The sequence below is a fragment of the Lithobates pipiens genome, unplaced genomic scaffold, assembly GCF_037356315.1.
Source record: "Lithobates pipiens isolate NorthernLeopardFrog02 unplaced genomic scaffold, aLitPip1_a1.2 Scaffold_10, whole genome shotgun sequence".
Taxonomy (NCBI): domain Eukaryota; kingdom Metazoa; phylum Chordata; class Amphibia; order Anura; family Ranidae; genus Lithobates; species Lithobates pipiens.
Window position 1 is genome coordinate 61,901,066 of NW_027507686.1, and position 72,089 is coordinate 61,973,154.

General features: G+C 43.2%; 1 protein-coding gene across 1 annotated transcript; it reads right to left on the minus strand.

Annotated features, from left to right (window-relative positions):
* Positions 1-2,396: 2,396 nt before the first annotated feature.
* Positions 2,397-52,680, minus strand: LOC143931196 (5-hydroxytryptamine receptor 3A-like). Its single transcript, XM_077455744.1, has 9 exons — positions 52,569-52,680; positions 27,845-27,996; positions 24,971-25,015; positions 18,747-18,859; positions 15,626-15,798; positions 9,906-10,066; positions 6,867-7,071; positions 4,016-4,222; positions 2,397-3,927 (listed from the first exon to the last, which is right to left on the minus strand). The coding sequence occupies exons 1-9, from the start codon at positions 52,603-52,605 to the stop codon at positions 3,671-3,673; spliced, it is 1,350 nt and encodes a 449-aa protein (XP_077311870.1). The 5' UTR covers positions 52,606-52,680; the 3' UTR covers positions 2,397-3,670.
* Between the last annotated feature and the right edge of the window lie 19,409 nt (positions 52,681-72,089).

A 72,089-nucleotide genomic window follows, 5' to 3' on the forward strand; every position in this document is an offset into this window, starting at 1 on the left:
GCCATCTTTGTCTCTGTTTAATCTTCAGCTGCTATGGTGCTGCACATGTGATTCGTTATGACACCAGCCATTGGATGGTTTGATAGTTTGGCTGTGAGCACAGCTAATGTGCAGTTAGCATTCCCGGCATTCCTTTTTTTTTAACTATTTAAATCGATGGGTTTACTTCCACTTTAATGATAATTAACAATTTGTTAATTTGTTAATGATAGCAAAAAAAGTAGTAAAATAGATCCCCCACAGCCAGCAGCAATAGATTTGTTAAAAAACAATAGACCCCCCAGCAACAATGGACCCCCACAACACAATACCACCCCAGCAGCAAAAACAGTCTGCCAGCATCAATAGACTCTCCAGCAGCCAGCAACAATAGACCCCCCCCCCCCTTGTCAATAATTGACCCCCAATAACAATAGATTCCCCCACCAGCAACAATAGATCGCCACTCACAAAACGATCTGCTCCAGCAACAATAGATCGCCCAGCAGCCAGCATTAATAGACCCTTCAGCCCACCCCAGCACCCCTTGTCATTACACACAGTACATTCAGTGCTGGAGGTGCCGGAACTGCGTTCCCCTGTGTTCCCGCTGAAAAAAAAGCCCTGCTTACATCAATCCTTGTTTATATGAACAAGAAAGTAACCTCACTCCTAGGGATACAGCTTGATATTGCACCAGAGTGTTGCATTAGTGGCCAGTGGTAATGTTAATTAAAGGAGACATTTGGGCTATCTAAAAAAAAAACACATGTAGCACCCTCCTAGATAGGTGCTAGGATTAGTTAGATTTAATGCTGTCTCATTGTGTTCAGTGGAGTTGTATTTTGTTTGCTAGGTAAATTTAGCTTCTCCCACTGTAACCAGTGTGCTCACTGTAATCAATGCAGCTACATGCCATTAGTTACATTTTCGTCTGCTTTCCAGAGAGCTGGAGAACTCTCTGGAACATAGGTGTGAAGCAATCCAAATGGCAGCATGAATATTTATACAACCCTGGTCAATCCCAAGGATGTATGGCCCTGAAGGCTGCTGGGAGTCTGTATAAATAATCTGAGGCACAAAGCTTCTGAGTCTTAGCCTGCAGAGGGAGGGTCCAGCCTGGAGGGCAATGTTGCCATGTGCTTGCTGTTCTTGGGACCTCAGATGGGCGACCTGAGAGTCTGGATGTTGAAGCTACAGAGAGCTGACTGAGGGGCTGTCTGCTGAAGCCCTAGTCTGGTATCACTGGAGCAAGGTGTAACTTGGAAGTTGGAAAGGGGCAACTAACTGTCCCTGGACAGCAGTACAGACTGCTGTGAGAGATCTTAGAGACTCCTGGGCTGCTGCCACCCCCCTTGTGCTGGAGAGTCAGCTGTATGTGTTTCACCAAAAGGGACATCAGCTGGTTTCCTGGGGAGATTAGTCTATCTGGCTCTTTGTGAAGGTAATCTGCTCTCGGTGCCCTAAATCAAGAAGCCTGCATTTCACTATTTGCACTGCAAGCCAAGTCTACAGTTTGCAATTGCAAGGACATCTGCTTTTTTTTTTGATTTTACTATCATTAACCGGTACATAATTCTTATTTTTGGAGAATCCTACTCAATTCAATTCAATCTTATTCCAGTTACTCCAAAAATAACAAAAATAACTCTTCTGGACATGTTATTGAGCCAGGGAGTGACTGTGAGCATGTGCCTGGCTCCAAGGCAATCTGCTGGAAAGGGAACCTGGACAATTTTCCAGCGTTTCTTATGGGGGTAGTGGTACACTTACATACTCACCTCTATGCTGCAGCATCGGTCTTTGGCTGTAGTTGTTCCATATAAGCTCTAAGCTTGAGAACTGAGTGATCACATGCCCGCTGATTCCTCAGTTCTCCATCTGCTCCATCTTGGCTGTCAATCACCACTCTGCTCTGCTCCTCCGGTGCTCACTGGAGCGCCAGTCTGGAGAGGGGGCAGATGCAGCTCACTTTGCTTCAAGTGCTGAAAGCCAGAGCCAACTGTCAATCAGGCAGCTGTGTAGATCCTGACAATATGAACAGGATCCTCCAGGGTCTGGAGCAGCTCTGCCATGTTAACTGACAGTGGGCAATAGACTACTATGAGCTGCACAAGTGAGGAAAACTAAGTGCACTCCTGTGACCCAGAAGGGAAGTATGGCCAAAAAAGCTTTGGCCATACTTCTTTTAACCCATTTGTGTCGTATTAATGGCCAGTGGCAGCATTAATCACCCACTTGAAGTAAAGTTATTTACAAATGTAATAAATGTTTTCCATTTTGCACTTTTTTTTAAATACAGCACTGTAATAAATGAAGAAACAAAAATAAGGGAAAAAAATAGAAATGGTAAAAAAAAGTCAGCAGCAAAATAATGCCTAAGGAAAGAAGTGGAGGAAGGAGTTAATTATGGCTAATTAAGGTTAAATAATAAAACTATTTTTTTTTATTTATTTTACATTTGCAAGGTTTCTTTATATAATATCAGAGGCTGTCCCTTTATTCTGCTATGAATGAACAAGGGTAGTTACAGTGAAGTAGTAATAACATTTTTACATCCTGACTCTTATTGACACTGTGTTCTACGGTGTCAATTTACAAAGAAAGATTTTCTCTATTCAACAGGTCTCAGAAAGGAATTGCATCCAAAAGAACTGTGGGATAAGTAAAGAAGAGGGGCATACAGTGAGGAAAAAAGTATTTGATCCCCTGCTGATTTTTTATGTTTGCCCACTGACAAAGAAATGATCAGTCTATAATTTTAATGGTAGGTTTAGTTTAACAGTGAGAGACAAAACAACAACAAAAATATTCAGAAAAACGCATTTCAAAAAAGTTATAAATTGATTTGCATTTTGATGAGTGAAATAAGTATTTGATTCCCTATAAATCAGCAAGATTTCTGGCTCCCATGTGTCTTCTATACAGGTAATGAGCTGAGATTAGAAACACTCTCCTAAAGGAAGTGCTCCTAATCTCAGCTTGTTACCTGTATAAAAGACACCTGTCCACAGAAGCAATCAATCAGATTCCAATCTTTCGACCATGGTCAAGACCAAAGAGCTGTCCAAGGACATTAGGGACAAGATTATAGACCTACACAAGGCTGGAATGGGCTACAAGACCATCGCCAAGCAGTTTGGTGAGAGGGTGACAACAGTTGGCACGATTATTCGCAAATGGAAGAAACACAAAGTAACTGCCAATCTCCTGGGGCTGTCAAACGACTGGGGCTTAAAGTAGAACTAAAGGCAATTTTTCTTTTCATTTCGGATAGAGTAAGGGATTTATAATGGGCTATAACCCCAGTTGGTTTGTTTTTTGCAATCTGTATCCCTGCAAATGTAGGGAATCCCTTGAGGACCACCAAGTCACCTGAACTAGTGTCCCCATTGTAAGATTTCCCCTCTATTACTTTTCTGGGAACAACCCCAAATTTGTGATTTTCTGTTACTTTTACTTACAATGATAATGGTAAACAAGACAAATAGAGAGGGTGAATCTCCCTAACAGACACAGACAGCAATAAAAACTGACAGGTGTTCTAATCCCTCGCCATTCTATCCAAAACTAAAGAAAAAGTTTTGCCTTTAGTTATACTTTAAACACGGTATAATGTAGGGAATTATGTAACCCAAAAGGTATCCAATGATTTATAAAGCTGGATCCCCTTGATATGCATTCATGTAATTCACTGCGACCAAGCATAGATGAGAACAATAAATACCGCAGTTACAGTAAGGAGATACAAAATGACAACCAGCCTATCGATGACTTGTGCAACTTGGAACCATTCTAACTTGGCATCTTCAGTCTTGGAGAGGTTTAACCTCTTGTGGATCTTAAGGATTTCTAACAGCAGTTTCTTCAACAGCTTTACTTCTAGGTTGTCCTTTTCCTGTAAATCCTTCATCATTTGTACATCACCTGTGGCCTTTGTTTTTGGCTCTGAATCAAAGAACACAGAACATTAATAAACAGTTGCTCAGAATATTAGTAACAAGAATATACTGTATACCTTACATTGTAAACAGACCTTTGGTCAGAGTTCCATTCCTGGTCATCGTTTTTTGAGAGGGTGCTTTCCTAAAGCATAGTGCTCGTGCCATGTAATTTAAAGCAAGAGTTTTCAGCCATGGAGGAACATGTTTGGGGTTGACAGAATGGTCCATCACATAAGAGGAAAAGATAGTTCCAATAATACTAAGAACCATCATTGCCATACATACACAGCAGAAAATACCTACAACAAAACAGAGGAGTAAACTGTTAAGGTAAATCTATTAGTTAAAGTAGAAGTTCAGCAATAAAAATAACTAACTCTTAATCTACTGCCAGCCACATTCTAAGACAAATCTATCTAAAACCACAAAAAGACAAATAGGGTCCACAGACCTAGTGCATTATCCTAAAACCATTGCTCTATTAATAAAATAAATGGTAAGTATTACACTCACAAAATGACAAACGTAATAAGCACATCACATAGTACAGCGTCATTAAGTCCACACTGGATCATATCATGTGGTAGGAGAAGGTGAAGATCCAATAGGCTAATGCGTTTCAAGGACTAAAACTGTCAGGGCTGGCTTAGCCCTTCCTCCTCTGGGCTGGCCGCTCAGCTGTCGGCTAATTGCCAGCTCTCTTCTCTTTCCACAGTTACCAGCTGTCCCCGATGATGCTCGTCTGACCCGCCTATTTAAAGCCTTCCGGCTCATTTCTCCATTGCCTTCACGTTGGTCACATCACAAGGAACCATCGCCTGCTGTTTGTTTCAAGACTGGCTTGCTGACATCCCTCCTGGCTTCTTATCCTGCTTGCCCGATCTGGTTTATGAACTTTGGACTGGCTGACTACCCGATCTGACTACTGGACTCTGGCTATGCTTGACTATGCTTTTTTCTATTTACCTTTTTTTTATTATTAATAAACAAGTGTGATTTGATTGTACTTCTGTCTCAGTCTGTTTCATGGTCCCTGACAAAAACATAGAATATAGCTGCGCATGAAGTTAAGCTAAAATAATGTAATAATATATGACAATAAATGACACCAAAAAAATCACCATAATAAATATAAAATCATACTCATGAATGAACATGTGATTAAATAAATGTGTAATACGTGATAAATACGTGATAACAATAATAAATCCTAAAATAAAATAAATAAAGTAATTATATCAAAAGTCTAGTGAATGAAGTGAAAATGGTGACTTAATCAAATTCTTCTGTGCATACAGGAACACCAGTGCTTGTGAACCTCCACCACACAGCATATGCGCTTACCAGAGGGTAAGAGATACAGGGCCTGTAGTGTTAAATCTGTGGCATCAAATCAACCTCCAGACATCCATGGCAGGAATCAGCTGTGGTTAAAATGAGACCAAGCCAAACGATCCAAACTCAAAGGGCAGACCAGTAAGCAGCAATCACGATTCCAATGAAAAAGGAAAACTCACCATAGTGTAAGTCCATAAAACACAGTTTATTTTATAAGCAAAAATATTGCACTTACATTTGCAGAAATATTGAAAGCTCATAAAGAAATGCTGGCCGGCTGGCACACACCAGTCCTACGTGTCATTTATTGTCATATATTATTACATTATTTTAGCTTAACTTTATGCGCAGCTATATTCTATGTTTTGGTTATGGTGTTTGTAGATATATTACAAATTTCAGCTGCAGCTATATTTTTAGTGATTTATTTATTTAGTTTTTAGCGCGGTATCTAACCCTTTTTTTTTTCAGTTTCAAGGACTAGACTCTTCCTCTGGGCCAGATAATCTAACCCTGTAAAGCAAAAATTGCTTTACATACCTTTTCTGCAGCCGATCCAGTCCAGTCTCCAGCAGTGATTGCTGTGTGGAAGAGACAGCCGACAATGACTGTGAAATGCCTGGGAAGTGACGTGACCCATAGACTTACTATGGGGCTTTCATTGTCGGTAGCCTCTTCAGCAAACGCTTACATAGAGAAGCCGCCGCTGACAGCTCAGCGTGGAAACGTACCAGAATGGTTGTATAACAGGCATCTATAGGGATTTGTGCTTTACAGGGTTAGATAAATTAGTCTTAGAATGTGGCTGCCAGTAAATTTAGAGTTAGTTTGTTTTAGGCTGACCTGCTTTAACTAAAAAATCCTACCTGGACTAGAATAAATGCAGTATAATATGAATTACTTCCAACAAATGTAACAGACAAGTGATATATATCAATTTAGCAGGTTTACTAAATGTTTCTGAACAGACTCAGTTTCTTAGGCTTCATACTCTTATGCTGCGTACACACGATCGGAATTCTTGTCGGAAAAAGCTCTGATGGTTTTCCCGATGGAATTTCCGATGGAATTTGGCTCAAGCTGTCTTGCCTACACACGGTCGCACCAAATTCCGATCGTTTATAATGCGGTGACATACAACACATACGACGGGACTAGAAAAAGGAAGTTCAATAGCCAGTAGCCAATAGCTTCTGTCTCGTGGTTGAATCTGAGCATGCGTGATTTTTGGCATGTCGCAATTGCATACACACGATCGGAATTTCCGATAGAAAGTTTTTCCGTCTGGAAAATTGAGAGCATGCTATCAATTTTTGGCTGGCGGAAATTTGGACAGCTAAATTTCGATGGAGCATACACACGGTCGCATTTTCCGATGAAAAGCTCTCATCTGCCTTTTTCTGTCCGGAATTCCGATCGTGTGTACGTGGCAAAAGTGGTTTATTTAAAAAGCACTGAATTAGACATCCAAACATTCAGGAAAGGTGAATCTTTCTTGTGCATGCGTTTTAGGTTACAGTGATTGATTCACATGAAGTAAATATTTGATGAACAAAAAGAATCCCTTGGTGTAATAAGAAGATCCATAAATGATTACATCCATACCTAACATAGGTTGGCTACCAGAAGCAGGTAACATATTGTTCAGGATCAGCAGGAGCACGGAGAACCCGAGAATAACATTGATTTTGAACACAAGTCTTTCCTCGTACCTCTGGATGAACATACTGCAGATGTCTAAGATAACTAGGAAGCAGGCCGGGATGATGAGATTGATTATGTAGATGACAGGGGTTCTTTTAATCGTAACCTTGAAAAAAAAAGTAAAGAGATGAGAGTCTAAAGCAGACACCCTTACAATAATATATCCTGCTAGCAATATATAGCTGAAGGGTACTAATGTAAAATAACAAAGGACTATAAACAATGTTTTATCAAGTGATAGAACATAGTGAACAGTTACTGTATTTTCTCCAAGACATTTGTTGTTACATTTATTCCCATTTTTTAAAATATAAATAAAATGACAATATCTTGTTTTAAATCAATGAAAATATATATAAGACTTTTTTTAAATCATACTTACCTAGGTGGATGCAACATCAATCCAATGCTGCATCTGTCCCATGCCAGCTCTAAAGTTGAGCGATCGGACACCTTCCCAAAAGCACCTTGTCCCCATGGTCCCTGGCTGGTGGTTATGGGGAACTGCAGGTGGGGTGGGGGAAGGTTTATCAGAATCTAGAAGCCCACTTTAACAAGGGAGTTCCCAGCTCCTGTTCCCCCATGTGAATGAGTATGGGGTACATGGTACCCCTACTCATTCACCAAAAAAAAGGAGAAGTGTAAATAAAAACAGGAGCCAGTTTTTGACAAGTCCTTTATGAAAAAAAAAATTTAAAAAGTTGTCCCACAGTTTAGATCCAACGTCAACCATGATGAACACTGGCTGCTGACCTTAAAAAAAAAAAAAAAAGGTCTGCACCCAATGCTGGCAACCAACGAAAGACAGCTCTGCCACCTCCCGCTGTTAAATAAATGAAGGGGCGGAGCCAGCCAGTGATGTCACCCCACCCCCTTGTGATGTCATTGACTAGGGCAGTGCCGAGGTTTGCCCAAACCTCCTGAAAGTGTCAATATAAAAACAGGTCCAAGACTTACTACAGTCTTATGTCTCTTAATAAATAAATAAATGTATATACTTTAAAGCGGAGTTCCACCCAAAAGTGGAACTTCTGCTTTAAGCACTCCTCGCATCCCACTTGCTCCTTCCTCTTTTTGGAAGACTCCTCCTCTCCCCCTAGGTGCCCCTCCCTGCTAGCGACCTTCTGGGACACAACACAGGTCCCAGAAGATTGGCTGGCCAATAGCAGAGCGCAGCACGACTCGCGCATGCGCAGTGCGTGCCTAACCGTGAAGCCATATGCTGTCACGGCCGGGTGCCCACAGTTGCTATGACAGCCCAGAGGAGAGGAGGGAGAGGAGCGAGGCTCCAGGCAGCCACATTGCTGGACCGTGGGACAGGTGAGTGTCTGTTTATTAAAAGTCAGCAGCTATGCTTTTTGTAGCTGCTGACTTAATAAACTAAAACACGGGTGGAACTCCGCTTTAAAGTCCATAGTCTGAGCACAGGTGCATTTCAAATCTGTATTCATCAATCAAACAGAGAACAGTAGTTTAGGGCAGTGGTCATCAACCCTGTCCTCAGGGCCCACTAACAGGCCAGGTTTGCAAGATAACTGAAATACATGACAGGTGATATAATTTGCTGCTCAGTGATTGCAGTATTCTACTATGCATCTCCCCAAGGTAATACATAAAACCTGGCCTGTTAGTGGGCCCCGAGGACAGGGTTGATGACCACTGGTTTAGGGGACAGTGATTATCCTATTAAAGAGGAAGTAAACCCTGATGAGTTTACTTCCTCTTTCATTCCCTGCAAAGGCAAAGCATAATGGACTACTATGCATCGCATAGTAGCCCATTATGTGTCACTTACCTGACACAGGAGCCAGCGAAGTCGCCGCTGTCCCCTGTAGTCCGCCGCATCCATCTTGTTGGTGGGGTCTCGCAGCTCCGCCGCTGTCATTCGGCGAAGCCGCGATGACGTCACTCCCGCACATGCGCACGGGAGCCGACACGCACGGCAGCTCCGTCGCGGAGAATGCCGCGCTCAGTGCGCCTGCGGCATGCTCCGTAGACAGCGGTGCCCGTTTTCGGGCAAATATCTCTTAAACCATATAGGTTTAGGAGATATTGCTTGGACCTACAGGTAAGCCTTAATCTAGGCTTACCTGTAGGTCAAAGTGGTTTGTAAGGGTTTACAACCACTTTAACAACAAACACATTACCATAAACCAGGTAGATGTAAACACATGGCTGTTTGGTTTGGTTTGGTTTGTCTCAGCAGTGACCAACTGAGGTAGTTGTGACACATTTTCCATTATTGCAGTACACAAGCAAAGCATCAAGGAGCTTTTAAGCCCCATATGGCACTCAGTATGAATTTAGTAAAATTTAGCTGATAATTCTATAAACCCCTCTGTATATACAGCATTCCAGTTGGATACATGGGTGATGGAAACAAATGATGCAAACAGGTGAAGAATAGGAAAATTCAAGTTGCATTAAATAAGTCTGGACCAGGCAGGTCTCAGATGCTCTGTCTGTGCTGCAGTTTGAGCTTATAATTTTATACTGTACTACAGTGGCGGCTGGTGCTCCATTTTTTTTTTGGGCGGGGCAGCAAACAAAACAACCGGTACCCCCCTCCATTCAGTCCATCCATCAGTCAACCTCCCCCCCTTCAGTCAGTCGGTCCATCAGTCAAAATCCCCCCCCAGTCGCTCGGCAAAACAAACACACAACCTCCCCCCCACTCACCCGTCCATTCACCCACCAGCCTAGGTCCCGGATTGCTTTGGTGGCTTCCCCTTTCGTCTTCTTCTCAGTGACTTCCCCTAGCCCACCCTTTCTTTAAGCCAATTAGAGCCCCGTACTCTAATTATGTGCTTCTAAATGTGCTTCTGTATGTAGATTAGGGGCTGGGTGCATGGATTAGGGGGGTGACGCCCCTGCACCACTAATGGAGCAGCTGCCACTGCTGTACTACTTGTTTATCCAAGCTTTTGTTCTATTATTTACCTTATAAATGACTACTGTGTACTTGTTACTCAGGAAGCCATAGGTGTCATTCTGTACTGTGATATTTAAAAGGTTCCAGTCTCCTTTACTAGCAAACACTTCCTGCGAATTTCTTAACACATTGTATGAATCCGACAAAGCCAGCATAACGAGTTCATTACCTGGAGGAAAAGGAAGCAAATATGGAAAAGATAGTGACCCAAGGTGTTTAAAAAAAGGAAAGAAAAAAACAACATAAACATTTACATATACATATACATATATATGTATACACACACACATATGGTATATCCCCCCCCCCCATTTCCCAGACTGATGCAGCAATACAGTACCAGTCATTTTCATTTTTAAGGAACATTTCCTGAGTAAACTAAGTGGGGTTCTACTGCCTTTTGAAAATGCTAGTTGCCTGGTTATTAGGAACATCCCCCTAGCTTCAGTATTTCTGAGTCACTGACAGGACAAGTACAGTGCCTTGCGAAAGTATTCGGCCCCCTTGAACTTTTCAACCTTTTGCCACATCTCAGGCCGCGTACACACGCGGGGACTGTTCGCCCAACTTTGTCCGCTGAACAGTGTTTCGGCGGACAGTCCGCCCGTGTGTGGGCTTTCAGCGGACAGTTTCAGCGAACAGTCTGCTGAACAAAGTTTTTCGGAAATTCCGAAAAACTGTCCGCTGAAACTTGGTTTCAGCGAACAGTCCCCTCGTGTGTAGGCTTGTTCGTCAAACTAAGTTCCGCGCATGCTCAGAAAGGATTTATACGCCGAAAGCTATAATGCAGTGTATAGGACGTCGTATTTTCCGTCCCGTCGTACGTGCCGTTCACGTCATCGCGCACGGTTTCAGCAAACTGTTCGTTCGTCGTGTGTGGGCAAGTCCGTCCATGCTAATTTTGAGCGGACTGTTTGCTGAAACTGTTTGACGGACAAAGTTGAGCGAACAGTCCCCGCGTGTGTACGCGGCCTCAGGCTTCAAACATAAAGATATAACATTTTATTTTTTTGTGAAGAATCACCAACAAGTGGGACACAATTGTGAAGTGGAACGAAATCTATTTGATATTTTAAACTTTTTTAGCAAATAAAAAACTGAAAAGTGGCGCGTGCAAAATTATTCGGCCCCTTTACTTTCAGTGCAGTAAACTCACTCCAGAAGTTCAGCGAGGATCTATGAATGATCCAATGTTGTCCTAAATGACTGATGGTGATAAATAGAATCCACCAGTGTGTAATCAATTCTCTGTATAAATGCACCTGCTCTGTGATAGTCTCAGGGTTCTGTTGAAAGCACAGAGAGCATCATGAAGACCAAGGAACACACCAGGCAGGTCCGTAATACTGTTGTGGAGAAGTTTAAAGCTGGATTTGGATACAAAAAGATTTCCCAAGCTTTAAACATCCCAAGGAGCACTGTGCAAGTGATCATTTTGAAATGGAAGGAGTATCAGACCACTGCAAATCTACCAAGACCTGGCCGTCCCTCTAAACTTTCAGCTCAGACTAGGAGAAGACTGATCAGAGATGCAGCCAAGAGGCCCATGATCACTCTGGATGAACTGCAGAGAACTACAGCTGAGGTGGGAGAGTCTGTCCATAGGACAACAATCAGTCGTACACTGCACAAATCTGGCCTTTATGGAAGAGTGGCAAGAAGAAAGCCATTTCTCAAAGATATCCATAAAAAGTCTTGTCTAAAGTTTGCCACAAGCCACCTGGGAGACACACCAAACATGTGGAAGAAGGTGCTCTGGTCAGATGAAACCAAAATTGAACTTTTTGCCCACAATGCAAAACGATATGTTTGGCGTAAAAGCAACACAGCTCATCACCCTCAACACACCATCCCCACTGTCAAACATGGTGGTGGCAGCATCATGGTTTGGGCCTGCTTTTCTTCAGCAGGGACAGGGAAGATGGTTAAAATTGAGGGGAAGATGGATGCAGCCAAATACAGGACCATTCTGGATGAAAACCTGTTGGAGTCTGCAAAAGACCTGAAACTGGGACGGAGATTTATCTTCCAACAAGACAATGATCCCAAACATACAGTAACATCTACAAAGGAATGGTTCACAAATAAACGTATCCAGGTGTTAGAATGGCCAAGTCAAAGTCCAGACCTGAATCCAATCGAGAATCTGTGGAAAGAGCTGAAAACTGCTGTTCACAAACGCTCTCCATCCAACCTCACTGAGCTCAAGCTGTTTTGCAAGGAAGAATGGGCAAGAATTTCAGTCTCTCAATGTGCAAAACTGATAGAGACATACCCCAAGCGACTTGCAGCTGTAATCGCAGCAAAAGGTGGCTCTACAAAGTATTAACGCAAGGGGGCCGAATAATTTTGCACGCCCCACTTTTCATTTTTTTATTAGTTAAAAAAGTTTCAAAAATCCAATAGATTTCGTTCCACTTCACAATTGTGTCCCACTTGTTGGTGATTCTTCACAAAAAATAAAAATGTTATATCTTTATGTTTGAAGCCTGAAATGTGGCAAAAGGTTGAAAAGTTCAAGGGGGGCGAATACTTTCGCAAGGCACTGTATGCAGATAAGGATAAGTACTTCTGACTTTTCTGATCCGCATACTTGTTCTGGACCAGGGACTCAGAAAGTACATTATACTTCATTATACAATATATTGCATTATAGCCAAGCAGTTAGCAAGGAGGTCAGCAATGATGGCTTCCAATTTTTTTTGTTTTCAGGAAAGGCTAATGTTAAAGCCCAATTAAAGCTCCCTTCCTCCAGTCACCCCTCCCCATGTCCTCCTAGTAGTATGCTTTGCATATTTTTTTTCTATACTTACCTTCTTCAGAAATGCGCAGGGGCCAGTCAATGCACTGGCTTCTCTTTTTCTGCCTTCTCCCAGCAGTAGTGGTCAGGGCCACTCTGTGCATCACTACATTGTGAATGCTCCCTCCAGGGAAGAGAACATGACTTTCTATAACTGAGGATAGTTTGCTGCCGAAATTATGTACTGTGCTGTATATCTATGGAGAGAAGGTGAGTATTGCAAATAAACTTTTGCCTGAATATGGGCTTTAAGGAGCAACTATCAGTAGATAGCTAACTTATAAAATAATATATTTCTGGAAAAATATCTCCGGTGTACACTGTTCTTATTTCATCTAAAAGATCAATTTCTCTCCAATGTCTTTAATATTTAGCTGGTTCTTATAAAATGTTGCCTTTGGAGTCTACCATGTGGAGTCCATCCATCTTCCCTCTGAATTGGCATCCTCCTCCCATATATGCACTGAATGTGCCCAAATGAGTCGTTCATTTGTTCAGTATATGTCATACTTGCAAGCAGCAGGAGTTAAAGAGGTATAATTCTGTATGAGACATTTACTTGTACAATCTAATTGTTAGTCTCTTCTAGCTCTACCAACTATGTAGTGCAAGGGCATTCCTCACTGGAAATGAACTAAAGGAATCGTTAGGTAGCCCCCCACATTTGTGCTACTAAATATAAAGAAGATTGTACCAAGACTGGAGATGGGATGGAAAAAAAAACACAAAAATTGGGGATTTTTTTTTCCAAAGTCGATTTTTGGGGTTTTTTTCCAGAAAAAAAAAAGAAGTGTGTAATGTGTTCTTTTACAATGATAAGCAATATATCTATGGCATGGTATTCAAGCTTATAACATGGAGACCTTAATGAAAGATTTCTGAGGCTTTTGTAAAGTCTTAAATTATTGCAAGTTCCCTCAGTTGAAGACAAGCAAATCCTGGAATACAGGCCAAGTAACACTGAACTTCTCAATGCAGTTCTAAAATAAGAGAAATATGCATTTTTGCCACTAGGGGGCACTGCAGGGAAAAGCTCCAGTTTAGTTTGCTTGTGGGCTCCTGCAGTTGGGTGATTGCTGGGATACAGTAGATGATAATTTCTGTCCTCAAATGCCTTATTTGACAGGTAAGAGGGTAAATGCGTCTATCAAATTTTTCTTTTCCTCTTCCCATTAAAATGGTGAGAACATCATCTTGAGTTTGGAAACATTTCAACAGTGCAATTTCTGCAAGAGTAAAGCTGCAATTTTCAAATATTGGGAGAAGAAATATACTTTTCCAAATGCTACAAGGATGACAAAAGCATCATCATTCATGCCAGAGGTGTCCTAAAAACTTTAAAAATTACTTTATGGAATTAGATGACGAGGACCATAATGAAAGTGTGAGTAGCTTTTCTACCCAGAGTTCTCATTCAAGAAACATTCTTTGTGTTGCTTCTGGATCATAAAATGTTTCTTTACCAGCATGATCTTCATGTAAGGAAGTGTTGCATACACAATCCCCTCAATTAGAGATACACCTGAAAATCAGGAGAGCATTCATCAAGCTTCTGCAAGAGCATTATGCTCTTATTATTATTATTATTATTATTATTATTATTATTATTATTATATTATAATTATATTATAATTATTATAATAATTATATTATTATTATTATTATAATAATAATTATTATTATTATATGCTTGTGGATCAGCATTGTCAATAAGTGAAAATGCATGTTGGCAGGAAGATTTTACATTATTATGAAGGAAAATGGGGCAGTTACCTGTTCTCATGTATAAGTGAAGAGTTCTTAAAATATAAGGTCCTTTTATTATATTTGCAATAAAAATTTTTTTTTTTTAAAACCAAGTTTTGTTTATTTACTGAATAAACTGTACTTTTATTTCACGCATAATACTTTTACATACACTGTATTTCACATTCTCAGACTTTTAATTTGTAAAACTACTCCACACTGAAATCTTTTAAGTATTTCCGAAAATTTCAATTTTTTTCTGATTTTTTTTCCCCCATGACTTCAAAATTTTCTGAAATTTTACACCTCTATTCGAGACTACACAATAAGATTGTAATATGTATGGCCAGCTTTGCTGCAGAGATTCCTGTCCTAAACTAAAGGTTAATTCTTTCATTCATACATGTTCTTCAGTATCAGGATTTATTAAAAATAAATTGTTCAACTAATTTGTATGACATTATTTACTAAAGCTTTCCTGACATTGCTGCAGAATGTATTAATAACTGTTTTTCCTCTAATACTTTAAAGAGGAAGTAAAGGCACATATATATATATATATATATATATATATATATATATATATTATTATTTTTTTAAATGCAACCTGCAAGGCAAAAGCATAATGAGCTAGTATGCATAGCATACTAGCTCATTATGAATAACTTACCTGAGAACGAAGCCCCCGAAGCGGTCCTCCTTCATCTTCACCGCTGCCATGTATCCCAGAGTGACTTCCGGGTCTCGCTGCTCCGGCGCTGTAATTCACCGGAGCCGCGACGACGTCACTCCTGCGCATGCGCATGGACAGCGGTGCCTATCTTTTGGAAAATATCTCCTAAACCATGTAGGTTTAGGAGATATTTCTTGAACCTACAGGTAAGACTTAATCTAGGCTTACCTGTAGATCAAAGTGGTTTGTAAGGGTTTACAACCACTTTAATACCATTATTAGCAATAATATACCTGTATAGTCCTTTGGCAATTAGCACCATAGAAAAGTTTTTTGCTGAATATCTGTTTTTCTGATTAAAAAAATACCTAAGCAGAGGTTACATTTTGTGAGAAGTGCATTCAAATCGATCAGTAGATCCAGAGGAAGTCATGTAGATCTCCACTGATAACATAACTACAATAAAGACCACAGCATATGACACTGTTCTTGAAATGTTTCCTACATACCTGAGTAAAGATATGATCTAAAGGTCAGCGTACAGGTCTGAATGTCAAAAGGGAACTTATACAAATCCATATTGCAGGTGCTGATGACTCTTAAAGGGAAAAAACGGCTGATGGTTCCATTACTGTCCAGGTTGAAATATGAAATCACTGGAGTATTCTTATCATTTTCAGTCCTATATGATACAACATAGGATCAGTTACTTGGGTTATCACTGGTATTTTTACTCCATAAATGTTGCCACAAAGCCAACTATTCTAAAACAGAGGTATGTCTGTACAAGTACCCATACTCAATAAGATGATTACCTCCTAATTATTAATATATGGTTGGAATGGGGAACTGTGCTCGTGTCTATAGGTAGGTAGTTACTGATTGTAGCAGACAGCCTCATCTATCGCATCTTGGGGGAAACTGTCCATACAGATAACATCTTGGGCATATTTGTCGATTGTAATTTTTAGCAATGCCGTTATTTTTAGGTCTCATGGATGGAGCAATTTAGGGGGCAGATGATACTTTTAGAAAATACCTTGCAGTGTTTGCTTTCCAAAATTGGGTCATATTGTAGATTTTTCCATTGTCCTGGTGCTCCAGGGCATCCATAAATGTGATGGTTAGTCAAGAAATTAGATGTGTAATTTGTGTCCCTGGAATGCTTGAAGGTGATTCTTGGACTTTGTGGCCCTCTCTGCATCTGGGCTGTAAAAAAAGTCTCACAAATCTGGTGTCCCCATACTTGGGAGTGGTAGCAGAATGTGTTTTTTGGGTGTATTTGTGTTTGAGAAAATAACAACTTTGTGAAAAAACAAAATAAAAACATTTTATTTCATTTCTTCCTTTTTTTTTAAAAAATGTGACAACAAAATTACAACTTCAAAAAACTCACCATCCCTTTTAATAAGTACCTTGGACTGTCTACTTTCAAAAAAGTGGTAATTTTGGGGGTATTTGTACTGTCCTGGCATTTTAGAGCCTCAAGAAATTAGATCTTCTGTTTGTAGACTGTATAACTTTCACACAGACTAAATAATAAATACAAATTTGGGTAATTTGTACCAAAGAAATGTTGCAGAATTGGCCTATATTTATGAAGAAATAACATTTTGCAAATAAATTACCTAACAAAAACTAAGAAAAATGTTTGTGCTTTTTTCCCAAGATGTTCAGTATTTTATCTTTTATATAGTAAAAAAATATAAAAGACCAGTGGTGATTAAATACCACCAATAGAAACCTCTATCTGCCTCAAAAAAATATAAAAAAATGTAATTTGGGTGCAGTGCTGCATGCCTGAGTTATTGCAATTCAAGCTGTATCAGTGGTGAAAACTGCAAAACGGCTGGGGCAAAAAGGGAGTGAAAGTGTCTGGTCTTGAACTAATTGAGGTTAAATGCCATCTGTGCTGTCCTAACTCCTCTGCCCCTCACCTGCTTACATACTCTTTCATGTAGCTGCCTGGGGAGGAAAAATGGGATAAAAATTACAAGTGATAGCTCTAATGCCCCATCAGATTTTTTCAGATGGATTTTGGCCGAAACTGGTGTTGCATACGGTTGCACAAAGTTGTCGGAAAATCGAATCGTTCTGAACGAGGTGACGTCAAACACGTACGTCGGGACTATAAACGGGCCAGTAGCCAATAGCTTTCGTCTCTTAGTTTATTCTGAGCATGCCTGGCACTTTGGCCGTTGGAATTGTCTACACACGTTTGGAATTTATGCGATCGGATTTTGTTGTCGGAAAATTTTAGATCCTGCTCTTAAACTTTGTGTGTCGGAAAATCCGACGGAAAAAGTCAGATGGAGCCCACACACGGTCGGATTTTCCAACAACATGATCCAATCACACATTTTCTTTCGGAAAATCTGACTGTGAGTATGGGGCATGTCTGCTTGGGTGGTTGCTTTCACATCCAATGATGATGCCCAACAGAAGCACTCTCAGGGCTTTTGGATGTCTACACAAGGAAAGCTTCTGCAGATAAATTATGTTAAATGAACATATAATCTTATGTTGAATGGTCTGGCAACAGGGTCTAGAAGTAATATGGGGCTGCCACAGTACACGCATCTATGACATGGAATCAGGAGAATCCAATCACTGGTTCTATGTAATTGGAGGTTTTAGATGACCCCTGAATACAGCACAGGAAAACATGCAGAGCCCTTTGCCTCACAATATGTTTGCTTAGTGGATATAACAGCAGCCTTCGAAACACATTATATGTAAATGGTTCCATTTCATGCAGGAGGTACTGCATGTCTGAAATACCACTCAATCCTATGAAATATTGGGTTGGTATGTCGTTTTTTTTAAATGCCTTTTACCCCTCAGAAAGGAATGGCATGTGCTATGTGGTTCTGCATGTTTCTAGTGCACGTCACTTTTATGTTGCAAGGGTTCTATCACGTTCTCTCCCAAACATATTATGTAAAAGAGGTGCACACAAGTATACAAATCAGCGTTTATATATGTTAATAATGTGAACTGACCTTGGAAAATGTGCCTACAATACATGTATAACACACAGCAAAAAACAAATGTATGCACAGGAGTGACAAAACAGCTATGGAGGATTACATTCCAATGTACAATGTCTGATTTATCTGGAAATAAAAGCTGCCTGCTTATTGGTATATCTGAAGTGATAATTCCTGTATAAGGGAAATGCATTATGGCTCCCCAGATTGATTGATTTTAACATGCAACTCAAGCCTAAGCTTTTTTTTTGTTTTGGACAGAATGGGAAGTGTTAGAACCTCAGTAAGGTTTTTATAGCTGAGGAGATTTACCCTCACTTCCTGTGCCAATGACAGCGTAGACTGGTAGAGAAAATCTCTACAGGGGCTGGAGACAGAAATAAAACACTGAGCAGGGTTTTATCCATCCTTCTCCTTATCTAATAAAAATAGTTTTTATTACTGCCTGTGTCCATGAGTAGAGGAAATCAGGGGAAATCCTCTCAATGGGTTCATAGAGAGAAGTAAAACCTGACAAACATTCTACCCCTTCCCCACTCCTTCTAAAGCTAAACCTTGGATAAAGTTATGCTTTAATTGGCACACACAGGTTCAATGTCAGTTTTTTTTCAAAGGATTTTAATAAAGCTGCTTTACTTACATTTCATAAACATAAAGATCTGGCTTCCAAAAGAAAGTGCTGCTGGGAAGGAAAATGTTCGTAATTCCACAAAAATCATCAGGGTCCCAGGAGATAAGCTCATTGCGCCAAGACTGCAGTATAAACACAGAGATGATTAAAGCGTTCCCTTGAAAAAAAGAATATAAGGTAACAGGCAATTGTTAAAATAGCTGTACAGCTATATATATATATATATATATACCGTATATACTCGAGTATAAGCCGAGATTTTCAGCCTCTTTTTTGAGGCTGAAAGTGCCCCCCTCGGCTTATACTCGAGTCATCGCCGTCTGCCTGCCCGATCAGCGTGTCGAGCAGACAGACGGCGGCCATTCTACTATTCAAAAGCCGCGCCTCCCTGTCTGTGATAGGCGGAACACTCAATTTCCCAGCAGTCAGTGGTCCGCCTATCACGGACATCCGTTCATCCTCATACTACGGACGAGGATGAGAGGATGTCCGTGATAGGCGGACCACTGACTGCTGGGAAATTGAGTGTTCCGCCTATCACAGACGGAGGCGCGGCTTTTGAACAGTGGAATGGCCGCCGAGGCGCCGACGCCGTCTGTCAGACGAGAAGAGCGGCGATCCTGGCATGGCAGAAGCACACAGGCTCGGGACGCAGGCGGGACGCAGGCTCGGGACGCAGGTAGGCTGGACACACAAGGCTGCACACACAGGGATGGACGGACACACAAGGATGGACAGGCATGTCTCACCCTCGGCTTATACACGAGTCAATAAGTTTCCCAGTTTTTTTGTGATAAATTGGGGGCCTCGGCTTATATTCGGGTCGGCCTATACTCGAGTATATACGGTATATATATATATATATATATATATATATATATATATATATATTTATATATATATATATATATATATATATATATATATATATTATATTACAGTGTATGTAAATTCATATTAACTTTTTTTTGTTATTGGCTTTGGATACAATGGGAAATAGCTCTGTCAAGTTTTTTTTATTTCTGTTCATTGAACTTTTAAAAAGGTGATACAGAATAAAGCCCACGCAAGGGCCAAACCAAGGGCAGCTGTGGTAGTCCGCTGCCTGTACATTACAAAACATAAAAACTAACATAAGCCATGTGTATGTGGCTCACGCTATTATCTTGAGAACAAACATACTTATTATTTCGCACCTCACCAGAAGAAAAACCTAAAGAACCCCCCCCCCCCCAACCAGTTGACATTGATTATAAATCTATATTAGTTACACAGACGCATCTGGCAGATGAGCTGTAGAGTCACTTGAAACCATTTGGACCACACCTTGGCAAACTTTGTAGGGCAACCCCTATTGCTATAGGTGGTTTCTTTATATAATGGCAATGCAGCTTTGATCAACTGTTTCCAGAAGGCGCTTGTTGGATGATTAGGCTTTTTCCAAGTAAGGGTAATGGCCTTCAGGGCATAAAATAATAGCAGCCCCAAGAGTGTGCATTTGACCACCGTGGGGGACAAATCCTCCACCGAACCCAGTAGGCAGACACGTAAGGAGGGAGAAAATGCAATTCCCAAGGCCAGGTGACTAATGTGGACAACCACCTCCCAATATTTAATGATAGCAGGACAAGATGTGGGTGAAGTCCCCAACTGGTGAGAGCATTATACAACAACTTTGAGGGGAGTTTGGATCCATTTTGTGAACCCTGGATGGGGTGAAATAGGCTCTGTGCTCTGTCAAGTTTTTATTTTTTCTGTGTCCCCACTTGGGGTATTTACCTCTCTATTTGCACTGGTGACCATTATCACCAAGGCAGAAAACAAGGGGAAGTCCAAAATTTTAAGCTTGTTCCTGAACAAGAGGTAAGGAGAAACCTTCCTATGGGGACATATTTTCTGGTAACAACTGTCTACAAAGGGAATTACCAATGACACATAGAAAACACCAAAAAATGACCTGACAGGTTTTATAAAACTTCTCTATTCCATTAAAAAAAAAGGTTTTGACCATATAACCACTTTAACAGTTTTTATACTCAGCATATCATCTTAAAACTGAACTCCAGAGAGAAAGAGAGGAGAAAACAAAAACACCAAATATGGGTGAGTGTTCATTAAAAATAATTAGATGACCTTTTAAAATGTTTTAAAACTTTGCATTTGCCACATCCCTAAAAAAATCCACCAAAAAAGGTGGAAGGTGTTCCTCAGTTCACATAACTCCAAAAACAAAAAAACGTTAACTCCCCTCATACCCAGTGATTGGAATGACTAGCATACATGTATCAATCCTGAGAGTATAAATAGCTGAGAGCAGCAATGTGCTTAGTTTAACCCTATAGAACAGGGGTCTCAAACTAGCGGCCCTCCAGCTGTTGCAAAACTACAAGTCCCATCATGCATCTGCCTGTGGTAACCATGATTGTAACTGTCAGCCTTGCAATGCCTCATGGGACTTGTAGTTTTGCAACAGCTGGAGGGCCACCAGTTTGAGATCCCTGCTATAGAAGATCAATTATCCTTATGTAGCACTCTCCTAGCTAGGTGCTAAGAGGTTATAAGAAAATGCATATTTATTTTGGGGCTCTGCTAAAACAATAATGTTACTCTGAGAGATATGGTTAAACGCCTGCAGTATGCTGTATAACAGTGATTAGCAAAAATTAACTGTAATTACCTAGAAACGATATATAAAGACAGTCATAACTTGCTATAACAGTACCCGTTTTGTTACACTGGCCAGTGAATGATAAAAAATTAAAGAACAAACATTGGCCGCCAAATTTGGGGTCCTTGAAGAAAGCACAACAGTTTAACTTGTATGATGTTAGTCTCTTACCAGAATCAGGGCACCCTCTTCTGGATCTCCAGACATGTGCTCTGAATCAGTAAAAGTCAAGTTTAAGTCAGACAGGGATAGAAGGTGCTGTGGCTCTGATGAAAAGGGTACTCCCTCATAACGCCTAAGCTGTTTTGCGATGCCATCTGGTTCCTCCTAATATCCATTCCGGGTTGCAAGTGTCTGGAAGACACGGCTCCGAATCTTTGGAGTAATGTTAAGCCTTTTTTAAATGCTTGTTTGTGAGTATGACCTTTGTTTTTACTAGTCAAATACATTTTATCTTAATGCACAAGGTCGGTACGCCCTCCCTATTTTCTTTTTTGTTTACAAACTTTTTTATTAGGTACAAAAGATGGTACAAAATATGTAGTACATTACATATAAGAAAACAGGGAGACTAGCTGAATAATGCTCCCATATACAACTAGTCTCCCTATTTTCTTATATGTGATCTCTCTCTTTCAAACCAGCCGAGACAGTCCCTCTTTTCCTTCCTTACAAGTGGTGGGAGTGCTCTCTCGTTTGGTCTTTGTAATCCAAAAGGGACATCACCAATTGAAATGCTTTGATTGTATTCTTTGAATTTAGTTATCTGAATTATGATGGCTGTGTGATAGATTTTCCCACCCTATGATTTTTTTAAATATCATTTTTTTATTTTTAAAGTATTTTCTTTCTTTTTCCTGGTTCCCACATTTGCCCGGGAGATTGCCAATTCTTGGTCCTGTGACACCCAAAATTCTGGTGCCGTCTATGTGGATAAATTTCCTTTTTTGCTCTAAAATCAACCTTTTCACATGGGCGTAATCCTTAATATTGAGGGATATACTGAGGGGCATATTAGATCTTATGTTTACTGATTTAAGATGCACGACAGTGCACCATGAAGGCTGGTTATTAGTTATGTGTTTTTGATTCTAATACTGTATATTTGATTTATATGCTTTCTTGTACACCTGAAGAAGGGGGTAACCCCAAAACACGTACAGTGTGTAACAGGAAGAACAAATCTCTGTGTGTAACAGCACGGGATAATTTTTTACATATATCTAAGTTCTTCCAAACTGTGTCAGACAAGTAAATGCTCCATGATTAGTAGCATCTAATGCAATTTATCTACTACAGAAGGTTTTTTATGATGTGTGTATTTGTGTACAATAAATTTATATATTTTTGTAAATTGACTGTTGTAAGTTTATACCGTACCACGAGAGTCCATGTTGCCTCCACAACTGTCCAAATTTCCAAAGGGACATTGGATTGTTCCCTAATAGAAGAGGAGTTAGGGCTACCCCACTGGGGCAAAACTATTTCATGGAACCAAGAAACAAGAAAAGTCAGTGACCAAGAGGCCTCTCACCACAGTTGGAACACTCTGAACTCCAAGCATATTCAAAGTGAAAGGGTCCTCCTTCGCAAGTTAGTGCCCAGCATTAGTAGCCAGTGATCGCCTTCCTGTTGGTCAGGAGTGTGCTGATGGTCACAGCCACTCCCTGCATCTAGCAAGTGAAACACCAATCCCCAGTGCAGGATCCAAGTCCCTCACATATAGCATTGCACAGTAAATAGCAGCAGCAGTCTCTGGTCAGCACTCTTCTCTTGGGCAGCAAAGCATCAGATCACTCCAGCAACCTCTGGTCACACACCACTGTTCTCTCTTCACTGCAAGGTAAATATTGGTAGATGCTGACTGTTAATTTTTTGGGGGGAGACTGAGGCATATCAGATGAACTTGGCCTGGAAACTTGGCCAGGTAACCATGAACTGGGGAATGTATAGCAGCTGATCAATAATCGTTGTACCTGGCGTAGACGCCAGGTCCTCTGGTAGCAAAGGGGTTGGTGTTCTGGCTCTCTCTCTAGTGGTTGGTTCCCCGAAAGCAACCAGGATTGAACCCACGGTACAGAGACCTAGCCGCATGGTATAGGAGAGTTGAAGGAGTTAACAGAGGGCACGTATGAGGTCTGCACTAGATGCATAGTGGGAAGAAGAACCACCACCTTCTAAACCTGGGCCTGGGCACCTGGAACTGCTGCAGGTGTGGGGTAGAGGTCTGTAACACTCTGCCCTGATGCCAGCTCTTCTGCTGAAGGTTCGCTGGGTTGTTCCTCCTCTGCAGAAAAGTCTATTAACTCCTCAGTCTCTGGAGCTGGTGGCTGAAGATAAAGTCTCACAATCCTCTGTCCCTGGAAACAAGACAATGTTACCAGTGCTGGGCAGAGGTTAGCAGAGCGGTACCCTGTTGTCAGCACTTCAGTTGGAATCTCAGTAAATGTTACATCCTCCGATAAGTCAATAAAAAGCATGTTATCGGGGATCTGTGGCTGGGAAGTGAGCCGGCTTTTCCATCTCCCATACCCTTATCCGGCTGCTGGACAGGCACATTCCTCATCTAAGCTTTTCCTGTGCAGAAACAGGTTCATCAAGGTTAGTCAGCACTTGCTTCATTGGCTATAAGAGCTTCGCTTCCATAGCTGCTTGTGGAGGTTGGCAAAGCACATTGTCATTTTGCCCCATTGCCAACACTTCAGCCAGGGTTTCAGAGCTGTCGGTTTGTACTTCCTGATAGTCCCAGGCAAAAGGAAGTTCACCCCTGTTGCTGAGCAGAGCCTAGCAGGCTCTGTATGCAATCTCCAGCTCCCATTCCTGAATGGTTAGAAACTCCAAATCTTCTTGTGCCTAGAGCACTTCCAAGACATTCAGCCTCCAGTCTCTGTGTTCCATGATTTCCTCCAAATGCCACTCCAGAGCGCACCCAAAGTCATGGTACTTCGACAGCCTCCCGTACAACAAATAATCCAAAAAATCAGTGCTGAAGGAAATGAACTGCAGCATCCTTGAAAAAAACCCCAACAAAGTGGAGCTGGTAAAAAGTAGAGATCTACAAAGGGATGTTGGCGCTGTTTTCTACACTATATACAAGTGCATATGGTAAGTCGGAATTGCATACAGATGAACGGAATTTTCGATAGGAACTTTTTCCGACTGAAAAATAGAAAACCTGCTCTTAATCTTTTCAATCTTTTCCTCGTGGAAATTCAGACAGGAAACGTTGGATGGAGCATAAAAAAGGTCGGAATATCCAACCAAAATCTCCCATCACACTTTTCCGATGGAAACTCCGCTCGTGTGTACGGGGCATAACAAACTCCCCTAAAATCCTTTTCCACCCCCTCTTCCCCAGCAATTTATTTGCTTTCATTTATGAATGTTCCAGGTTTTATAATTGTTAAGTTTTACTTTAATTATTCTCATCTCACTCCACACACATTACAAATATATACACTATGCTTATTTTTTCATTGTAGGCAGAATTGGGAAATATGGTAAATTATTGGAACCATTTCACAGTTGAAGGTTTGATAGAAAACAGGAAGGATTAGTGGCTTACCATAGTGAACCATATGTATGTGATAATAGTCTGTTCATTCATATTCTGTAGAAAATCAGTGAAGATGATTAGAAATTATGCAAACTTAATAGCATAAACAAGATTGTATTTGCCTTTACGGTAGGCATTCACATTACAATATATCTGACATATCTATATTCAAACCCCTAGCTGATCAGATTAATGAGTTAGCACCTCTCTATTTATAATCACTTCAGCTGCAGTACAGGCATACCCCACTTTTAAGTACACAATGGGGTTTATTTACTAAAGCTGGAAAATGCAAAACCAGGCTCAGTTCTGCATAGAAACCAATGAGCTTCTAACCCCAGCTTGTTCAATTAAGCTTTGGTAATAAAACCTGGAAGCTCATTGGTTTCTATGCAGAAGTGATCCAGATTTTGCACTTTGCAGCTTTAGTAAACAAACCCCATTGTTTAATTAAAAGTGGGGTATGCCTGTAATTTAAGAACCTTATGTGACAGCACCCTTGCTTTTCATTCTTGTTCCTCACCATGCCATACCTTGTGATTGCAAAAAATAGTATTTTATTTTAGCTTTCTGTAACTCTTGATTTGGTTAAAAAAGAAAAAAAACAATAGATCTGTCTGTATAGACTCATACCCAACCCAGCTGGGTAATGAATTGATTTACTAAAGACAAATAAGCAATTTACTTTGAAAGGAAAGTTTCCCCAGAGCTCAGTGAAATGTGGTAAAATGACATGCTAATTTTACCAAGGCTTGATGATTTTTGTCTTCTCAATATAGTTTGTGAGTGCATTTCTGCTCCTTTTATTTAAATACTCTCATCACACTATATTTTGTCCCAAAGAGGGTGTTTGACAAGGACTGTTGCCGACAGATGATTACAGAATGCACAGGGTCAAACTCTGGTGTGTATGTAGACTCACCGCACAACCACTATAACAGGAAAGTAAAGAAAAACTATGACAATTGAGATTTTTAGCACAATGTCCATCTGACTGGATACAATAAAAATGTGGCACTTTTTAAAATAGATCAAGGTCCAACACAAAATTTTGATAAAGGTTTCCTTTCAAACTTGATATTGATTTTTCACTTTAATGCACTCACATTGATTGTGTCTAGTGATGTCCTTGATAACTAAAACTACCACCATAGAACTGAAATAAAAAAACACTCATATAGTTGATAGTTAGGGATACCCCCCAGGTACGAAATTTAAAGGAATATTACACTTTTATTGTTTCACTTTAAGCATTATTAAAATCAGTGCTCCTGAAAAAGCGGACGTCTTTAAAACTTTTTTTTTGCATTGATACATGTCCCCTGGGGCAGGACCCAGGTCCCCAAACACTTTTTAGGACAATAACTTGCATATTAGCCTTTAAAATTAGCACTATAGATTTTGAACGTTCGAGTCCCATAGACTTTAATAGGGTTCTAAAGTTCACACGAAGTTTAGGTCTGTTCGCAGGTTCTGGTGCGAACCGAACCAGGGGGGTGTTCGGCTCATCCTTATTGATAGTATACAGATAGTTGGAACCCACATGGATACACAGGTCAATAAATGCTCGATGTGGGTACTCCAGCTTCCTTTACATAATATTTGTATACCTTTCATGGGACTACTGAAAGCTCTGCCTGTTCCCTATATCCACTGGTCCTTGGCTTGACGGTGCCACACGACAGCTGTTTTTGGAGTAGTTTGCTCAGGTCCTGGAAATTAATGAGAGGATGCAAGTACCCATGTAATGGGCATTGGATGTGCAGCATTGCACATTCTGTGAGTACTCACATTAAGCAATTGTTGACCTCTGTTTTCATGAGGGGTCCAGCTATCTGGAGGACATTTTTTTCGGCTATATGGTGGTGGTTTTAGTTACTGAGGCTGTAAACTGGACTGTAGCTGATAATTACTGTGGAACTTCACCCTTTGTTGTTTCTGTATTATCCTTCTGCGGTGTGGACAGGGTTGAACTGACTATTCATTATTGCAGAAGTGCAGTAGCCATCTTTAAGGAGATCACATTGCATTGATCATCTATGGATTGTCTCCAGTGTAAGGGGCAGCCATCTTGGTGTGGTCTGGTGGGCAGTGATTGGCTGACGCCACAGAGCAAGTAGAAGTGGAGAGCAGAGACTATGGAGGCTTCAGAGGGGGAAGGATAAGAGCACCACAAGGTTGCAGTGAAGGGGGAACAGTGATGTGTGGCTAGAGTTTACTGGAGCTATCTGATGCTGTGCTGCCTATGAAAGACTGCTGACCAGAGACTGCTGCTGCCATTATACTTTGTGCAGTGCTACGGGGGGCTTGGATCCTGAGAGCCTGCACTGGGGATCAGTATTTATATTTTCTAATACTGTATTTACTTTCTTAAATATTCAGGTTACAAGTTTATTAACATTTTGGATTGAGCAAGAGCACTGTAGTTGTTCAATTTTTTTGTTGAAATTAATTCTCAAACTTCTTTCCTAATAATTGTGCACACAGTGTAATATTTATAACCCCTGTCAGTTATTTTTTCATCTGTTTCCCACTGGGGATATTCACCTTTACTTCTTCTCCCAACAAGACGTCAAAGAAAAATCCCTCCAAAGTGAGGGAATCTCGGCGTGTCACCAGTGTCACCAGAACTAGTGATCCCATTGAAAGATTTCCCTGTTCTGGCGCCAACCCAAAATTTGGGGTTCTCTTTTACTTTCACTTTTGATGACAATGGTATACAGGTCAAATAAAGAGAATAATGGGGGCACAAACAGCAATAGTAAAACTGACAGGTGTTCTTCACTCTGTCCAACACTAAACAAGAAAAAAAAGTTGAGCCTTTAGTTATACTTTAAACTTACTCATAATAAGATACTCCTAAAATGTACAAAGTGATCTTACCAGTTCAACGACAGTATACAAGAGAAAATCCAGTTGAACCGTACAGACATTTTTCCAGTTACTAACTGGACGTTCATCAGACGGCAAACTTGACAGGTTTAGAGACCTTTCCAGGTTATAAAAACTGCAGTCAGTGTCACAATTGATGTTACCTGAACAAAAAAAAAAAAAAGAGTAAAGTTCAATTGAGGCCTATTCAGTTCACAGCCTATGAACTTAGCACTGGTAGAATATCTGATGAGTAGTTCAGTTTAATTCTTTATTAGACACCCACATTGAATGCCAAGGGTATTGAATTGCATTTCAAGGATGTCCGGTCAAAACAATTTTCATAGCATTACAATAATATTTGTAGCGACCATAACCCTCGATAGGGTGGCCTTAAATTTTGGGCTTACCGGTTACCTCCGCTTGGCTTGTTCTTCCACGTCTAGGGGTTCCCAGGGTTAGTACCCAACAACTTTGGACGTTGACACCATAAAAGTCCTTTAGAAAGGTTTTTATTTGCAGGGGTAACATCCAACAAACACAGTCTTGTATGGGAACAGAGAGTAAGGGTGAATAAACTCAGGCACCTTGAACTCTAATACAACCCATAGAGTAGCCACTCGCAGTTGGGTGCTTCAAGGCTAAACAAATCTCTAGCCGGGGTTATGGCAGTCAGCACTTTGATCCACAATTTACAAAGTCTTTGACGTTGACTAAAGCTTTCAACTGAAAATGAACAGGAACCTTTCCTCAGTACCTGGAACGTTCTCTGTCTCCTTGGCAGTACTGGAAAAGCGTGGATTTGTTAGTGTCCTTAACAACCCAGCAACCAGGCACTTCTTGGGATGCCAGCTTGTTGGCCCTCCTCCGAAGAGCCCTCCCCAATCGCTTACACGGGCTGTGGTGTCCCTCCAAGTTGAGAGCACACCCGGACGCCTTGAATCCTCCCTCAGTTGCTGTGCCTTGGACCAGCCGGTTCAGAGATTCGGTAACAGATGCATCCTTAACCCAGACCATGTGGACCTAATGGGGCTAGTCAAACCGATCATGTTGCGGGGCGGCACACGCTCCCGTGACCAGGACCCCTCGTGGGGCTACCCCGGTCCAGCTCCAGGAACAGGCAGCTATGGCCTCACAAATGAACCTTGAACACGTGACTTCAGCATCTTAAGTATAGGGTTGCCACCTGTCCAGGATTCACCCGGACAGTACGGGTTTTCAATCATGTGTCCGGGTTTCAGTCCACCTGAAACCCGGACACATTATTCAGACAAGGCTGTGGCTCCCCAAGTAACAGAGATAGTGATACACAAATCTGTTGCCGTCCGGGAGCTGGCGGCAGCTGTTTGGGGGCAGGTTTAACTGAAGGGTGGGTGATGTCAGCAAGAGAAATTTGGCCACACACACTGTGTGCCAAGGCGCGCTCTGTGCGCTACATTACTACTCTCCTTGGGGCACGCAAATGTATCCCAGGTCTTTTATAATCTTATAGTGTTTACAGCAAATAATAAAATAAAAAATGTCCCTGTGCTGCCAAAGTGTTCGGGTTTGGCTTGAAGAAAAGGTGGCAACCCTACTTAAGTACCCTTAGCCAGACGCCTCAGCGGGGCCAGACGCACCCACTGATTGACTCCGGGGAACGCTGATACCTAAAATGTCCAACCAGGCCTAGTTCTGGGCCTGTCATGTGCACCTAACTGTACACATGACCAGGCAGAACTCTAACACAGCCCAGCCAAAGTTAAACCTACATAATCGGCCCTCAGAACCCCTTTACTGTTCTGAGGAAAAAAAAAGAAATTTGTACATGGCAGACACCTTGTCCAAAGTGTCGCCGCTACATATTTATTGTCAATTTTCATTGTACCCCTTACATCAGGTGTCCCCATCGGAGTCCCCCCTTACATCAAGTTTCCCCATTAGAGTACTTCCCTTACATCAGGTGTCCCCACCTCAGTGCCGCCTTACATCAGGTGCCCCCATTAGAGTGTCCCCCTTTCATCAGGTGTCCCCATTAGAGTGCCCCATTTACAAGAAAGGCAGAAAGGGCAATTGGAAGGACAGATAGGGCAATCTGTCACAAAGACCGTAATCACTGAACAGTTTGTTTTTAACTAGTTAACTAGGCACTCGAGTTCGGCACATCATGGAACAGATGGACAGATTGTTGAGAGTGGCTGGGGAGGACCTTACTGTCATGGTACACATAGGTATCAATGACAAAGTTGGAAGATAGATGGAGTGTCCTAAAAAAGAATTTCAGGGACTTAGGAGCTACAGTTTATTAAAGAAAAGGACCTCCAAGGTAGTAGTCTCAGAAATACTGCCTGAACCTTGAGCCACACTAGAGAGGCAGCAGAAACTTAGGGAACTTAACAAGTGGCTGAGGAACTGCTGCAGGAAGAAGGTATTTGGGTTCCTGGAGAACTAGGCTGGCTTTTTGGATCGGTTACGGGCTCTATAGCAGGGATGGACTGTACCTAAATGGGGAGGGTGCAGCTCTACTAGGGAGGAAGATGGTCAAAAAGTTAGAGGTTGTAGCCAGGTGCTGGGGCTGTGTTTACCCTGATTTAAGGGGGGCTCTGAGGACCCTGATATAAAGGCAGGGAAACTCTGGGGACTCTGATGTAAGGAAGGGGGGGCTCTGGGGACCCTAATGTAAGGTGGGTGACTCTGAAGAACCTGATGTAAGGGGGGTGGGTGGATCTGGGGACTCTTATGTAAAGGGTGGTGGATCTGAGGACCCTGATGTAAGGTGGGTGGGTTTTGAGGAACCTGATGTAAGGGGCGGGTGGATCTGAGGAAACTGATGTAATTAGGGGGAGCTCTGCGAGCCCTGATGTAATGAGGTGGTAAATCTGTGGATCCTGATGGAAAGTCGAATGACTCTGTGGGCCCTGATGTAAGGTTAAAGCGACTCTGGGGACCCTAATGTAAGAAGGGGGGCTCTGAGGTCCCTTATGTAAGGAAGGTGACTCTGAGCAATAATTGCATTTATAAAGACAAAAAAAATGAAATTTTCCCTTTAAGCTGCCTTTATTTTGCTAAGCAACAGCTGGGGAACCTGTGTGTATGACGAGGACACAATGTAGTGCACTGGGAACAAGATTCGAGATTTTGTGGATACATTCTGGTGTCACTTTGAGTTTGGATAGAAGTATCGGATGCGTAAAAATTAGTCTTTGGGTGTCGTGGCGCCTTCCCACCATAACCCTATAGAGGTACTCTTGATGAAAGCAAGAATTGGCCTTGCTGTAAAAAATTGCAATGATATGCACCTGTCAAACAGGTGCTGAAAAATGTGTCTTTGGGTGTTAATTGTGCCCATAGAACCTATACCAATAACATTCTTCCAGATGAAATGACTGAACACCCTCAAAGCTAGGCAGCCTCGAAGTCCTGCAGAGATTCCACAACCCAAAAAGACTTAATCAGTGACATCGGCATTAGGGCTTCATAGCTGATAATCCAGGACTGATTCAATTTTAAACGGGCCATGGAGTCTGTGGGCAGACGCGTTCTATGATCAGTAATGAAACCTCCTGCAGCACTGAATGCCCGTTCTGAAAGCACGCTGGGCAAATGATGCCCTGCCTGAGGACTGACCACCACATCCACTTTTGCCTGTGGACACATTTGTGGCTGGACCCCTTACAGTGCCAAGGGAACGTCTGCCTCTCCTTGTTGTCCTCCCAGACATTATTGGGAGGGAGGGGGCGGTGCTTATAATCAAATGTAAAAGTTGAAATCTGTACGTAGATGCACTTTAATCAATGTAAAAACGTGTTTCGTGCCCTTTAATTTGCATACTCACACTACACAGACACACTCCACGGATACACTATAATAAACTGCAATATAATGCGCCAGACATACAGTGATGCACAGAACTATATGGCATTAAACTGGCAGTAATGCACACAGAAATAAATGGCGTTAAACTGGCAGTAATGCATGCAAAATTTTATGGCGTTATACTGACAGTAACGCACACAAAACTATATGACGTTAAACTGGCAGTAACACACGCAAAACTATATAGCGTTAAACTGGCAGTAACGCATACAGAAGTAAATGCCATTAAACTGGCAGTAACCCAAGCAAATAGACGGTGTTCAACCATCACTACACTGACGCTATCTGAACTGTTCCTACTCTAGCTATACACTAATGTCAAGATTACTGACATGGTCTCACTACCCTAAAACTATATGAGCTGTCCCTACTCCACACTAATGTGTGTATGAATGAGACGGTCTCACTTCACTACAGTGAAACAATCTGAGCTGTCCCTACTCTAGCTGCACACTATGCAAAGCTGAATGATGGTCCTCCTCACTACACTCACACTATCCCTAGCCTGACACTAAACTAATATACTACACTGACAATTGAAGCAAAATAGCACAGTATAGAACACTAACTAATACAGTAGCACTGAACAGAGCCCTGTTCTATATTTCTCCATGCCAAAATCACACTGAAAATATCTGCCATTGAAAGAATACTTTTATACTGTGGGGTGGGAATGAGCACTCTGACAATGCTCTGTGCCCTGATTGGCTGAAGCTTTCACTGCTTCAGCCAATCAGGGCTTGCAATGAATGCACTCTGGGAAGACAGTAGTGGGAAGTTCGCAACACTTCTAGGGACTGGTGAGAGAACTATTTGCTCATTGCTGCTACTGCTAGCAGGGACTGAGCCACTGAAAGCAGGATAACAAGTGTACCCAATCCATACCACACTCATAATGCACTCTATATTGCACTTATTCCAAACCTAGACTGCTCCTATGCCAACCCTATACGCATTATACTGACCGTTACCACATCTGAACCACATCTATCTTGCACCTGTGCCTATACTGTACCTACAGTATACTGCATGCAGGTTAACTGGGAGGTTGTTACGTGCAAAGATGCTCTTAAAGGGCCCCAAAAGATAGCCAACAGAAGAACATTTTTAAAGGACCGCCCCTCCAGTAACAATTATTCCACACGTCCTCTTTGCTCCCCTGCCCCCTTCTCTACCACCCCCCTTTTTTTTGGAAAGTGCATACCCAGTTGGTCTAGGACTAGTATCGCCGACATATATGCCGCCGACATATATGTAATCTGGTAGTATAGTTCCAGCACTCTGTAGATTAAGCTTTACTACTGCTCACTGCAGTACCTCAAGGTACCTCAAGTACCTCAAGGTGACCTTTCTACAGTTTATGCTGATCTGGATGCAAAATGTCATCTTATGCCCAGTCCCTCCTCACTTTGTTTGCTAAATTGTGTTATTACCCTTGTCAATCCATTTTATGCTTACCTAGTTACCAACCATTTTGAGTGACAAAATATATTACGTTTTATAATACTACCTGGTTTGGTGCCTATTTTCTTTGCTATAGCACTACTATTGGATACTAAGTATTACATTCAGTGGTTTCCTGTGATATTGTACATTTGTACGCTCAACCTGATGTGTCAGAGGGGCTGAGGTTCAAGGCAAAGAACAATCCTATCCAGTGGTTCCTATGGAGTAGCGCTACAAGGAACTTTTAAATTAGGTGGTGGGGGGAGAGATCAAAGCAAGCTATCCTAGGCAGCAAGTGAGGATCAGAGGGTGCTACTGTGATCAGTGTTGGTAGTATAACTAGAGTGCCTAAAATCAATGCACGTAGGCTGGCAGAATCCTATTGCGGCCTTAGTACGCACAAGGAGAAAATAAGAAGAAAGATGCGCTAGGTCTTATTTTCAGGGGATGTCTTTTTTTTTCCATGAAGAAGACTACGGTACACATTTATTGTTGAACAAAAAAAAGGAAATGTATTACTTGTATACGGTACGGTAGTAGTTGTCATCACAAACCAGCATAACCAGACAAACTGTGAATGCTACGGTATCAAGAATTTCTTGTTACTACCTTTACCAGACTTCCCCCCACGCCTTTATCAGACATCCCCCCTCCCACCTCAGTCACCCCTGTATGTCTGTGCCGGCCAGATTCCACACAATGTGCCTGACTCCTGCCCCACGCGACTCACTCACTGTCTAATTGTGAGTCAGCCAGACTCCATCAGGGCAGAGTGAGCAGCAGGCGACAGAAGGCGGCAGCGCAGGCTCTCTGATTTAAAGAGACCTAAATCAGAGAGCCCGTCTGAACAGCTCCGGCTGCGCTGCGGCCAACCAGTGAGCTGCACGGTGGCGCCCGCTGCTACGGTCCAGAGGAGTCAGATGTTTTATGGTAGCTTCGGGGGCCTTATATTCTGGGGTGGCTTTATTATCAGGGAGGTCTTATATTACAGCGAGAGGCAAAACTGGAAATAGGTCTTATTTTCAGGGGGTTGCCTTATATTACAGCGAGAGGCAAAACTGGAAGTAGGTCTTATTTTCAGGGGGTTGCCTTATATTACAGCGAGAGGCAAAACTGAAGTAGGTCTTATTTTTGGGGATGTCTTACTTTCAGGGAAAGACGGTATAAGAGGGGATGAGGTGTGCATGTATGTCAAGAGTGAGTTGAGAGTGAACATGAGGAATGACATTGCCAATGGGCAAGGGAGAATGTGAAATCCCTGTGGCTGGAGCTTCAAGGGAAACACAACAAATTGGAAATTAATAATGGGTGTATGCTTCAGGCTCCCTAACCAGAAGGATGAAAAGGAGAGCAATCTCAGTTCGTTTGAGACGCAATATACATCATTTAAGAAGTTGTTTTTCAAGCATTTTTATTTTTTTCCCAGTTGTTTACTTTTAGACCTCATTCATCACACCATGGTGCATCGCAGACAGAGATGTCAGTTTTGAAATCTGTGTGTATTTTTCTCCATCAGTTTTCATGTGAAGAACGAGCACTTAAAGTGGGGTACCCCCTAAAAAACACCACTTTAATGTTTAGATTTAATATACATTTAAATGCTCTGTTTATACCTGATTTGTGCATAAAATTGGTGTTATTTTTGAAAAGTTTAAATGTACAAAATATTGGGCAAATAATATCGGCTATCGACAGGATAGGTGGCCGAAATATCGGTATAGCATCAGCACCAAAAAAACGATATTGGCCGATCCCTAGTATGTACCTGGATAGAAAACTGCTTACTGCTTGTGTGTCCAAAGGGTGGTCATAAAAAGCGTAGATTCAGAATGGTGGGGAGTTCTGTCCTGGGATCAATTCTGTTTAACTTGTACATAAATCATATAGAGGTTGGAATAAAAAGTTTAATCTCAGTGTTTGCTGACCATACAAAATCCTCAGGAAGGTCTGCTGGAACTGGAGAAGGGCAACAAAGCTAATAAGGGGAGGACCTCAGTTATTTGGAATGACTACAAACTTCTTCTCCCTGGAAAAGAGGTGCTTAGGAGGGGATATATTAAAGCGGAGGTCCACCCTAAAATGGACCTTCCGCTCATCGGAATCCTCCCCCCCTCCGGCGCCACAATTGGCACCTTTCAGGGGGGAGGGGGGTGCAGTTACCTGGATAATCCAGGTAACTGCACCCACTTCCGGGATAGCTCTCTGCGGAAAGGGGCGTAGATTACGCCCCTTTCCGCAAGTGCCCGCCCCCTTCCTCAAGTGCCCCGCTGCCTGCTGGGAAACACACAGATCCCAGAGGCAGCAGGGACCGTCCTTATTGCGCAGCGCAACTCGCGCATGCGCAGTAGGGAACCGGGAAATGATTCCCATACCCAAGATGGCGGCGGCAGCACCCGAGTGACGATCTACAGATCGGCTTCGGGTGCCGACATCGCGGGCGCGCTGGACAGGTAAGTGTCACTATTTTAAAAGTCAGCAGCTGCAGTATTTGTAGCTGCTGGCTTTTAAAAAAAAAAAAAAACGCGGAGTCCCGGTGGACTCCCGCTTTAACAATATCTGAGGCTCTGTTCACACCTAGGCTACTTTTGGCGTTTTTCTGCTGTAAGCCTCAACTCTAAAAACGCCCAACAAGACAAATCCCATTAATTTGAAGCAAAATGCCCATCGCTCAAAAAAGTACAGGAGCTTCTTTTTTGGCAGATTACAGGCGTTTTCTGCTTTTTACATTGATGATCTTTTGACCTGTACAAAATCACTGCAAAAATTGCACGACTTTCTGCCTGAAAATGAAACACCTATGTGTGAACAGAGCCTAATGGTGATTCTAGCATAGGGAGGAAACTATTCAGTCTCTGGTCCAATGGCAACCAGTGGTAATTTTTTTTTGGGAGGGCCGCAAACAGTGCAGACGGCCCATGGCAAGCAATCACAGGTGGCTTCCCCTGCTCTCCTCTGTGGGCATCACAAGCGACTCCTCCTTCCCCTGCTTAGTGGCTTCCATCTTCTCCTGATTGGCAGAGAGGAGATTCAGTGTGAGACTAGTGAATATTCATTTTGCAGTTCTCACACACCTGGGTGGGCTCTGAGTGTACTCTCTGCAACCCGAGCCCACCTTATTTTGAAGCCTATTAGAGCCTCTGATGCTTCAAAAAAGCACCCAAACCGCATTGGAATCCATGCGCCCGGTATCCTGAAAGGGATTTTTTTTCCCTATGACCTTTCCACAGGGGAAGGTCATAGACCAAGACACCTGAAAATTATTATAGTTAAATCAATTCATTTTGTATATATTCAATATATTGCTAATATGCCATAGGCAAGACAGATTCTCTAATAAAAATAAATAAAGAATGACAAAGAGTAACAAATAATTAATAATGAGTTGTTTTTGAAAAATATGTAAAAATAAAAATAAATTAAAACAAACAACAGATTTAGTTATTCTGGACTAGCATTACCATTAAAAACCACTTTGACCTACAGGTAAGCCTAGATTAAGGCTTACCTGTAGGTCCAAGAAATATCTCCTAAATCTACACAGGTTAGGAGATATTTACATAAAGACAGGCACCGCTGTCTACGGCGCATGCGGCGTAGACAGCGCCGCACAGGTGCACTTGGCATGCCACTGCTATTGGCGATATGCCGTTAGAGGTGGCTCCCTTGGAAATGCGCGGGAGTGATGTCATTGCTGCTCCGGAACTGTGATCAGCGATACCCGGAAGAAGATGGATGCTTCGTGCTACAGGGGACAGCAGTGACATCGCTGGCTCCGGTGTCAGGTAAGTGACATATAATGGGCTACTATGCGATGCTTTGTAGGGAGACAAAGAGGAAGTAAACCCATCAGGATTCACTTCCTCTTTAATATAAAAGTGTGTTTAAAAAAAAAAAAAAACATTTAAATATTACCAGAGGCACATGGTGGCTCCTATGTTATATGTAACCTTAAATGTAGTAAACCTTACGTTCAATGGCTCAAAGATAGCCATCTATGCCTAGAAAATTAATCTAAATGAATCCCTAGTTGCCTTATTGGTATGGTTAAAAAGAATATATTTAAAGTGCAAAAAATAATGTGTTCAACAGATGGACTACCAGCTGTGAAGAAAAAAAATGACAATTATTCAGGTGATATCCTCTGTTAAGGGAGGGATGCCACTATGTGACAGGCTTGCCGCAATGGCAGATACATAGAATCAAATACATGGGGCGAATAAAATACATAAAATGAATGAAGACGTGCCTGTGTGATGAAATGAAATGAAAACAAAAATGTGCTTAAAAAAACTCTCAAAAAATGTGATAACAATATATTAGTGTATTCATAATGTTATAAGTACAGTGCTTTGACAAAAGATAATAGTGCACAAAAATGCTGTAAACCGGCAGCAGGTGTGGTCCATATACTGCCGGAAAGCAAAGTAAGTGTTAAAAAAGTGAAGGTGAAGGCATGATTAAGTAAAAATAAATACCTGGTTATTAAATGGAGCTTTTTGAGACACTGTAGCATCCCCAATTGAATGCACAGTGTATAACTATTGAAAACAGGAGCATAGAGGTGCAAGATCTAAGTAGAAGAAAGTTTGTATCAGATTACTGAATGTACCAGTTAACAATCATGCAGCAGATAATAATCTGCTAAAGTCTATTCTAAAAGTTTTAGAAAATCATGTCAGTGTGCTTGCATCAGGTATCAACTGATGAGCTCTGATATAGAGCCTCTCCTATTATACCCCTGTCAATTATATTTAATTCGTTTCAGGTGTCTTGGTCAGAGAACCATTCCCCCAGGGAGGGGCCATCATGGCCATCTTGGTGTTCCGGAAGGCAGAGATGCCCCAGACTCCTCCGACGCCTCCAATCTAACTAGAACAACTAGAGAACTGAACTGAAGATGATCGCAGAATGCCGCCAGTGTACTATCACATAATGTCCCCCACCGGATAATGTCCGCTGTGTACTGACAATGTCCGCTGACAACCACATTCCGAAAATAGCCGAAGATGAACGGCGCCTGCACCGTGAGTCCAGGTTCTAGCCCCACCATCCAAGTGGACATAGAGTTAGAATAAAAAGAGCCGAGCGCAGCGAGGCCGTGCCCAAAGCATAGCAAGCCCGCGAGGGGCCCTCTAATATGTGCAGCCCTATGTCCACTTGGATGGTGGGGCTTGCACCTCGACTCATGGTGCAGATGCCGTTCAACTTCTGAGATTTTCTGAATTTCCTTTTTGCTCCGTACTGCGCAAGCGCTGCACCTGCGCAGTATGGGGTGGACACTTCTAGATGGCCGGACGCTATATGGCAAAACACCGGCAAGATTATAGCTCCCAGAGGCGACAGCTGTATAAAGCCGCGGGCGCTGTTTGCTGGGAGACGTGTAGAATACACATCCCCCACCTTGCCGGGAAGCCACCAGGCTCGGGATCCACATCCAAAAGAGAGGCAAAGAAAGAACCCAACCAAGGGGATCTGAAATCTGAAGGATGGAAACAATAAGAAATAAAAGACAAAAGAAAATATTATTATATTAGATCTTTACATCTTCAACCATCAGTTCTGTCATAGTGGTCAACTGTCCAGTATATTCATATCGATATTTATATATATCATTTATTAGTTATTTTTACTGAGCAAACATGGTACATAGTGAAAGAAATAATGATTAATAGTTTAAGCGCGTATGAAAAGTTATAGATTATATTACTTCAGGTTCATTCTTGTGGAAGAAAAAAGCCAGCATGGGATGAGCAAATACAGCCGCGTGCAAAGGGCAGAAAAGGAGGGGAGTGGGGGTTTATAAATATCCATATTGGCACAGAACAAAACATAAATGTATCTGTGCGTCATCCATTACACCTGGAGAAGTAAATTACTTTTATCCCAGGGTTTCAAGGAAACAATACCTCAATATAGTATACATATCATGGAGTACTCACTCCATTCACCAACCTCTCCCCTTATATACACACAGTCATCGCCATCCCATGCTAGCTGGTCCTTCCCGAGTTGTAACCTTTTAAGAAAGGAGCAAATTAAACTGACTCACTGAGTCCCTACCCTCAAGGAGCTCATATAGATCCTTTTAGTATCTTTGCATCTGGTAAGCTGCCATCTATTTATTCCTCAGCATGGTGGTGAAGTATTTGTCGATGTTTGCATTGAACCTTTACTCTTCAGTTGATTCAGAGATGAACTATTTTTTTATACACATTTTTTTGTTATTAAGGTTCTTTTTAATAAAACCATAAGTTTGAACTCACTCATTAGAGTTTTTTTGCACCAATAAATTTTTTCTATTTTCTAACTCTTGTTTTTCCAGCTGGAGCCGCGTTCAAAATGAACGGACTTTCCTCCGTGTGTGGGTAAGTCCGTTTATTTCAAAAGTACGGCGGACTCCCGCCATAGTCCGGCGCACCTAGTCCGCCGGAAAAGTCCGGTTGTGTGTGGGCAGGTCCGCTCGTTCGGAAAGTCCAGCGGACTTTACGGCAGTTTGTCCGGCAGACTTAGGCCGCGTACATACGGGCGGACTATCCGTCCAACTAAGTCCGTCAGACAATCCGACAGACAGTCCGTCCTACTTTTGAATGAACGGACTTGACCACACACGACGAACAGACAGTCCGCTGAAAGCTTGCGCGATGACGTGTACGGCACGTACGACGGGACTAGAAATTTGACGTTCAATACACTGCAATGCAACCTTCGGCCGTGTAAATCCTTTCTGAGCATGCGCCATACTTAGTCCGTCGAACTAGCCTACTCACGAGCGGACTGTCCGCTGAAACCAAGTTTGGACGGACAATATTACGGAAATTCCGAAAGACTTAGTCCGCCAGACTGTCCGCTGAAAAAGTCTGCTGAAGCCCACACACGAGCGGATTGTCCGCTGAAACACGTTTCAGCGGACCAAGTCCGTCAGACAGTCCGCCCGTGTGTACACCGGATAGTCTGATTGTGTGTACGCGGCATAAGAAACCTCTGAGGGCTTCACAGAACAGCTGTATTTATACTGAGATTAAATTACACACAGGTGGACTCTATTTATTAATTAGGTGACTTCTGAAGGCAATTGCTTCCACTAGATTTTAGTTAGGAGTATCAAAGTGAGGGTGGCTGAATACAAATGCACGCCAGTCTTTTCAGCTATTTATTTGTAAAAAAAAATAAAATGAAAACCATTTATTATTTTCCTTCCACTTCACAAATATGTGCCACTTTGTGTTGGTCTGTCACATAAGATCCCAATAAAACCCATTTACATTTTTGGTTGTAACATGATAAATTGTGAAAAATTTCAAGGAGTATGAATACTTTTTCAAGGCACTGTAAATGGCACCGCAATGCATTGTACAGTAGAGTATAATGCACTACTCGCCACAGTACAACACACATGCTAAAAATCACCAGTTACACTTACCGGTAAGGGTGTTTCTGGGAAGTCTTCCAGGACAGCACCCTGAGAGATGACAAGTTCCACCTCACAGGAAACACAATCAACAAAGAGGTTAAAACCCCTGCCCCTCCCTATGTTTCTCAGTTGTGAAAAAGTATTGACCCACACCAGGGCATGAGAGTGAAAAACCTCAAAACTCCATACAAAACCAACATACAAAAGAGTGGGTGGGAAGTAGGCCTGTCGTCCTGGAAGACTTCCCAGAAACACCGTTACTGGTAAGTATAACTGGTCATTTTCTCAAGTCGTCTTCCAGAACGGCACCCTGAGAGAAGAAAAAATAGCTCAGGCCTGCCTTAGGGTGGGACAACAGCTTGTAGGACCTTGCTACCAAACGCCAGATCCTGAGGTGACAGCAACTCCACCCTGTAATGTCTCAGGAAGGTGCTCTGTCCACGTAGCTGCTCTGTATACAGTGGTGTGAAAAAGTGTTTGCCCCCTTCCTCATTTCCTGTTCCTTTGCATGTTTGTCACACTTAAGTGTTTCGGAACATCAAACCAATTTAAACAATAGTCAAGGACAACACAAGTAAACACAAAATGCAATTTGTAAATGAAGGTGTTTATTATTAAAGGTGAAAAAAAATCCAAACCATCATGGCCCTGTGTGAAAAAGTGATTGCCCCCTAAACCTAATAACTGGTTGGGCCACCCTTAGCAGCAACAATTGCAACCAAGCGTATGCGATAACGTGCAATGAGGCTTTTACAGCGTCCTGGAGGAATTTTGGCCCACTCATCTTTGCAGAATTGTCCTAATTCAGTTACATTAGAGGGTTTTCGAGCATGAACGGCCTTTTTAAGGTCATACCACAACATCTCAATAGGATTCAGGTCAGGACTTTGGCTAGGCCACTCCAAAGTCTTCATTTTGTTTTTCTTCAGCCATTCGGTGGTGGACTTGCTGGTGTGTTTAGGATCATTGTCCTGCTGCAGAACCCAAGTTCGTTTCAGCTTGAGTACACGAACAGATGGTCGGACATTCTCCTTCAGGATCTCTTGGTAGACAGCAGAATTCATAGTTCCTTTTATCACGGCAAGTCTTCCAGGTCCTGAAGCAGCAAAACAGCCCCAGACCATCACACTACCACCACCATATTTTACTGTTGGTATAATGTTCTTTTTATGAAATGCAGTGTTCCTTCTACGCCAGATATACTTGGACACACACCTTCCAAAGAGTTCCACTTTTGTCTCATCGGTCCACAGAATGTTGTCCCAAAAGTCTTGGGGATCATCAAGATGTGTTGTGGAGAAATTGAGACGAGCTTTGATGTTCTTTTTGCTCAGCAGTGGTTTTCTCCTTGGAACTCTGCCATGCAGGCCATTTTTGCCCAGTCTTTTCCTGATGGTGGAGGCATGAACGCTGACCTTAACTGAGGCAAGTGATGCCTGCAGTTCCTTGGACGTTGTTGTGGGGTCTTTTGTGACCTCTTGGATGAGTCGTCGCTGCACTCTTGGGGTAATTTTGGGCGGCCGGCCACTCCTGGGAAGGTTCACCACTGTTACATGTCTTCGCCATTTGTGGATAATGGCTCTCACTGTGGTTCGCTGGATTCCCAAAGATTTGGAAATGGCTTTATAACCCTTTCCAGACTGATAGATCTCAATTACTTTCTTTCTCAATTGTTCCTGAATTTCTTTGGGTCTCGGCATGATGTGTAGCTTTTAAGGATCTTCTGGTGGACCTTACTGTGTCAAGCAGCTCCTATTTAAGTGATGCCTTGATTGTGAACAGGTGTGGCAATAATCAGGCCTGAGTGTGGCTAGAGAAATTGAACTCAGGTGTGGACAACCACAGTTATAGTATGTTTTAACAAGGGGGGCAATCACTTTTTCACACAGGGCCATGATGGTTTGGATTTTTTTTCACCTTTAATAATAAACACCTTCATTTACAAATTGCATTTTGTGTTTACTTGTGTTGTCCTTGACTATTGTTTAAATTGGTTTGATGTTCCGAAACACTTAAGTGTGACAAACATGCAAAGGAACAGGAAATGAGGAAGGGGGCAAACACTTTTTCACACCACTGTATTTGCTTCACCGATGCTCCAGCCCTTTCTGCCAAAGAGGTCGCCAGAGACTGAGTAGAATGTTCTTTAAAGTCATTCAGGGCTGTCCTACCAGCCTGATAAAAGGCTAAAGTAATAGTCTGCTTGATCCATCTTGCTATGAATGCTTTAGATCAGGCATCACTAAATGGCGGACCGCGGTCCGGTTCCAGCCCCAGCAGCCATATTTCCTGGACCGCAGCCTCACCAAATAGTTGCCTGTGTGTCCTTTCCCCACCGCCGGCTCGCCTGCCTGCCTTGTGCTCCTATGTTCACAGCATGGCAGGTACAGCGTGCACGGGTCTGTCCCTTCAGTATTGGATCGCTGCCTTGCCCCCTCCTCACACTGCCTGTCTTATTCACACAAGATGAGAAGTGCAGCGGCTCTGCAAAGTGTGGGACTTTTTAAGTTAAGAAGCGGGTGATTGGTTGCTACACAGCAGGGAGGTCTCAGCAATCAATCACTCACCTATAATGTGAAAAGTCCCACCCATTGTCCATGGCTGCCGTGCTTTCTGTCTTGTGTTAATAAGGTAGGGCTCTGTGGGGAGGGGGGAGTGCTGTGCAGGACAGGAGTCTGCTATCGATGGGGGTCTGTAATGGGGGTCAGTCTGTGATGGGGGCCAGTCTGTGATGGGGGGGCCAGTCTGTGATGGGGGGCCAGTCTGTGATGGGGGGCCAGAGTCTGTGGTGGGGGCCAGTCTGTGGTGGGGGCCAGTCTGTAAAAGGGGGTCAGTCTGTGATGGGGCCAGTCTGTTACAGGGGTCAGTCTTTGATGGGGGGCCAGTCTGTTACGGGGGTCAGTCTGTGATGGGGTGCCAGTCTGTTACGGGGGTCAGTCTGTGATGGGGTGTCAGTCTTTGATGGGAGGCCAGTCTGTGATGGGGATCAGTCTGTGATGGGGGGCCTGTCTGTAAAGGCGGGTCAGCCGATGAATGATGGGATAAGTCTTTGATGGGGGCCAGTCTGTGAGGGGGGGGTCGGTCTATGATGGGGGGGTCAGTCTATGATGGGGGGTCAGTCTATGATGGGGGTAAGTCTGTGATGGGGGGTCAGTCTGTGATGGGGGTAATTCTGTGATGGGGGGTAAGTCTGTGATGGGGGGGCCAGTCTGTGATGGGGGGGCCAGTTTGTGATGGGGGGCCAGTTTGTGATGGGGGGGCCAGTCTGTGATGGGGGGGCCAGTCTGTGATGGGGGGCCAGTCTGTGATGGGGGGTTTGTGAATAAGTGGCCTGTGATGTGGAGGATATCATGTGGATTCATAGCACCAATATGACACTCGGATCCCCACTAGAAGAAATTTTTTCTGACTGGACCCACGTGAAGTTTAATTCACTACCCCTGCTTTATATGCTTGCTGACCTTTCCTCAACTCCAGTCCTCAAGGCGTCCCAACAAGTAATGTTTTCAGGCTTTCCATTATTTTACACAGGTGATTTGATCAGTTTCACTGCCTTGGCAATTACCACAGCTGTTTCATCTGAGGGAAATCCTGAAAACATGACCTGTTGGGGCGCCTTGAGGACTGGAGTTGAGAAACACTGTTCTAAACTATTACTTTATCGAAATAAGTCAACATACAACGTCTGACATCTAAACAATGAAAGGAACTTTCTCTCTCGTTCTGAGGATTGGTGCAAGAAGAAGGAAGGGCAATCTCTTGAGTTCTGTGGAACTTTGAGGCTACCTTTGGGAGATACAGGGGGTCCTGCCCAAGTACAAGCCTGTCATCAAATAATAGAAAAAAAGGGGTCTTTTATTTACAGAGCCTGAACATCGCTTATCCTCCTTGCCATTGTAACCACCAGCAGGAAAGCTGTCTTTAGGGTAAGAAACCTAAGAGGGATAAGAGCTAACGGTTCAAATGGTGCACTGGTTAGGGCTTTGAAAACTAACGTAAGGTCCCAGGGCGGAAACTTCCTAATCTGCACTGGGGACAGCAGTCTATCTCTGGCTGACAAGAACCTTTTAATCAGGGGATCCAGAGCCAACCTTCTGTCCAAAAAACAGGACAAGGCTGCGACCTGAACCCTAAGCATCTTGGTCGCCAGACCCTGATTCACACCATCCTGAAGAAAGTCCAGGATGGCAGGGATCTCTTGTTGAGAAGTCCCCTTTGCCTGGCACCAGTGCGAGAAGACTCCCCAGGCTTTTGCGTAAATACGCCTGGTAACCGGCTTCCTACTTAACAGAAGGGTGTCAATTACTCTCTCAGAACACCCCCTTTTTCACAGGCTCTCCCTTTTAAGAGCCAAGCCATCAGCCTGAAGAAGCCAGGATCTGGGTGGCTGACTGGGCCCTGAAGAAGAAGTTCCTGCTGGTCCGGAAGACACCGAGGGAGACCTATGGACCAATTTTCCAGGGAAGGGAACCAGGTCCTCTAGGGCCACCATGGGGCGATCAGAATCAGTCTGCCATCTGAGAGACTTAGCTTCTGCAGTATCCTCATGATCAGAACTAAGGAGGGAAGTGCATATGCCAAGCAGAAGTCCCAGACCTGGGCCAATGCATCTACCCCCTCTGGACCTCTGAGAGAGAGAGAGAGAGAGAGGGAGAGGGAGAGGGAGAGGGGGAGAGAGAGAGAGAGAGAGAGTGAGAAGAATTTCTTCTGTTCCTCCTGTGGGCAAAGAGTTCGACCTCTGGGTTGCCGAAGTGCTGGCACACAAGGGAGAAAACTTCCGGGTGCAATTCCCACTCCCCCTGGTGAATCGGCTGCCGACTAAGGTAGTCCACTTCGACATTGTATGCTCCCTTTATATGTACTGCTGAAATAGAGGGGATTCACTGCTCTGCCCACACAAGGAGTTCCAGAGCCAGGTTCAGAAGAGAGCGAGATCTTGTGCCTCCTTGATGATTCAGGTATGCTACCGCGGTTGCGTTGTTGGAAAGGATCTCGACCTCTTGGTCCCCGATTCTTTCCTCAAAGGCCTTTAAGGCCTCTCTGACCTCTAAGCCCTTGTACACACGGTCGGAGATTCCGACTACTAAATCCGTCAGAGTAATTCCGACTGATTAATTCCAGAAGAGGTCCGGAAGTGATGTTACATACACACGGTCAGACTAAGTTGTCGGAAAATCTGATTGTACATAACATGATGACGTTATTTCGTAAGACGGGACTACGTTCAGGCTAGTAGCCAATAGCTTTGGTCTAGGAATTTGATCTCAGCATGCGTGGCACTTTGTCCGTCGGACTAGGCTACACGTGATCGGAGTATGTCCGATAGGAGCATTTTGTCGGAAAATTTTACCGGCAAGTTGGAAAACTTGGTCCGTCGGATATTCTGACGGAAACAGTCCGGTGCAGACCACACACAGTCGGAATATCCGACAAAACGATCCGATAGGACACATTCTGTCGGAATCTCCGACCGTGCGTACAAGGGCTTAGAAGAGCTGTCCCCATCCCAGGTCACACAAGGCTCTCCTTGCAGAATTCAAAAGGGCACTAGTCTTGGCAGTTGTACGCACTGTCTCGACTGCTGCATCTGCCAGGTAGGCTACTGCCCTACCAATCACCTCTAAAGAGTCCAGGACCTGTTTGGACTTAGAGGTTCACGACACATGATCCATTCGTTTGGTGACTCACATGTCTGCGTTCCTCGCCACACAAGCCAAAGCCAAGGCAGGACTGCATTGGCTTCCCAGGCCCTGTGCAAGAGTGCCTCGGTTTGTCGATCCATCTAGTCCCTGATGTTGCCTGCATCCTTAAATGAGAGGTCAGACTGCTTGAACACCTGAGTCAGGGAAGCATCTAATCTAGGTGTCTTAAAGGACCTTTCTTCCTCTTCCTCCTTGAAGGAGCACCTACGTTTTCACGTTTTAAACTTTAAAAGTTTTTTTTCAGGCTCCTTCCACTCCCTCAGGATGACATCTTTAAGGGCCTGGTGAACCGGGAGAAGCATGGACTGGGGCTTAAGCAAACCTCTATACATTCTGTCCTGGGCAGACAGTTGGGCTGCAGGTTCTTGTATTTCCTCTGACATATATACTGCCCTAAGGAGGCCCTCCCTATCATAGGCCGAAAAAATATATCTGCCGGGTCTGGAGTCCTCCTCCTGACTGTCTAAGCCCTCGTCAGAAAAACTGTGATTAGGAGCTTCAGCCTCTTCTTCCTCCTCAGAGTCCTGAGAGGAAACTGATCTCAGGGTTTCAGGATGCCTTCTACTGCCCTCTGCCCTGTTAGTGGAGGACTCCTCCTGAGTGGAAGAACCCTCTCTGCTAGTGTGCGGGTTCGGGTCCCTTGACTTAAGGGATGCTTGGAAGGCCTTAAGAGTTGACACAGAGGCGTACTAAGTAGGGGGCGGGGGGTGCGGGCCGCCCCGGGTACTACACACTGGGGGGGTGTCAGGCCGGCACCCCCCTCCGCGATTATAGCGGTGGCAGCGCTGCGGGATAGCACAGTGACAGGCGCACGCAGGGAGAGGAGAGCTTGCCAAGCTTATCTAAGTATCGAGTTGTGATGCAAGGGGGAGGGGATGTGCGGGGGTGCAGGGTGACAGCGGTGCTCCTTCCATCCCCTCCTCTCACGGCCGCGGGCTGTCTGTCTGTGCGATCACGGATGTCACACAGGCAGGCACAGCCGAGCAGCCGCCTCCCCCTCCTCTCTGTTTATGTGTAAACAGGGGGAGGGGATCTACTGACTCAGATCCCCACCCAGTGCTGAGCATGTGCCGCCGCGCTGATCTGAGGTACTGAACGGGGGGGCTGCACTGAACGGGGGGGGCTGCAGTGAAGGGGGGGGCTGCACTGAACGGGGGGGGGGCTGCAGTGAAGGGGGGGGGCTGCACTGAACGGGGGGGGGCTGCACTGAACGGGGGGCTGCACTGAACGGGGGCTACACTGAAGGGGGGGCTGCACTGAACGGGGGGGCTGCACTGAACGGGGGGGCTGCACTGAACGGGGGGGCTGCACTGAACGGGGGGGGCTGCACTGAACGGGGGGGGCTGCACTGAATGGGGGCTACACTGAAGGGGGGCTACACTGAATAGGGGGGGCTGCACTGAACGGGGGGGCTGCACTGAACGGGGGGGTTGCACTGAACGGGGGGGGCTGCACTGAACCAGGGGGGCCTGCACTGAACGGGGGGGCTGCACTGAATGGGGGCTACACTGAGGAGGGGGGCTACACTGAATGGGGGGTCTGCACTGAAGGGGGGGTCTGTGTAACATGCAGGGGGTCCAGAGCTGCAGGGTGCTGTGTAATGTAAAGGGGTCCAGAGGATCAGGGTGTTGTGTAATGTAAAGGGGCCAAGAGGCGCAGGGGGCTGTGTAATGTAAAGGGGTCAAGAGATGCAGGGTCTTGTGTAATGTAAAGGGGTCCAGAGGGGCAGGGTGTTGTGTAATGTAAAGGGGTCCAGAGGTACAGGGTCTTGTGTAATGTAAAGGGGTCCAGAGGGGCAGGGTCTTGTGTAATGTAAAGGGGTCCAGAGGGACAGGGTGTTGTGTAATGTAAAGGGGTCCAGAGGTACAGGGTCTTGTGTAATGTAAAGGGGTCCAGAGGGGCAGGGTGTTGTGTAATGCAAAGGGGTCCAGAGGTGCAGGGTGCTGTGTAATGTAAAGGGGTCCAGAGCTACAGGATGATGTGTAATGTAAAGGGGTCCAGAGCTGCAGGGTGTTGTGTAATGTAAAGGGGTCCAGAGCTGCAGGGTGTTGTGTAATGTAAAGGGGCCCAGAGATGCAGGGTGCTGTGTAATGTAAAGGGGTCCAGAGGTTCAGGGTGCTATGTAATGTAAAGAGGTCCAGGAGGGCAGGGTGCTATGTAATGTAAAGGGGTCCCAACGTGCAGGGTGCTGTGTAATGTAAAGGGGTCCAGAGGTTCAGGGTGCTATGTAATGTAAAGGGGTCCAGAAGGGCAGGGTGCTATGTAATCTAAAGGGTCCCAGAGCTGCAGGGTGTTGTGTAATGTAAAGGGGCCCAGAGGTGCAGGGTGCTGTGTAATGTAAAGGGATCCAGAGGTGCAGTTGTGGAGAGAGGGTACGCAGTAGTGACAAAGAGAAATTGAAGGATGCAGGGGGCACAGTGGGGCATTTTTTAAATTTTAATGGGGGGGTGCCAGATATAGGATCCGCCCCGGGTGCCAAATGCTCCAGGTACGCCCCTGAGTTGACAGCATCTCCGTCTGAAAGGAGAAAAAGTCCCTCATGACCTGAGATGTTTCTTTCCCTGCTAACTTTTGGATACATTTGTAGCAAAAGGGCTTAGAATGGTCCTGAGGTAACTTGTCTTTGCAATACCCACATCTCTTAGAGCGGGAAGGAGCTTTCATAGGACAGCTGGCAACCCCCTGGGCAGTAACATCCTCTCCTATAAAAAGACACATAAGCTAGTTTTACAATAAGCTCAAAGCTGTGTCCTGCAGGGGTAAGAGTCAGGGTCCCTTCCCCCATCTTAGCTCCTGCCAGCTAGGCCGACTCACCCCCTGTGGCCTCCTCCATAGCTGTAGCCACAGCGGGCTTCTCCTCTCGCTCCATCAGTCACCCGACCCAAGTTCCTCTAAGTGAGCTGGTACCGACCAAACTGGGGAGAGCAGGATGTAGATGCCTGCTCCTCCGCCAGTCAGACCTCCGCTTCTGGTCGCAAAATGTCGCAGACGCCCCCATTTTCTTGAAGCCCAGGAGACCAGAAGTGATGTGGGAGATGCACTGACGTTATTTCCTCTTCTGAACCCCTTATGGATGGTGCCAAACTCTCCCTCCTCTGTAGGAGACCTGCCGGCTGGGGCCATCCCTCACTGCCAGCCGCCTGCGCGATCCAGCAGAAGCCCCCAGGAAACAGAGAATTCCATATCCGGCGACCCATGAGAAACCTGACTGCAAGCTCCCCTGCTGAATGGACACCCCTCCAGTAAGAAGAAGGAGCAAGAAAGTGGTCCCTGAAGTCCTGGGTACCCTGCTGTACCCAGGGTCCTTCCTGTACCCAGGAAGGGAAAACCAGACCCAAAAAAGCTTCATAAGCTTGCGGTCCGACTCCCAGGGGACTCCCAGGGGAGACCACCAGTCCCAGACCTCAGTCTTCTTTAGGATCAAAAGTAAACCTTTTTGCTGTGGGGTAACACAAGCAAGAACTGAGGAGCACAGGGAGGGACAGGGGTTTTAACCTCTTTGTTGATTGTTTTCTGTAAGTTGGGACCAGTCATCTCTCGGGTTGCCGTCCTGGAAGACGACTTGAGAAAAAAGGTTTATGTGGATTCTGACACATTGTGGTGCATTAGCAGCCCATTCATAAGGAACAGGCTGCCTTAATGCAATGCAACACACTGCAAGGAATTGCTAAAATGTGAATGTGACTTTGACTATAAAATAGAAAATTGACCTTAATCACACCTTTCAGTGTAAAATTAGCCTTTTTGGATTGCTATAAAAGCTTATCAGGAGGTGATGACCTTGGGAAGACAGAAATCAAAATACACTACACCCACAAATGGTTCAATGTTTGAGGGTAACCCAATAGATAATTAAGTACCCCATGGCACATCAAAGTTTACCCCAGTCTATCTAATACAAACTATTAATTCCAAGAAACAAAGGCAGAAGCAAATGGGACACAAATTGCTGAGACTGGAGGGCTGCTTTAAGAAACCATTTCTTCTCTATAGTTTTGGGACATTTTACAGTAGCTATCTGCCAGCATTAGTATCAACATCTATGAAAAGAAACCATAAATAAGCTTTGTCTCTTTAGGTTAGTGTTGCTTTATCTTATATAATATCATACTGAAGACTGTTACATTGGATTTGTTCTGGAATAAATGTTGATGGGCTCCATTCACAAAGCACCCGTGCATGTCAAAATGTTTTTTTTCATTCACTAAAAAAAGCTACTAAAATACTGCATGAGTTATTTTTATGAAGTCGTGCAGTATTTTAGTACTAAAAGCCTACAGTAAATAAACCGCCGATGCTGTTTATATAGCGGCCGCCACCTTCCTTAACAACCAGTAACTATCATGGTATTTACAGCCTGTGTTGCTGTGGATTTTGAGGGGCACCCCCACACCAAAATGTTTCTAAAAAATGGCGTGAGCACCCCAAAACCCATACCAGACCCTCATCCGAGCATGCAGCCCGGCAGGTAAGGATGGTGATGGGGACAAGGGTCTCTTTCCCACAACCCTGGCCAGTGGTTGTGGGGGTCTGTGGGTGGGGGCTTATCTGAATCTGGAAGCCCCCAGATCCTCAACCCCCCAATGTGAATGGGTACGGGGTACATAGTACCACTACTCCTTCATCAGAAAAAAAAGTGTCACCACCCCCTTGTGACGTCACCAACCCAACATGCCCATGGTCAGCGATGTCACAAGGGGGCGATGCCAGTGATGTCACTAGGTGGCAATACCCCTTAGTTATTTAAGAACTGTCAGATGGTGTAGAAGAAGAAAAAGCCCTTCCTCATCAACATGGAGACAAGGTGCTTTGGGAGGGCAGAGCACCCATACCCAAAAGCACCCCCCCCCCATGCTGAGGACATGTGGTCTAGCATGATTCAGGAGGGGAAGGCGCTTGCTCACCCCTCTTTCCTGACCTACTGGGCTGCATGCTCAGATAAGGGTTTGGTACAGATTCGAGGTGGACCTCCACATCATTTAAAAAAAAAAAAATGGTGTAGGGTTTCCCTCAAAATCCATACCAGACCCGAAAGGCTATTTTTTTTCTTAATTTTTCATTGCTGCTATTTTTGCATTCTGCAGTAAGTCGTCTGAGACTATTAAACCACACCCCATTTAGCCACGCCCAACATTTAGTGCAATATAAGCCACGCGACATTTTTCTTCTGTGCCTAGGGCCCATTTTTTATCTTGCACACAGGCCCACTCATTTCATGGTATACCCCTGCTCCTCCTCCTTCCTCCCTCCCCTTAAATAACCTTTCTCAATCAGGATTCCTTCAGAAGCTACAAGGGGTTCCTTGGGCAGTGAGCAACTTCTACCTCTCTTACCTATCTGTAATGGGAAATTCTTCCCAACAACCACAAATGTGAGGAGCATTCTTCCCATTGACTATCACACTAATGTACTGTAAGCTGTATATATAGTAAATATCACCAGGGTGTCCCTGAAAACGCAAAGTTGTTTTAAAGGTTCCTTCATGTTAAAAAAAAAAATAAAAATTGAAAAGGGTCAGATTAGTGGTCATGTTTAGGAAGAACCTGGCAAAAAAAAAAAAAAACATGTCAGATATAAGACTGATTATAACTAGTCTCTAATGTCTATGGCCAACTTTAATTCATCTAAACTCAATACTTCGGTTTTGTATAGTTACTGGTGGATGAAATAACCAATTGGCCTTCTAACATCTTCCTAGGATCCAAAGTGAGGAAATCGACCCCTAGACATTATAATGCCATATATAAACAAGTCTCATATCTTTCTGTTAACTGTGTAAGTAAAAATTGTATTAAAATAGAGCAGACAAGCAAGAGTTTGTGATATTCATTCAAATGCATCGATCATCGGAACTGGGATCTCAGTTGCAAAGACTAATCTAAAGCTAGGTATACACTAATTGAATTTCCACCGAAAATTCCTAAGAAAAATCCTACAAAAATTCTGAGTGCATTTAAATGTCTTTCGAAAGCAGTTCAAGATTTAATTTCCTTTTAACATTCCAAGCCACATACACTGTTAGAAATTCGCACATTCTAAGCATATTTTTCATCCCGCTCCACAAATTTTCTTATAAATGTGGTCGAAAACGAATGTCAATTAGGCCCCACTAATGATTACAAAAACGAACAAACATTCTTACAATGTTATTACAACAAAAATATCAAACAAAACATTACAAGCGTATAAGCAGCTTAAGAAATTTCACGGTGATACAAAACTCCAGCATCCCCCCCAAGCTAAAACACTTTTTCTAATTGAACAGACAATGAAAAATCTGAAGTTCATACATGGTGATAAATAATAAAACACAGCAACCTACCGAATAAGATGACTGCAAACAAGATATACAAAGACATGTTGAACGTTACTAGTTAATGGAGTTTTAGATTGTCTTGTGTATTTCTGTGTGCCTGTGGGAGGGACTAGAATTTTCCTGAAAAGGATGTTTATAATGCAGATAAACCGGTTTATAATACCTGGTCACCAGTCCAGTCTATATTTCTATTTGATGACAGGGTAATGAGGTCACAAAAATTTGACTTCTTTCCCTATTGGTTATAAATTTTACTTAATAGGATGTTACAACTAAAAGACACAATTTCTAGCAAACATGTGTTTTTAATAATGATATTTACCACTTATAAGCTGTGAATCTAGCGTCATAAAAAGCTGCACAGTTTGTTCGATGGGAGCTTTTTGTCGGAAATTCTGACTGTGTGCAGGCTCCATCGGATCTTTTCCATCGGCATTTCCGACACAAAAAATTTGAGATCTAGATCTCAAATTTTCTGGCAACAAAATCCGTTGTCGGAAATTCCTATCGTGTGTACACAATTCCAAAGTTCTATGCATGCTCGGAATCAAGCCGAATAGCCACACTGGCTATTTAACTTCAATTTTCTCGGCTTGTCGTACATCACCGCCGTCTTGACGTTTGGAATTTCCGATAACATTGTGTGACCATGTGTAGGCAAGACAAGTTTGAGCTAACATCGGTCGGAAAAAATCCCATGGATTTTGTTGTCGGAATGTCCGATCGTGTGTAAGCGGCATTAGTCATTTGCCGATATTTCCCCATATAAAGTTATGTATGGTCATCTGAAGGACTGCCCTACTCATTCACAAGGGGGTGACATTACCACAACAAGTAGCGAGAATGGGCCCTAAGGGAGAATTTTTTTTCTTTATGCCACTAGCATGTCATATTGTGCTGCTGGCTATAGTTAACCATCTCCCTAATAATTAATTTCTGTTTGAAACATGAGTGAATATTTAAACATACAATCATACATAGTTAGCTGCAGAAACAGGGCTGCTCATACAAAGATCTGTTTTTATTGCAATGAAAATTTTAATCAGACTGACTGGATCTGAGCAATAGGGATGAGCGGAACACCCTCGGTTTGGTTCTCACCAGAACTTGCGAACGACAAAAAATGTATGCAAATACTGTTAAAGTCTATGGGACGCAAATGTGAAAAATCAAAAGTGATAGTTTTACAGGCTTATATGCAAGTTATTGCCATAAAAAGTGTTTGGGGATCCGGGTCCTACCCCAGGGGACATATATCAATGCAAAAAAAAAAGTTTTTAAAACTGACGTTTTTTCAGGAGCAGTGATTTTAGAAATGCTTAAAGTGAAACAATAAAAATGAAATATTCCTTAAAATATTATGTCGGGGGGGGGGGGTCCCTTAGTCTGCCTGTAAAGTAGCGCATTTTCCCCATGTTTAGAAGAGTACCGCAGCAAAATGACATTTCTCAAGGAAAAAATGTAATTTAAAATTGCTCAGATCCCAGCAATAGACATAAAAATCATTTTTAAAAAACAGCGTTCCCCCCCCCCCCCCCAATCCATACCAGGCTCTTTGGGTCTGGTATGGATATTAAAAAATGTTTTTTAATAGCGTGGGGGTCCCTCCCAAAATCCATACTGGACCCAAAGGGGAACCCATGCTGTTTTTTTCTTTCTGTCATAGGGCTCCCCTAAAAGTGGAGTTCCACCCAAAAAAAAATGTCATTAATGTGCATGAAATAAATAAAAAAAACATTTGGAGAAAAAAAAATTTGTACTTACCTTTTTATGCCTGTTGCTATGTGGTCCCTCGAAATCTGCCTCCTTCATCACCTCGGCTCCTGACGCCACTTCCTTTGGCGCCTCCACTCGCTACTGCTCCTGGAAGATGCATGTCATCATTTCCCAGGAGTCAGTGGGCTGCACCAAGGGCTAGGTTGCCATAACAATGGGGTGGGCACTTCCACCGCCACCGCTCATTGTTATAGCAACCTGTATACTTTACATCGCCGCTATGGCGCATTACTGGGCATGAGTGAGAATGAGGCGGCTTCACATGCCCACAAGCAAAATGAGAACGAACAGAACACCAAGATCAAAGTTATTTAAACAGATGAAAATGGATATCAGGGGAGAACACAGAAAACAGACGTGAGTGTTAAAACACCTTTTTAAATGCCCTATGTCTATATACCCTGCACTGTATTATATATATACTACACTGACTGCACTATATACTCTGGACTGCAATATATATATATATATATATATATATTATACACATACACACACACACACACACACACACACACACTATATGCACTGCACTATATACTCTGCTGAAAAATTGGGCCTTAGGTGTTGGGGGTAGCAGAATATGGTAACCCCTCACAGTTTCTCTTGTTGGGCACAGGAACAGTTCCTGCTGTTAAATATCATTTAAAAAATTGTAATTACATGCCCCTGTTATCAGGGGCAGAAACATTAGGCCTTAGGTTAAAGAAGAAGGTGTACCACTAAAAAAAATAAACAGTCAACTGTTGAAGACAATCGAAACAAAGTCCACAACTAGATAACTCCGGATAAGAGTGGATAGAATAAGCACCACCAGCACCCAATAATACTGACTCTTACTGTCAGTGTGTAGGGTATACATGATAAATTTATTAGGTAATGAAACCAACGATCCCCCTGCACAGATCGATCCACTCCACAAAGATTTATACTGATCCTTTTCCCATTAGGCAAAAGAACTCATTTATGATTTCAACTAATAAACTCCAGCATCCACGTTAATATAAAAGAGAGGAGCGCTCATTGCGTAGGCATCCAAGTAAACAAATTATTGGATAAGAAAAGGCTAGTACACTCACATGTTTAAAAATTAATGGCAGACATATGGAAACGACCAACGTTTCCAACTGACAAGATGGCCACCCTGTCCTGGTCCACGTCCTACGTAACACGTCCTTAGCTCCGCCCAATGTTTCGACATTAAAATGCGTCATCAGGGGCATGGTTAGGGCATGGGATACTTCTATTTATAGGGGACGGGCCAGCTTAAACAACCGAAGTTTGGTGCATTCCACAGACCGGAGCGTACTTGCATTCCGGAACCTGGAAATCACAATCAAACCCTGGTCTCAATTAAAACTGGCTAATATTTGTGTAAGTACGCTAAAAAATTTAATAAAAACATCACTCAAAAGGGATTAGTGAGCAAAAAGTGCAATGTAAATTCTAAACTAATAAAAAATATTAAATGTGGACAGGCGGACTTGGGAAACAGCGACATCTTGTGGCAAAATATCAATATTACACCAACAAAGAACATGGATGAATTTAGTAAATAAAATGTGAAGGAATTTGATACATATCAGTCTAAAGGATAAACACATATAACTGCACACAAAAAAGGTACAATAACAAATCTCCTCTAAACACTTACAATACTAAATAGCGACAGGCTAGATTGCAATACATTAATACAATTCAACCATATAATGTCCCATTCAATATTCATTCCAAAGGGAGTGAATGTTTGAGCTTGATAGATCCACCTCGTTTCTAGTCTGGAGACTTTCCTGACCATATTGCTCCCTCTCCAATAGCCAGAAAACTTGTTGATTCTCAGAAAGGTAGTACCTTCAGAATTACAATCATGCTTCAAGACATAGTGTTTGGAAAGATTATGTTTAGGGAAACCCCTTTTAATATTGGCAATGTGCTCACCCAGTCTAGTCTGCAACATACGTATAGTGCGACCTATGTACTGAAGCCCACAGGGGCACCGAATGATGTATACGACATTCTTGGTAGAGCACGTAATGAACGGTTTGATAGGAAATGTTTCCTGAGTTGAGGTGGGCTGAAAGCATTCAGTTCTCCTACTCCTATTGTCATTTAATCTGCAAATTGGACATTTCCTATAAGGAGAGAAACCCCCCATGTTCTGAAAAAAAGATAGTTATTTTGGAGGGTCCACAATATTAGGAGCTATCTGTAATTTTAATGGCGGGACCCCTCTATAAACCACTTGAGGCATGTCAGGTAGGTTTGATCCCAAAAACCTATCACCTTTTAGAACTTTCCAATGCTTTTGTATGATTTTTTTAATCTTGTAGTTTTGCAATTTTGTAATTTTGCTGGTTTGAATGGGAGATGGGCACTAAGAGGCGGAATTAATGAGCACTGATAAGTGACCCTGATAGACAGCACTGATAGGCAGCACTGATGAGCACTGATAGTCTTGCCGGTTAACAGCACTTCTTTCCTCAGGCTCCAGCTCTATCAATGGACAGAGTTGCGATGACATAATTCCCACGCATGAGCTCTGGAACATAGCTTTGAAGGTATGCCGTCCCTTCAGAGCGCATGCACTGGTGAGGTCAATTGCTCCATGCTGTGTAAATATCTCCTAAACAGTGCAAGTTTAGGAGATATTCACTGTACCTATAGGTAAGCCTTATTATAGGCTTACTTGTAGGTACAAGTTAACCACTTCACACAAAACCACGTACCTGTACATCATTTTGTTGAAGTGGTTGTTTTGGGGTGATGCCACTGGCCAGAGGCATCACCCCGGTACCAATTTTTAGAGCTGCCAGTCAGCTTTCAAGTGGTAACAACCAATGCAGCTAATTAGCCACTCAGCCGTTATCACAAGCAGCGGGAGGGGACTCCACCCCCGCCATTTATTCTGCAGCTCTGCCGACTGGCCGGAATCGGCTTTGATCGGGCCTCAGTTGTAGTAACCCGGAAGCAACGTCACAACATCACTTCCAGTTTACTGGGCAACCAACAGAACCGATTTTTTAAAATCCAAAAGCATTCAAAAACGCAGGATTTTGGCATTTTGAATACTTTGAAGTGCAGAGGAGGGGATTGGGGTTTTGTAGACTCCAGATCCCTCCATAAAGGGTACCTGCAGCGGTTTGGTTCTCACCAGAACTTGCGAACGACAAAAAATGTATGCAAATACTGTTAAAGTCTATGGGACGCAAATGTGAAAAATCAAAAGTGATAGTTTTACAGGCTTATATGCAAGTTATTGCCATAAAAAGTGTTTGGGGACCCGGGTCCTACCCCAGGGGACATATATCAATGCAAAAAAAAAAGTTTTTAAAACTGACGTTTTTTCAGGAGCAGTGATTTTAGAAATGCTTAAAGTGAAACAATAAAAATGAAATATTCCTTAAAATATTATGTCGGGGGGGGGGGGTCCCTTAGTCTGCCTGTAAAGTAGCGCATTTTCCCCATGTTTAGAAGAGTACCGCAGCAAAATGACATTTCTCAAGGAAAAAATGTAATTTAAAATTGCTCAGATCCCAGCAATAGACATAAAAATCATTTTTAAAAAACAGCGTTCCCCCCCCCCCCCCAATCCATACCAGGCTCTTTGGGTCTGGTATGGATATTAAAAAATGTTTTTTAATAGCGTGGGGGTCCCTCCCAAAATCCATACTGGACCCAAAGGGGAACCCATGCTGTTTTTTTCTTTCTGTCATAGGGCTCCCCTAAAAGTGGAGTTCCACCCAAAAAAAAATGTCATTAATGTGCATGAAATAAATAAAAAAAACATTTGGAGAAAAAAAAATTTGTACTTACCTTTTTATGCCTGTTGCTATGTGGTCCCTCGAAATCTGCCTCCTTCATCACCTCGGCTCCTGACGCCACTTCCTTTGGCGCCTCCACTCGCTACTGCTCCTGGAAGATGCATGTCATCATTTCCCAGGAGTCAGTGGGCTGCACCAAGGGCTAGGTTGCCATAACAATGGGGTGGGCACTTCCACCGCCACCGCTCATTGTTATAGCAACCTGTATACTTTACATCGCCGCTATGGCGCATTACTGGGCATGAGTGAGAATGAGGCGGCTTCACATGCCCACAAGCAAAATGAGAACGAACAGAACACCAAGATCAAAGTTATTTAAACAGATGAAAATGGATATCAGGGGAGAACACAGAAAACAGACGTGAGTGTTAAAACACCTTTTTAAATGCCCTATGTCTATATACCCTGCACTGTATTATATATATACTACACTGACTGCACTATATACTCTGGACTGCAATATATATATATATATATATATATATTATACACATACACACACACACACACACACACACACACACTATATGCACTGCACTATATACTCTGCTGAAAAATTGGGCCTTAGGTGTTGGGGGTAGCAGAATATGGTAACCCCTCACAGTTTCTCTTGTTGGGCACAGGAACAGTTCCTGCTGTTAAATATCATTTAAAAAATTGTAATTACATGCCCCTGTTATCAGGGGCAGAAACATTAGGCCTTAGGTTAAAGAAGAAGGTGTACCACTAAAAAAAATAAACAGTCAACTGTTGAAGACAATCGAAACAAAGTCCACAACTAGATAACTCCGGATAAGAGTGGATAGAATAAGCACCACCAGCACCCAATAATACTGACTCTTACTGTCAGTGTGTAGGGTATACATGATAAATTTATTAGGTAATGAAACCAACGATCCCCCTGCACAGATCGATCCACTCCACAAAGATTTATACTGATCCTTTTCCCATTAGGCAAAAGAACTCATTTATGATTTCAACTAATAAACTCCAGCATCCACGTTAATATAAAAGAGAGGAGCGCTCATTGCGTAGGCATCCAAGTAAACAAATTATTGGATAAGAAAAGGCTAGTACACTCACATGTTTAAAAATTAATGGCAGACATATGGAAACGACCAACGTTTCCAACTGACAAGATGGCCACCCTGTCCTGGTCCACGTCCTACGTAACACGTCCTTAGCTCCGCCCAATGTTTCGACATTAAAATGCGTCATCAGGGGCATGGTTAGGGCATGGGATACTTCTATTTATAGGGGACGGGCCAGCTTAAACAACCGAAGTTTGGTGCATTCCACAGACCGGAGCGTACTTGCATTCCGGAACCTGGAAATCACAATCAAACCCTGGTCTCAATTAAAACTGGCTAATATTTGTGTAAGTACGCTAAAAAATTTAATAAAAACATCACTCAAAAGGGATTAGTGAGCAAAAAGTGCAATGTAAATTCTAAACTAATAAAAAATATTAAATGTGGACAGGCGGACTTGGGAAACAGCGACATCTTGTGGCAAAATATCAATATTACACCAACAAAGAACATGGATGAATTTAGTAAATAAAATGTGAAGGAATTTGATACATATCAGTCTAAAGGATAAACACATATAACTGCACACAAAAAAGGTACAATAACAAATCTCCTCTAAACACTTACAATACTAAATAGCGACAGGCTAGATTGCAATACATTAATACAATTCAACCATATAATGTCCCATTCAATATTCATTCCAAAGGGAGTGAATGTTTGAGCTTGATAGATCCACCTCGTTTCTAGTCTGGAGACTTTCCTGACCATATTGCTCCCTCTCCAATAGCCAGAAAACTTGTTGATTCTCAGAAAGGTAGTACCTTCAGAATTACAATCATGCTTCAAGACATAGTGTTTGGAAAGATTATGTTTAGGGAAACCCCTTTTAATATTGGCAATGTGCTCACCCAGTCTAGTCTGCAACATACGTATAGTGCGACCTATGTACTGAAGCCCACAGGGGCACCGAATGATGTATACGACATTCTTGGTAGAGCACGTAATGAACGGTTTGATAGGAAATGTTTCCTGAGTTGAGGTGGGCTGAAAGCATTCAGTTCTCCTACTCCTATTGTCATTTAATCTGCAAATTGGACATTTCCTATAAGGAGAGAAACCCCCCATGTTCTGAAAAAAAGATAGTTATTTTGGAGGGTCCACAATATTAGGAGCTATCTGTAATTTTAATGGCGGGACCCCTCTATAAACCACTTGAGGCATGTCAGGTAGGTTTGATCCCAAAAACCTATCACCTTTTAGAACTTTCCAATGCTTTTGTATGATTTTTTTAATCTTGTAGTTTTGCAATTTTGTAATTTTGCTGGTTTGAATGGGAGATGGGCACTAAGAGGCGGAATTAATGAGCACTGATAAGTGACCCTGATAGACAGCACTGATAGGCAGCACTGATGAGCACTGATAGTCTTGCCGGTTAACAGCACTTCTTTCCTCAGGCTCCAGCTCTATCAATGGACAGAGTTGCGATGACATAATTCCCACGCATGAGCTCTGGAACATAGCTTTGAAGGTATGCCGTCCCTTCAGAGCGCATGCACTGGTGAGGTCAATTGCTCCATGCTGTGTAAATATCTCCTAAACAGTGCAAGTTTAGGAGATATTCACTGTACCTATAGGTAAGCCTTATTATAGGCTTACTTGTAGGTACAAGTTAACCACTTCACACAAAACCACGTACCTGTACATCATTTTGTTGAAGTGGTTGTTTTGGGGTGATGCCACTGGCCAGAGGCATCACCCCGGTACCAATTTTTAGAGCTGCCAGTCAGCTTTCAAGTGGTAACAACCAATGCAGCTAATTAGCCACTCAGCCGTTATCACAAGCAGCGGGAGGGGACTCCACCCCCGCCATTTATTCTGCAGCTCTGCCGACTGGCCGGATCGGCTTTGATCGGGCCTCAGTTGTAGTAACCCGGAAGCAACGTCACAACATCACTTCCAGTTTACTGGGCAACCAACAGAACCGATTTTTTAAAATCCAAAGGCATTCAAAAACGCAGGATTTTGGCATTTTGAATACTTTGAAGTGCAGAGGAGGGGATTGGGGTTTTGTAGACTCCAGATCCCTCCATAAAGGGTACCTGCAGCGGTTTGGTTCTCACCAGAACTTGCGAACGACAAAAAATGTATGCAAATACTGTTAAAGTCTATGGGACGCAAATGTGAAAAATCAAAAGTGATAGTTTTACAGGCTTATATGCAAGTTATTGCCATAAAAAGTGTTTGGGGACCCGGGTCCTACCCCAGGGGACATATATCAATGCAAAAAAAAAAGTTTTTAAAACTGACGTTTTTTCAGGAGCAGTGATTTTAGAAATGCTTAAAGTGAAACAATAAAAATGAAATATTCCTTAAAATATTATGTCGGGGGGGGGGGGGGGGGGTCCCTTAGTCTGCCTGTAAAGTAGCGCATTTTCCCCATGTTTAGAAGAGTACCGCAGCAAAATGACATTTCTCAAGGAAAAAATGTAATTTAAAATTGCTCAGATCCCAGCAATAGACATAAAAATCATTTTTAAAAAACAGCGTTCCCCCCCCCCCCCCAATCCATACCAGGCTCTTTGGGTCTGGTATGGATATTAAAAAATGTTTTTTAATAGCGTGGGGGTCCCTCCCAAAATCCATACTGGACCCAAAGGGGAACCCATGCTGTTTTTTTCTTTCTGTCATAGGGCTCCCCTAAAAGTGGAGTTCCACCCAAAAAAAAATGTCATTAATGTGCATGAAATAAATAAAAAAAACATTTGGAGAAAAAAAAATTTGTACTTACCTTTTTATGCCTGTTGCTATGTGGTCCCTCGAAATCTGCCTCCTTCATCACCTCGGCTCCTGACGCCACTTCCTTTGGCGCCTCCACTCGCTACTGCTCCTGGAAGATGCATGTCATCATTTCCCAGGAGTCAGTGGGCTGCACCAAGGGCTAGGTTGCCATAACAATGGGGTGGGCACTTCCACCGCCACCGCTCATTGTTATAGCAACCTGTATACTTTACATCGCCGCTATGGCGCATTACTGGGCATGAGTGAGAATGAGGCGGCTTCACATGCCCACAAGCAAAATGAGAACGAACAGAACACCAAGATCAAAGTTATTTAAACAGATGAAAATGGATATCAGGGGAGAACACAGAAAACAGACGTGAGTGTTAAAACACCTTTTTAAATGCCCTATGTCTATATACCCTGCACTGTATTATATATATACTACACTGACTGCACTATATACTCTGGACTGCAATATATATATATATATATATATATATATTATACACATACACACACACACACACACACACACACACTATATGCACTGCACTATATACTCTGCTGAAAATTTGGGCCTTAGGTGTTGGGGGTAGCAGAATATGGTAACCCCTCACAGTTTCTCTTGTTGGGCACAGGAACAGTTCCTGCTGTTAAATATCATTTAAAAAATTGTAATTACATGCCCCTGTTATCAGGGGCAGAAACATTAGGCCTTAGGTTAAAGAAGAAGGTGTACCACTAAAAAAAATAAACAGTCAACTGTTGAAGACAATCGAAACAAAGTCCACAACTAGATAACTCCGGATAAGAGTGGATAGAATAAGCACCACCAGCACCCAATAATACTGACTCTTACTGTCAGTGTGTAGGGTATACATGATAAATTTATTAGGTAATGAAACCAACGATCCCCCTGCACAGATCGATCCACTCCACAAAGATTTATACTGATCCTTTTCCCATTAGGCAAAAGAACTCATTTATGATTTCAACTAATAAACTCCAGCATCCACGTTAATATAAAAGAGAGGAGCGCTCATTGCGTAGGCATCCAAGTAAACAAATTATTGGATAAGAAAAGGCTAGTACACTCACATGTTTAAAAATTAATGGCAGACATATGGAAACGACCAACGTTTCCAACTGACAAGATGGCCACCCTGTCCTGGTCCACGTCCTACGTAACACGTCCTTAGCTCCGCCCAATGTTTCGACATTAAAATGCGTCATCAGGGGCATGGTTAGGGCATGGGATACTTCTATTTATAGGGGACGGGCCAGCTTAAACAACCGAAGTTTGGTGCATTCCACAGACCGGAGCGTACTTGCATTCCGGAACCTGGAAATCACAATCAAACCCTGGTCTCAATTAAAACTGGCTAATATTTGTGTAAGTACGCTAAAAAATTTAATAAAAACATCACTCAAAAGGGATTAGTGAGCAAAAAGTGCAATGTAAATTCTAAACTAATAAAAAATATTAAATGTGGACAGGCGGACTTGGGAAACAGCGACATCTTGTGGCAAAATATCAATATTACACCAACAAAGAACATGGATGAATTTAGTAAATAAAATGTGAAGGAATTTGATACATATCAGTCTAAAGGATAAACACATATAACTGCACACAAAAAAGGTACAATAACAAATCTCCTCTAAACACTTACAATACTAAATAGCGACAGGCTAGATTGCAATACATTAATACAATTCAACCATATAATGTCCCATTCAATATTCATTCCAAAGGGAGTGAATGTTTGAGCTTGATAGATCCACCTCGTTTCTAGTCTGGAGACTTTCCTGACCATATTGCTCCCTCTCCAATAGCCAGAAAACTTGTTGATTCTCAGAAAGGTAGTACCTTCAGAATTACAATCATGCTTCAAGACATAGTGTTTGGAAAGATTATGTTTAGGGAAACCCCTTTTAATATTGGCAATGTGCTCACCCAGTCTAGTCTGCAACATACGTATAGTGCGACCTATGTACTGAAGCCCACAGGGGCACCGAATGATGTATACGACATTCTTGGTAGAGCACGTAATGAACGGTTTGATAGGAAATGTTTCCTGAGTTGAGGTGGGCTGAAAGCATTCAGTTCTCCTACTCCTATTGTCATTTAATCTGCAAATTGGACATTTCCTATAAGGAGAGAAACCCCCCATGTTCTGAAAAAAAGATAGTTATTTTGGAGGGTCCACAATATTAGGAGCTATCTGTAATTTTAATGGCGGGACCCCTCTATAAACCACTTGAGGCATGTCAGGTAGGTTTGATCCCAAAAACCTATCACCTTTTAGAACTTTCCAATGCTTTTGTATGATTTTTTTAATCTTGTAGTTTTGCAATTTTGTAATTTTGCTGGTTTGAATGGGAGATGGGCACTAAGAGGCGGAATTAATGAGCACTGATAAGTGACCCTGATAGACAGCACTGATAGGCAGCACTGATGAGCACTGATAGTCTTGCCGGTTAACAGCACTTCTTTCCTCAGGCTCCAGCTCTATCAATGGACAGAGTTGCGATTACATAATTCCCACGCATGAGCTCTGGAACATAGCTTTGAAGGTATGCCGTCCCTTCAGAGCGCATGCACTGGTGAGGTCAATTGCTCCATGCTGTGTAAATATCTCCTAAACAGTGCAAGTTTAGGAGATATTCACTGTACCTATAGGTAAGCCTTATTATAGGCTTACTTGTAGGTACAAGTTAACCACTTCACACAAAACCACGTACCTGTACATCATTTTGTTGAAGTGGTTGTTTTGGGGTGATGCCACTGGCCAGAGGCATCACCCCGGTACCAATTTTTAGAGCTGCCAGTCAGCTTTCAAGTGGTAACAACCAATGCAGCTAATTAGCCACTCAGCCGTTATCACAAGCAGCGGGAGGGGACTCCACCCCCGCCATTTATTCTGCAGCTCTGCCGACTGGCCGGAATCGGCTTTGATCGGGCCTCAGTTGTAGTAACCCGGAAGCAACGTCACAACATCACTTCCAGTTTACTGGGCAACCAACAGAACCGATTTTTTAAAATCCAAAGGCATTCAAAAACGCAGGATTTTGGCATTTTGAATACTTTGAAGTGCAGAGGAGGGGATTGGGGTTTTGTAGACTCCAGATCCCTCCATAAAGGGTACCTGCAGCAATAACAACAATAAAAGTGAGAGCAATAAAAGTGATCAGAATATTTTTTTTAAAGGAACAAGGTAAAAATAACAAAAATTTATAAATAAATAATACATTTTTTTTAAAGCACCCCTGTCCCCGCACACCAAAAAAAAAATGCATATTTTATGTCCGCAAATGTAAACAGTGTTCAAATCACACATGTGAGGTATTGCCAATTCGCCATGATCATTAGAGTGAGAGCAATAATTGTAGCAAAAGACCTCCTCTGTAACTCTAAACTGGTAACTGATAAAAAAAAATGTTAAAAGGATTTTTAAGTACCGCAGTTCGTAGCCATTCCACGAGTGCCTGCAATTTTAAAACAGAACATGTTAGGCAGGCCCGGATTGGGACATAAAATAGGCCCGGGCATTCTAAGCTGAGCAGCCCATTAAAAAAAAAAAATTATAAATAATGGCAACCGGTTTCTCAATGTATTTTGGGGCCCCCCAACCGCTCTTAGACATTTAACATATAGCAGTAAGACTCAAAATCCGTTTACTGCAGAAGATCAGGCAGCAATTGCAATTGGTTGCCAGAGGATACAGCATATTATTACTGATCACTGACTGGTTGTTAGAGGTTACAACACATAATTTCTGCTTCCTCATTTATTGATGGAGGATACTGCACATTATTACTGCTCGCTGAGAAAAGTACGACAGGAGATGACCAGAGACTGCGGATCTAATACAGGAGATGACCAGAGACTGCGGATCTAATACAGGTGATGAGCAGAGACTGCGGATCTAATACAGGTGATGACCAGAGACTGCGGATCTAATACAGGAGATGACCAGAGACTGCGGATCTAATACAGGTGATGACCAGAGACTGCAGATCTAATACAGGAGATGACCAGAGACTACAGATCTAATACAAGAGATGAACAGAGACTACAGATCTAATACAAGAGATGACCAGAGACTGCAGATCTATTACAGCAGATAACCAGAGACTACAGATCTAATACAAGAGATGACCAGAGACTGCAGATCTATTACAGGAGATGACCAGAGACTGCAAATCTAATACAAGAGATGACCAGAGACTGCGGATCTATTACAGGAGATGACCAGAGACTGCGGATCTATTACAGCAGATAACCAGAGACTACAGATCTAATACAAGAGATGACCAGAGACTGCGGATCTATTACAGGAGATGACCAGAGACTGCGAATCTATTATCGGAGATGACCAGAGACTGCGGATCTAATACAGGAGATGACCAGAGACTGCGGATCTATTACAGGAGATGACCAGAGACTGAGGATTTAATACAGGAGATGACCAGAGACTGCGGATTTAATACAGGAGATGACCAGAGACTGCGGATTTAATACAGGAGATGACCAGAGACTGCGGATCTATTACAGGAGATGACCAGAGACTGCGGATTTAATACAGGAGATGACCAGAGACTGCGGATTTAATACAGGAGATGACCAGAGACTGCGGATTTAATACAGGAGATGACCAGACTGCGGATTTAATACAGGAGATGACCAGAGACTGCGGATCTATTACAGGAGATGACCAGAGACTGCGGATCTATTACAGGAGATGACCAGAGACTGCGGATCTATTACAGGAGATGACCAGAGACTGCGGATCTAATACAGGAGATGACCAGAGACTGCGGATTTAATACAGGAGATGACCAGAGACTGTGGATCTAATACAGGAGATGACCAGAGACTGTAAATCTAATACAGGAGATGACCAGAGACTGTAAATCTAATACAGGAGATGACCAGAGACTGCGGATCTATTACAGGAGATGACCAGAGACTGCGGATCTAATACAGGAGATGACCAGAGACTACGGATCTAATACAAGAGATGACCAGAGACTGCGGATCAATTACAGGAGATGACCAGAGACTGCGGATGTATTACAGGAGATGACCAGAGACTGCGGATGTATTACAGGAGATGACCAGAGACTGCGGATCTAATACAGGAGATGACCAGAGACTGCGGATCTAATACAGGAGATGACCAGAGACTGTGGATTTAATACAGGAGATGACTAGAGACTGCGGATCTAATACAGGAGATGACCAGAGACTGCGGATCTATTACAGGAGATGACCAGAGACTGCGGATCTAATACAGGAGATGACGAGAGACTGCGGATCTATTACAGGAGATGACCAGAGACTGCGGATCTAATACAGGAGGTGACCAGAGACTGTGGATCTAATACAGGAGGTGACCAGAGACTGCGGATCTAATACAGGAGGTGACCAGTGTGAAAGGGATCTCTAAGAGAGACTGACCACTTTTATTTTTTATTAAGATCAGTTTTAGGCTGGGTTCGCACTGCTGCGACTATGAGAACCGGATGTGATTCGCACCGCACTGCAGTGCAAATCACATCCAATCTCTGTGCGATGCGAGTTCAGCCATACAGATAGTATGGCTGAATTTGCATCGCACCCGCCCCAAACTTGAACAGGACCCTTTTTTTGGTCCGCAGCAGAATCGGATCGCATGGGTGTTCACACCATGCGATCCGATCCCTGTCCGAGTTTGCAGATCGCACTGCGATATGCGAACTGATCGGCGCGTGTCATTAACGTTTCACTGACACTCCCAGCAGTTCGCATAGGGCAGTGCGAACTGCTGCCGGGAGGCATGCGATGCGGGAACCCGCCGCGCATTTGCGGCGTTCCCGCATCGCTGCAGTGTGAACACAGCCTAAAGCATTGCCAGGCATGAAAAAAAAAAAAAAAACACTATCAGCCAAGAAAAAACACATTGGCAGGCATGATAAAAAAAACAAAAAAAAAAAAACATTGGCAGGCATTGAAAAAAAAAACACATTGGCACAGGCATGATAAAAAAAAAAAAAAAACATTGGCAGGCATTGAAAAAAAAAAACATTGGCACAGGCATGATAAAAAAAAAAAACATAAAAAAACATTGGCAGGCAATGAAAAAAAACACATTGGCACAGGCATGATAAAAAAAAAAAAAAACATAAAAAAACATTGGCAGGCAATGAAAAAAAACACATTGGCACAGGCATGATAAAAAAAAAAAACACACATTATCAGCAAAGATGCATAAAAAAATATACATATGAGGCAGGCAATATTGTCACTTACCTTTCTAGTTGCAGGTTCTTTTACGACAGTAAGAAGATGAGTTCTCCTCCAACTCCTCCCCCTTCGGTCACATGACCTCTTCTCTTCTTCATTTCCTCCAAAGGTGAAAGGCCGCGGAGGTGGCCGAGGAGATGGCTGTGGTGAGCGGCGCTGGCACAAGGAGAGTCCAGCCCGCAGCCCAGCCCGCAGCCCGCAAGTCTCTGCCAGTGCCAGAAATAAATGCGGCCGTCTCCGCGGAGTCGGCCGCGGGGCCGGCCGTGGAGCCGGCCGCGGAGCCGGCCGTGGAGCTAATGACTGGACCAGCTTCCCAATGATATGTGGCCCGGCGGTCCGCGGCCCACCGGGCAAATGCCTGATGTCCGGGCCTGATGTTAGGTATCTATTTACGCGGCGTAACATCATCTTGCACAATATGCAAAAAAAATAGCTAACTTTACTGTTTCCTTTTTTTTAATTTAGTGAAGTGTGTTCTTTCCCCCCAAAAAATGCATCTGAAAGACCGCTGTGCAAATACCACGTGACATAAAATATTGCAATGACCACCATAGAGATATACACCACCGCTCAAAGGCAGGTCCTGGGAACTCAGAGATAATTGCTCCAGGTGAAGGGATCCGGGTGCGAGCCACAGCATGCAGATAATGTGGATAATGACAGAACTCTGGACGGTCGCACTCCAATGCTAAAATGATGCTTTATTCAAATAATATTTAGGACTCAGAAAATGACATCACAGCGAAAGATGCTAACAGTTGATGCGTTTCGCACTGAGGCTAGTGCTTACTCATAGCTGGTTCGGTATGAGTAAGCACTAGCCTTAGTGCAAAACGCTGTGATGTCATTTGCTGTGTCCTAAATATTATTTGAATGAAGCATCGTTTTAGCATTGGAGTGCGACCGTCCAGAGTTCTGTCATTATCCACATTATCTGCAATGACCACCATGTTATTCTCTAGGGCCTTTGCTAAGACTTTAACCACTTCAGCTCTGAAAGGTTTTTTGTGATACGGCACTGCGTTATGTTAACTGACAATTGTGTGGTTGTGCAAAACTGTACCTAAACAATTGATGTCCTTTTTCCCCCCTCAAATAGAGTTTTCTTTTGGTGGTATTTGATCACTTCTGTGTTTTTTATTTTTTGCACTATAAACAAAAAACATATAAAACACATCCAATAAAGACGCTTTTTTTTATCAATTTAGGCCAATGTGTATTCTGCTACATATTTTTGTTTAAAAAATCCCAATAAGCATATATTGACTGGTTTGCAGAAAAGTTATTGCATCTACAAACTATGGGATATTTTTATTTAATTATTTTTTAATAGTAATGGCGACGATCAGCGACTTGGCGGGACTGGTATATTGCAGCGGACAGCCGGGACACTGACAGTTTTGAGATTTTTTGGGGACAAGTGACACTGATACAGTGCTAAAAATATGCACTGTCACTGTACTAATGACACTAGCAGGGAAAAGGCTAACATCAGAAGCGATCAAAGAGTTAAATGTGTGCCTGACCAATGTTTTACTACTGTGGGGGAGGTGCTTGCACTAGGAGAAGGCATGGATTGTTGCCTCTGCTTAGCAGACACATAGGATTCTTGTCTTCTATAGTGACAGACTGGCATCTGACATCGAGTCAGCCTTACCCGCCAATCATCTCCCGCTGTGTCTAATCACAATGGGAGCAGGCTGCTGGTGGTGCGCACCCCAGACCTGGAAACTGCTGCGTATATAGTATACAGTCGGCAAGCGGTTAAGTTTCCCATTCTGGTAGCTAGTTATTGATCTAACATATGTATGCTGCCATGTTAGCGCCAGTAAAACAGAAAAATTCAAGTTAGACTTAAGGAGGCTTCTCCCCACAGCTCATCAGTTGTAGTAGAGTACCTCCGGCCCAAGCTGGAACACATAATCATAATATGGTGTAGACATGTCACTGGAGAAGTGATCGAGGGGGTGTACATCTCACCTAGGTTGCTACACAGTGTGAGATGGTAAATCCAGGATGGATCAGTTTCTCAGCAGCGATATGCTGCTGAGTTGTTATTTAATTTTGCCGGGCCTGGGTTTATATGGAATGGCAGGTAGGTTTGGTAGAGGGACCTGTCATTCCACATCCCCCGATCCAGTTCTGGGTTTGGGATCAGGTGAGCTTGGATCCTAATTAGCCTGGGAAGCTAAAGGCTCTGTAGGGTCTGCAGGTGATTGCTTCTCAGCCAGGGAATGAACAATCTGTGTGTTGAAGGAAGCTGCAAGCACAGCCACTGCTGGAGCTAAAACTCACCCTGCGATATCCAGGCGAAAGACGCTGTGTTTGTAAGTGTCAGATAGGTGAGCAGAACCTGTTAGTAAGCGCCCAGCCGGGCTAGGACTTTTATTTTTGTTGTACTTAGAAAGCACGGTGTTGCTGTATATTTTGTTTGCTGGACTGTTTGTACCACGAATAAACGCCAAGATCTGCTTTATCAAATTCCAAGTCTGCTGTGAACTGTGTCCAAACACACCCTACCCCGGGAAGATCCCTTACAATTGGTGGAGGTAGCGGGCAACGCGGTTGCTAGGGGCAACGGTGTGGACAGACTTGGCTACAGCTGCTGATGTCCTGGGTGAAAGCTGCAACTACACTCCAAAAACAGTCCAGCAACATGGAGGAGATGCTGAAGCAGTTTATGCAAGTGAGTTTGCAACAACAGCAGGCTCAGACAGAGGCCAATAGACGACATGAACAGTCCATGGCTGAACAACAGCAGATGATGGCTGCACAACAGCAGGCGCAGACAGAGGCCAATAGACGACATGAACAGTCCATGGCTGCACAACAGCAGATGATGGCTGCACAACAGCGGATGCATAAGGAAGAGTTGCAAGCTTTGCGCCAAAGCCAACAACAACTTATCGAGCACCTGATAGTAAATCGAGAGGCGCCTGTGGTTGCTAATCCACCCACAATGGAGGGAGCCGCTCCAGAGATTTTTTCTGGGAGAAGGACTGTGCAGAAAGCGCTGCAAAAGATGACTGCTGAGGACGATGTTGAGGCCTATCTAACAGTATTTGAGCGCGTGGCTGAGCGAGAGAAGTTACCAGCCGCTGAGTGGGCAGAGGTAATTGCGCCCTATTTAACAGGTGAACCTCAAAAGGCCTACTATGACCTCAGTGAGCAAGAGGTTAAGGACTATACTCGGCTAAAAGAGGAGATGCTTGCCCGACTAGGAGTTACTACTGCAGTCCGTGCCCGGAGGGTACGCAACTGGAGCTACAGTCTGGACAAATCAGCGAGGTCCCAGATGTTTGACCTAATCCATTTGGCAAGAAAGTGGTTGGAGCCAGACACTTCTACTCCTGCACAAATCCTAGAGAAGGTCGTGATGGATCGCTACCTCCGAGCCCTTCCTACTGACTTGCAACGCTGGGTGGGACAAGGTGATCCTAAGAATGCAAACGAACTTGTCAACCTTGTGGAGAGGTTCCAGGCGACTGAGGACTACCTCCGTGATGTTCCTGCAGCATCTTCACCTCCCCGGAGCGCCAGATCTGTGCCGTCAGCTGGTAAGAGACTTCCATCTATTGGGGGAGTGTGGAGGGGTGCTGATGGGGGGGAAAAGGGCTCAAGTGGTGTCTCAGGGACAAAAGACTGGTGATGGTCCCGGGTGGCTAAGGGGCTCTGAAAAGGACTCCTTGCCAAAGAGACCAGGCCCTATCCAGTGTTGGAGATGCCATGAGGCGGGACACGTGTCGGCCCATTGCCCTCTTACCTCTGAACCCATGGAATGTGACGCTAGCAGGCGTCAGTCGCTATTTGCGGAACCATCTTGTGC

Bases quoted from the DNA above. Each gene is read 5' to 3' on its own strand.
- LOC143931196 (XM_077455744.1), bottom strand. From the start codon at position 52,605: ATGTCTTTGTATATCTTGTTTGCAGTCATCTTATTCG. The intron at 10,067-15,625 runs GTATGTAGGAAA...CTTTTCCTCCAG, and splicing joins TAGATCATATCTTTACTCAG to GTAATGAACTCGTTATGCTG. The intron at 7,072-9,905 runs GTAAATAATAGA...TTTTTTTTCAAG, and splicing joins ACACAGTAGTCATTTATAAG to GTTACGATTAAAAGAACCCC.